This window comes from Cryptotermes secundus, unplaced genomic scaffold (genome assembly GCF_002891405.2).
Source record: "Cryptotermes secundus unplaced genomic scaffold, Csec_1.0 scaffold639, whole genome shotgun sequence".
NCBI lineage: Eukaryota > Metazoa > Arthropoda > Insecta > Blattodea > Kalotermitidae > Cryptotermes > Cryptotermes secundus.
The window spans coordinates 951,721-1,014,539 of record NW_019743157.1 but is presented as its reverse complement, the minus strand read 5'-3'; the positions used below and the strand labels follow the sequence as shown (position 1 = coordinate 1,014,539).

The window sequence follows — 62,819 nt, the reverse complement described above, 5'->3', positions numbered from 1 at the left end:
ACGGAGCTCAGAAACACGATCCGCTTCTAACAATGGTCGCGGCCAGACTAACCGATGCACGTGAATGAAACTTTGTGTGACGGTAGAGGGAAGTCCAAGGGTCAATGCCCTACCCTCCTCTTCGTCAATGACGTGGCCGGAAATGAGTCATAAAAGTAATCCGGGTTCTTTATTGTAGCATCTGCAGTGTTTCCAATGTATTTTGTCTAACCCCTGTAGAAGTAATGCACCCAAAACTATAATTACACTATTATTTGTAAATCGTTTGATTTGTTTTATCTTACTGCATTCAATAAACATTTACACTGATAATACCAGCATTCTTTTACTTTCTGACAAATATTCAGTACTGATTACTTTTAAGCAAGACTGAGCTGCAATGTGGACCAAGGATAGTGTAGTCAGTACAGTGACTGGCTATGGGCTGAACAACCAAGGGGTCAGAGTCCCGGTGGGGTCAACAATTCTCACTTCTCCATGTCCTCCAGACGGGCTCTGGGGTCCACCCAACCTCCTATTCAATGAATACCGGGAACTCTTTCCCAGGGGGTAAAGTGGCTGGTGAGTGAAGCTAACCACTCATCTCCAATGTGCTGAGGTCAAGAAAAATGTGGAGTTTATACATCCACTCCCCCATATGCCTTGATGGCATAGTGCTTAATGAGTTAAGCACATGAAAAACTTTAGTTTTTTTTTACCTTCAGCATTCTGTCTCAAAGTAGCAAATTACCATAGCCTGGGAGAAGTGGATAACAATGTCTTTATGATACTTAGGGGGGGGGGCAACTATATTCAGGTCAACAGCCCTTAAAAATATATGATGTGCATAAAAATTGACTTTGTTACAAACCACAATTACTCTGGGGTTCTATCTTGTGGGACACACCACCATTTAGTCCAGTGAAAGTCACCCAAGAGTTTGGAGGAAAAACTGGCCTTCATCTTCTGGGTCGAAAAGTAAGCCAAGCAGAAAGCCAAATGAACAGGCAACGAGCTGAGTTGTAGTTGCTGCCTGCTTCATGCTGGTTTCATGTTTGGCTTACTCTTTGACCTTGAAATTTGAGGCAGTATGTTCCTCTAAAATGTTGTGACTTCCACAAGATTTTACTGCATTATATCTCAGAAAGTAGCACTCTTCATAACCACTAGCATGAGAACTTCAAATCCTATATCCTGTGAAGAAAGCTATAAAATTTGGGTTGAATAATAATAAGACTTATACAAGACACACAGCAAAACCTCCTAATTTAAAACATTGTTATGAAACATTATTGTTAAAAGTACAAACTAAAGTCAGAAACATAAATGAGGGAGGCCAAACATTTCATGCATGATTGTTCTTGCATAAATTAAACTGTTTCATACAGCTTTTGCTAAAATGTACAAATCACAAGAATCTGAAATGTACATGCTAAGAATGGGTAACACATATGAATACCTTTGGAAGCTTAGTACATGCAAAAGTTATGAATGGAAATGTAGCAGGAACTTTTGTAACATAGTTTATTACACCGTAGTGCAAGTTATCCCAAATGAGAAAATAAAAATTTGCTAAGAGTGTAAGCAAGAGAAACTTAAAATACTGTAGCAGACTGCTGCTCATACGTGTTATACACTCAGATCTGGAAGTAGCTAGTAACATTAGTGTGATAAGAGTTATGTTACATTAGCTGAACATTTTCACTTTAATGCTATTTGAAGGACCCACACTATACCCACAATGACACACTCAAGTTCTCCTTCAAGCCATGGTAGCAAACCCCAGAATCTTCTGTTTCCCCCTTCCCTCTCTGCCCACTATATTTGATCTTCCTTTCGCTTCCCACTTCAACTGGCATAAGAATGTTTGAGGTTAGGTCACAAAACATGGCCATTCTGATTCTGAGGTTTGCAATGAAATACACAAGCTCCAGCATCTGGCTATACTTCTTCATGGAGATGAGCTTGTCAGTTTCAGATTCTGGGGCCTTGAGGTCTGGGACTGATCCCTGTGGAGGGAGGGAAAACAGCAGGTGGGCTGAAGCTGTTAAATTATGTCTTTGCTGGTATTTAAAATCCTGTTCACTGCTGGGAGATATTTTGGGTTTCTCCGGTATATGTGCACAGCCAGACTCATGCCCAGTATTATTTGTACTGTCAGGATTTTAATGTATTTTTATTTTATTTCTGCAATCTACTGTTTCCCTGGAATGAAAGACAACAGGGCAAGAGAAGGGGAGAGGAGCAGATAGGGTTAACAATGTGTAGGACCATCTGCACATTCATGTCATGAATATGCACACTATACACATCACTTGTGATGGACAATTAATTAGGTTAGTACAATGATCTTGAAAAGAGAATGTAAAACAAAAGGAAAACTGCATATATTTCACCAATTTGAAGGAATACACTACCTTATCCTTCTCTCACCCATACATACATGCATACAAATTCTCTATCACTATTACTATTGATTCAATATACAGAAATTAAAATGTGCACTTAACAGAAATACTCTTGTTAATGTAAGATCTGTGATATCTTTATATACATATAAGGATCAAGTTGTATTTGGGAAAGGTAGCAATAAAACTAATTCTCTGTTCTTGTTTATAAACATGTTATGATTCTTACTTTAGACGCCACAAATATAATTACATTCTTAAAACACTCCCATCAATATTTACCATCATCTTGATCAAAGATTATAAAACGTCTGGAGGAAAGATTAAAAGAAAATTAAAGCAGAATTAAGAGTAGAGGTAGCAAACCTCAAGTTCATCAAGGCTGTTTCTCTAGGTTATGATGCTGTGTACTCCTGTGGGTGGTTACCTCCATTTTCCTGCTTTGAAGATTGAGACAGTTGGTTCCTCCAAAACACTAGTAACCACTTGCATGACTACAGTGCATTATAACTCAGAACACAGTCTCAAATTTTCACTAGCATGAAAACCTCAAATTTCATATTTCAGAATATGTATTCAGTCACTGAACAGATGATGATGATAATGTTTGTCAAAGCCTATGTTATAATCAGTCTCTAAAATATTTTAATAATGTATACATTCTAAAATGACAATCTTGATGATTTCTGATGTGTGTCAGTGCTTAGAGACAAGTTAAATAGGGCAAGACACACATGACATTTCAATAAATATTACACACATGTATTAAAGAACAAAATAAAATTACAGATGCAAAACTTCCAAATATTCAAGCGAACTTTGATCTTGGTCCATGTAATGAGGCAGGAATTTGTGAAATACTGCTTCTGTAATACCATCTTGGGCGGGTACACGCTTTTGTAACTTAGAACTAGACTATACACTCATCAGTCTTGTGAAGAAAATTAATGGTAATCTGTGCAACAGATAGAAGCAACTGAAAACAGAAACTGCAGAGAAGAATCAACTCATGATTTTCTCAATATAATAAGACTCAGAACTAAAACTATATATATATATATAATTTGTATAATTTATGTATCACAGTTGCCCTTACCTCTCAACCAAAATGCAGATGAACAGTGCTTTGTGGCATTCTTAAAGCAGTTTATACCACTGGACATTCTACCACTTAAAATGAGAAGTTTGTGACTTTCATATGCCATTATAACCAATCAATATATGGTATACATGACTCATCCATAGGAGATGCTTTGTGATCTTGACTCAATTGCATTCCCAGAGATAACACTAGAGGACATAAGTCCATAGCCTTTGTACTGAACTAACTTCAGAACTTAACACAATTCCAAGTTACCCTTTCCTTTACATATTTACAGCCTGCAATCTTACTTTTTATTTTTTTTCAGAAAGCGATGACAACTGTATCACAATATATTTTATTCTGATTATAAATATAAAAATGTATATCAAAGAGTCTTTCAATATATCACTGTCAGTTCTTTTGGCATGACTTAAGTTCAATTAATATTGCTCAAACATTACAAATATTAAAATTAATAAAGTGGGTGGCTTACCTTTGACACAATTCTAAACCAACCTAGAATCAAGTATCATATATAGGAAGCGGATGAGCTTCTGAATTGAGTACATATTTATCAAGGCTGAGTATGTGTGGATCATCACTGAACAACAGGTACAAGTACTTGAGTGTTTCGCTCAAGAAGAAAGATTCCATCATGTCCCGTGGACGGGTGTTTACAGGATTACGAACATTGCCAATAGATGTATAACCATTCACAACTTTTGCATACTTCTCAAATGCCTGTAAAGGTGTAAAAGCATTAGATTACATAGCTACATACATGTATCAAATACAGAGAACTTTCATGTTCATTAGTACTGTAATGAAAAACTGTGAGGCCAAAGCACTCAATGTAATGCAGATTAACAACTTCCCACAAGTTTGCCAGTGTGTTTGCTTACATGTACCAGTTAGCGGCCTCCATAGTCTAGGGGTAACGTTCCCACCTCATGACTCAAGGTATGCGGGTTCAAACCCAGCGGAGGTCGTGGAATTTTTAAGGGAAGAAAAATTCAGGGAACAAGTCCCCCAGGAGAGACTTTAAACCGTGGGTCCCGTGTCGTAGCTTTACGGCATGTAAAAGAACCTCATGTCCCAAGGGGACCACTGAGCCAAATTGATCGGACATTTCCCGCCCAACAGTAGTCTCTAACGCCTATGATAGATGGGGAAAGCATCGAGAGATACCGCTGAGCCAGTACAGGCCGAACTCGCTGGCTGAGTCGGGACTGATGGCACGCACCAGTATCGGTAGGGTATAGAGACTGGTAGAATATCACAGAGGGGACGTACAATAGACCACTGGTCGCGGTGCATGGGGAAACCCACTCCTCCAATAATAATAATAATAATAAAAAATACATGTACCAGTTCACTCAGATACATACAAAAGCAAAAATGAAACAAATCCCTTTCAAAATCCACAAAAAATGCTTCAGAAACTGGTCAAATTTTGGCACTAATTCACTTAATGAAGAGGTCAACACAGAACTAAAATATCTTTGTCCACGAGTCACTGTTGAATGCATTCTCTGTGAGTTACATATGTTATTAAAATAGGGGCCTAAATTTTGTAGGCAATTTCTATCTATCACATTTGCCATGTATGTAATCAAATACTGAATTGAAATAGTAAAGTAAAAAGTAAAGGTATCCCTGTAACAGGCCATGGATGCCTATAGGATTGCGAGATGTTGAGGCTCCCACATTTTCTAGACAATTGGCTCACAGATGGCGGTGAGGTTGTCAGCCTTACATGCTGGCCACCCTTTACCCCCAGGAATATTGCTGGTACTCATTTCTGTTAAGAGGCTGAGTCAACCCCAGGGCCATAGTGTGGCTGGAAGAATTAGGTAAATTGAAAAAATCCACCTCATTGGGATTCGATCCCGTGACCTTCTGGCTTGTAGCATAGTGTCTATGGAAGTGAAATATGTTTCAGAAAAGTTACAAATACTAACGATCTCCCCACTTCTTCCTGTCTCTTTCATTTTCTCACATACAATTCTACACATGGGAAAGTACTGTTATTGTGAAGAAAACTGATTTCAAGATTCTGAGAGTTGTGGCTGAAAAAGTGGTTTTCAAATGTATGTTACATACAGACATGTGCCTTGCCAGCACTTGAATAGTTCGACAGATTTTATTCATATGCAGTATTAAAAAGTTTGCCTCTCATAGGTCAGTGCTGGTGAATATGAGCAGTCTGCCTCCAAAATTTAGGGCCCATGAAATGGATCCCAAAACACAAAATTGCAATTTAAGAGAGAGAAGAGAGGAGGAGGCTCTAATGATTTTGATTAAATTTCAGCAATTTACGGAGATCATCTCCCTGAATAAAATTGTATATATGGTACCTTAGACAGATTTAATTGCTGTTTGATATTCAGTAATTAGCAATGGTCTACTAAGCAACAGTCAAATTCGTTTCCAAGGGAACAATTATATATAAGAAAGTACCGTATTTACGCATGTACAGGCCGCGTGCGTGTATAGGCCGCAGCACAATTTTCAGACAGAAATTATAGGAAAAATAATTTTCTTGGAATATTATTTCAGGAGTAGAAATTATTCCGAAATATTCCGAATATAATTCTTTTTAAATGAAGTGTGATTTCAAATATTTCAAATATAAGCCGCACCCCAGTTTTCCTCTTGAATTCTGGCAAAAAAATGTGCGGCCTATACATGCATAAATACGGTATATGCAATGTCTATGCACCATTCTTTTTTTTTTACTAAACTCAAACTCTGAAGAATGATAAGAAGAATATCAGTATGGTAGAAAGAACACTAACACATACTCTTTTCCTGAAAAATGGTTATACAGGGTCCTTCTAAACTATGCTGTACTTCTGAAAAATCAGTTTGCTAAAAGCTAGCAATGAGGCCACTTTCCACATTATGGAAAAGTAACCAAACAGAATGTCTCAGAATATAGGAAACAGAAAACTCATGTGTCCTTGGACCATGAGCAGCATATAGACCACCTCTGGAGGACAGATTGGATGAGCAGGGCCAATTCCCTGGTCACCTGATTTGACTGTAGCAGACTTTACGAGCACAATACAGACCACCTCTGGAGGACAGATTGGATGAGCAGGTACAATTGCCTGGCCTCCTTGGTCACCTGATTTGACTGCAGCAGACTTTCTCCTTGAGGCTACATCATGTGTGAAATGTATCAGTCCCTTCTATCGCAAACCTTTTACAAACTGTGAGCAACGACTTTTGCACCCCTTTGCAATGGTTAGTTAGTTAGTTATTTAGAGAGGGTGGGTTTCCCCATGCACCGCGACCAGTTTTGATCTATTGTGCTTCCCTCTATGATATTCTACCAGTCTCTTTACCCTACCGATAAATGGTGTACCATCAGTCCCACCAAGCAAGCGAGTTTGGCCACTTGCTTAGCGGTGTCTATAATGCTTCCCCCATCTATCAGAGGCCTTAGAGGCTATTGTTGGGCGGGAAACGTCCTGGAATTTGGCTCAGTGATCCCCTTTGGGGATATGAGGTTCTTTTATGCGCCATAAAGTTACGACACGGGACACACAGCTTAAAGTCCCTCCCGGAGGACTTGTTCCCTGAATTTTTCTGCCCTTAAAAATTTGATGACCTCTGCCGGGTATTTGAACCCGTGTACCACGAGTCATGAGGTGCGAACGTTACCTCTAGACTACGGAGGCTGCTTTGCAATGGTTAAGATGGGACATTGTCTACACTAAGCAAGGACACTACACAGACATTTGTAAACTGGAAAATGCAGTGAGGAATGATACGTAATGTTCACATTTATAACTTCATGCATTTCTGAAAGAAAAATGTTCCAAACTGTGCCCTAATTGAGAAAGATCCTGTATAACTAAAAGAAGCACAATTAATGACTTTGATAACTGCATTTCTAACATACAACTAGCATTATTCAATTTTTGTTCTCAAAAATAATCTCCACACAAAATCATAAATCTTAAAAACATTAATCATTTTCCCAAACCTGTTATTCCAAATGAGTCTTTAAGAATAAAAGCTTCAACAAGTAAGTACTAGAGAGGCTGGACCAGGACCAAGGTGGGATGAAGAAACATTCTTAAACCACAGTAATTAACCTTTAACGGCTGAATGTTATATATATATATATATATATATATACGCAGCAAGCAGCACCCCAAGTTCGCCGAATGTTATATATATATGCAGCAAGACACGTGCTCTCTTTGGGAGTGCTCACAGTTTGACCTTGGGTTTGAAACCAAAACAAACCTATGTAAGGTCATGTCAGTGGTTCATTCCTTAGCTCTGAACAATGAAATCGTTTATCGCGGTACTGGTTTCGATACTATTTATGTTTAGATATGACTGTTTATGACCTGGTCAGCCAAATATAGCCCAGCTTTGTTTCGAGAACTGATGAGGAAATATTCATCGGTGCTTGCATATGAGTGCTTCTAGAGCCTTCAAGGAAGTGTGCAACATTCAAGGATTGGTTTTCAGTGGCGAGTTATCGGTCAGGAAGTCAGTGTCGGATTGTCTAATATTTCTTTATCAGTTAAAAAGTCAGTGTCAGACTGTCATATATTTCTTTGTATATCACTTTTATTTTGTGTCTTGGAAGAGGTCTAAATCCACTGAGTCAGTATTACTTTGTGAGTAAAAGGCATCTTCGTCACTGTGACTTTCAGTATCAGTGTTGGACTGGCACTCTTTTCGACTAGTATTATAATTACTTTGCATCACTATTGTGCGAGTATTACTAATAGGTGAGAGTGTCACTTTGTTAATCAACATAATTTATTCGATTTTGCTAGAAATCCCCCCTTCCCCAAGATGATTCTTCAATCGCACAAGCCAAATATCACAGTCAGTGGCGTTTCTCGGGGGAAGGCCAAAGTTATCAGGGGGCCCAACTGAGTTGACTGGAGGTGAAACATTCACAACACTGGCCAACGAAAGGGAAACAAAGACATTGTCATGTGTTTCGCTAAATAAGAAAAGCATGAGCACACTCTTCTATTGTAAAAAGGGTGATGTCGCTCTGTGTGAGGTGGACTGCTTCGAGAAGTGCCACGCGCATCAGAGTGTATCATAAACTGTGAAGTGACGCAGTTCAAACTCGTGTACAGTCTGAACAAAATATTATTGTATATAGTGTGATTACATTTACAATATCACCATGACTCAAGGTTGAAGAAAAAACAACGGGTAAGTCCTTTGGAATTTCATAACATATATAATAAAGATTATATTTTGCATTTCATGACAAAATAATCACAGTTAACTTTCGTTTGTAAAAATTGCTCTTTTATGTATATGTAGAAAATTTTATTGTCTTTCAGGTTGTTTTTAGTTCATATTTCTATGTTGCACAGAACGGAAAATAGGTATTTTTTTCTGAAAGTTTGCAATGTTAATTAATTAATTAGGGCGATTTAAATACTAGCCGCAGAGGGCTCCCGGCAATTTAAAAGTCCGTATGTTAAAGGTTAAATTACTGAACAAAAATTAAGGTGAAATTAACCTCAGAACACAAGTGCAGTTCTGGCTTCAGCTCAGTCTCTTTACCTGGAAGATCTGCCATCCCCAGTCTTGGTATGTTTTGTTCCCAGTGATTTGGTACATATACCACAGACTTTCAACAAATTCAGGTCTCAGTAGGTTATGAGCATCATTAGTTTTAACAGACATATCACCAGTTGTTCTTTCCTATAAGTAAATAAATGAAAATTATACATGGCTTCCTCAGTTCCTGTTATATGGTAGTCCTAGGTAGCTGAGAGGCATTCAGCTGTTAAAAATTCAATCTACTTCACTCTCATATAACCTATTTCCATTTTAATTCTATCGCCCTGGATAAAACTGCAAACTGGTAACATAACTGATGGATATTTTAAAATATAATCTTTCTCTGTTGATAGTTAATATATACAGAATCGGAAGGGGCTACTGAATGGTCCCCAGTGGCACACAATTTGAATAATACATATGCAACAACCTAAAACCAAGTTCCATCTTCCTTACTCTGCAATCAACCAAGAGCTACAAATCATTATCTCTTTATCAATATCTTCTATAAGTCATGATATTTTCTCCTATGATCACAATTATGTAATTACTGAAGCCCATTCCTCTTAATTATAAATACTGTGTACATTAATTATTTCTTTTTAGTTGGTCTCATTAAAAAAGTTCACTGAATGGAGATATAAGATATTTTACAGCCACATTTCCAAATGGTTCCTACCCTTATTCAGGGCATGTGGGAGGCAAAATGAATGTTCTAATTTTGGGAACTTATCTGAGCAATGTGCTGATGGACATGGGCTTTCGAATTAAGCTAATTTTACTTTCAAACACCTGCCACCATATGTTTGTTGTTACCATTTCATTCCAAAGAGTATCAATAATTCTTATGTTTCCCCCCACCCCTTGGCACTACAGCCCCAGTGGGCCTAGGCCTACCTCCATGAAGTTCTCTGTTCACTTCGGTTTTTATAGATCTTACACATTCGATAGGACTGCTTGGGTGGGTGATCAGCTCATCGCAAGGTCTCTACCTGTACACAAACACAGAAAAACGCACACACACAAACTAAACATCCATGCCCTGAGTGGGATTTGAACCCATGATCCCAGTTTCCAAGCAAGTGAAGACAGTACATGCCTTAGACCACTCGGCTACCGTGACCGGCCTAATGTTTATATTAACCGACATAAAACAAGGAGCATTTTTATCATCAGACCTGCTGGCACTGTTGTACAGTGGTAATCTGTAATCTTTAACACACAAAAAAGTTTAACATACGATCTGCCTGCGTACTTTCACCAAAATATATATGCCCAGTTACAACAGTTCATCAGTTATATTATAATATAATACAAGATTATTATATAATGGAACAATACGTATATATTTTATGCAGTCATTATGTTGTGCATCTTACACAAAATGACATGTTGACAAGGGTTGAATATTGATTTCCTTTTGGAGGATAATCATCACACAAATTTGCATACCGTACATCAAAGGCACCAGACTTACTAAATGGTATTTTTGTCTGGTTGCAATTTATTTAAACAATGCTGTCAATACCTTAGACTATACAGTGCCTAATGACTGATAGCAGAATAACAAACTGAAGGATGTGGAGGTACTACCCCATCATTTGCGTGGAGGATCCAAGGACACCCATAGACATCAGAATAGTCAGGAATACAAGCCAGATGCATTACTGGTTGAGCCAACTTGTTTGGTAAAATTATACTGCTGATAATTGGTAATTAAGGAGTACAATGATGGTGGGGACATGCAGCATCATGACATTGTATCAGTTTCATAACTACTAGTTCAAAACTTATTAGGAGGATAAGGATCATACCATATTAACTTCCTTATACATGAACTAAGTGATTTAAAACAAAAGCTACAGAGCTCTGTAAAGTTAACATGTTACTTATCAGACATTCTGAGATAATCAAATAAACACCGAATATATAAATGGAAAGAAAATAAAATGGTATTTATAATAAGTTGACTGCCTTTTATTCATAAAGATACAGGTACTCCATGATTCAAACTCTAACTGCATCTGCCAGCTTACCTGGATATTGAAGTATGTAATCTCTGGTGCTAGAAATGTTGGCTGTTGAGCATACATCTGGTAACATGTGGTCATAAGTTCTTCAGCAAGTTGCATGTGTTCTTGTGGCAAGCCATTGTGCACCCCCAGTGCAAGAGTACCAGGTAAGTAACAAGTTAAATGATCCTAAAAAAATAATGGTTCAGTAATATTAAACTGCTCTCAGATTAAATCTTAGCACACTGAGGATCAATACTACTTCCACCTCTTAATACTGTCCAGTTTTAAGTGGAAAATAAATTATACCCCTTAAAATGACACCTAAATTATTCAAATGACTGTCCAGGAAACATTTAGTAAGCTTCATCAGTTATCACTATTACACATATGACCTCGCTTTTCTTTTTGTGGACGTCGAACAGATACTCTTCAGCTATTAACTAAATAACTTTTATTATTACTATTCCCACTACCACTACAGTATTCAATCTTTCTCTCGTCAGTTATTTGTATTTGGGTTGCAATCGGTGTCTGCAACTCATTCTTCAATAATTTCGTTTCTACAACTAGCAGTTATTTATACTCTTAGTAAATAGTGGCTTGGCTTCAATTTTAATATTTCTAATCTTATATATAAGCTAACTTTGAAGTACTGAACTATCACAGTGCCTAAAAAAGGTCAATACATAAATGAAATTAGGTAGTACTAACAATAATTGAAGAAACTGAAAAGAGTACAGGACATTATAATGAATCAACAGACCTCGTGTATTCATGTATTGAGGCTTGTGGTTGCAGTATTACATCTAATACATATGTTTGTAGCCTCTGAGGATTCTGTATTGTAATAAATGCAATTTTTATTCTAATGATTTGAAAATTAACTGCACCAATAGCATTGTTTCATTAAAACAATCCACCATCTCTTCATCTTGTCCAACATTAAGTACAGATGACTACTATAGCAAGTGTCATGTAACTTCAAACAACGCCAAGAGTAACCTTGAACGCATAGAAGAAAAATTTCAGACAAGGGGGTGGGTTTGAGGATGTGAGAAGTGACAGGCGGCCAGTTGTTTGTAAAGCACCCTCGAAGCAGGTTATACACGGTTTTTCTATCATCTGTTTAAAAATGTCAATTTCCTTGTGCACTAAATCGTACATAAGGAGTAAGAAATTAGGTCAGGGTATAGGTCTACACTCACAGATGAAGCAAGTAATTGTAAATGTATATAATTACTTAAAGAGACTAGCAGATAGGCGGCTGCTGTAAACTTAAAGTCAATCCAGAAAACAGTATGTGAAGCTACAGGAATCGGCTGTACTGCACTGAATGAAATTATTCGAAAAGAAAAGAGCTTAGAAGAGGGCGCTTCCTTTGACTTACCGACCAAGAAACGTAAGAAGGAGAAACCTGTAACGGAAAGTGATCAGTTTATAGAAGACACCATCAGAAGAATGATCTATGACTTCCATAAAACAGAGGGCGAAAGAGTTATCATGCCCAAACTTCACAAAAAAATTGTTAAAGACCTAAAATTTGAAGGAAGTCTTCCTAGTTGCAGGAGAATTGTTCGCCGGCTTGGTTTTCGTTCTAGAAGGATGAGGGATAACAGAAAAACATTGACTGAAAGGCATAACAGCCGTCCTAAACGCCTGCATTATCTGAGGACAATCAGGCAATATCGCAGAGAAGGTCGGCCTATTGTGTATGTCGATGAAACGTACTTGCACAGTAGCCACACATCATCATACTCCTGGGATGACTCTAAACAAAACACTCTCCTCTCCTGTTGCCAAAGGTCCACGAGCAATTATTGTACATGGTGGTGGTAAGCAAGGTTTTGTGGAGAAAGCTTTGCTTATTTTTAAGTCAGGCAGAAAAACTGGAGACTACCACCACGAGATGAATACTGGAAACTTGGAGAAGTGGATCCAAGAAAAATTAATTCTAAACTTGCCTCCAAGAACAGTGATCGTAATTGACAATGCAAGTTACCATAATATTGAAGTAAACAGAGCGCCAACTTCAAATACCAAAGTAGGTGAAATGAAACAGTGGTTGACAGAACGGATCATTTCGTATCCGGCTTCGTCACTGAAACCAGACCTGTACGAAATAATAAAAAAACACAAGTCAGATAATAAAGAATATAGAATAGACGCTATTTGTGCTGCTGCTGGACACTCTGTGATACGTCTCCCACCTTATCATCCGGACCTTAACCCTACTGAGATGGTGTGGGGCACTGTTAAAAACTGAGTGGGCCAAAGGAACGTGACATTTCAGTTGGACGATGCAATGCGTCTAGCAGAGGAGAAATTTGATTCCATTTCCGTCGAAGACTGGGCAGCATATTGCAATAGAGTGGAAAATCGAGAGGACCAGTACTTTGCAAGGGAAATGAATATCAACACCAGGACAGACAATATAATCATCACATCAGATAGTGAGAAAAGTGAAACGTCAGATGAAGACGATGAGTAAATAAGAGATACAAGGTATGACCAGTTTTAATTTTCGTGATATAGACTACATTTCTAACATGGACACACTAGTTAATTCTACATGTGCTTCCATGACGAATGGCTAAATTCATTTCTTTATTACATATGACTATTATATTTTAATTTTCAAAGTATAAATTACTAATACACATTAAAAATATTTTTCTTTGCATGATGAGTGACAATATATTTGTATTATTGTAATATGTTCTTCGAAAAGAGAACAGGGTACTTTCAATGAAACACGAGGGGTCAGTGAAAGTGGAAGAACGAGTGTTAAGAAACTCCTCCCACCACAAGCTATGCGAGGGATTTGACTAGGAATGCGGGGTCTTGTTCGAAGTTACGTGACAGTCTATACTACAACCACAACCACTATCATCTAAATCCACTATTGTTTGATTTTAACACAAATTTCAACATTCATCTTAAGGTGTTACTCCTGATTGGCTACCATGAAGACAATGGGATATAAAATTTTCACATTCCTTAACTTTCATAAACTAAACCAATTAACTAACTCTAAGGAATGGAACCCTTCTTGCTCAGCTAGTCAAGAAATTTCCCACCAACGGCTCAATTTCACATTCTTATGTCCCTGCCAACACCTGTCCTGAGCCAACTGAATCCAAGTCAGCACCCTCCCTGTCTCCTTCCTTTATATTTCATATTAAAATTAAACAACACCAAGTTCATATTAATAATAAGTGCCACACATACTGAAGGAGAAAATATTAAAGCACTTGTAAAATTTGTATATGAAAATTATGATCAGAAACTTCTTTAGGCATACCATTTTTGGTTTGAAGTCCCTTCCTCCAGCCAGAAGTTCTCCAATAAATAAATATTTATTCTGAGCTGTTCTTCTTGTTAGATGTTTCATAACTCCTGAGATAGCTTCTACGAAGTCATCTCTTAAACTGAAAAATAATACATTAATGGCAAATTGTTCTCTTTTGTGTTACTTAAATTATGACAATACATTTCAGAATCAGATATCAAAATTAATCTTAAATTTCATCAGATTTTATTTGACAAACACCCCTTTTGAAGAGAACACTAACATTTGTTTTGAAGAGTGCAAGGTTTATTTCATTATTATACATATATATCCACAAATTATTTGATTACAGCTACCATTTTCAATTTTTGTACTGCAATAATAAATAAAAATATTCATGATAATTCTGTAATCGTGTTTATTTTACTTGTATGATTTATCCTTTATCAACAACATAAGCAACTGACAGCAGTTTTGTTAAAATATACATATTAATCATCTTGCTATAGTCCACCCTGCATTTATATTAAAATAATATTTTGTATTTTAATATAAATGCAGGCTGGACTGAACCATGATGATTACTAAAAAAGATGCAGGGAACTCTGTGAACCTATTTGTGAACCTGGAATGCAAGAAGCTGGAACTTAGAACGTGAGCTGACATGCCACTGCATTAAAAAGTAAGAAAAAACTTGGAATGTATGGTGTACAAAATGTTATATTAATCTATAGCAAAATATCTGACAATGACAGGGCATAATAACAAGTAACAATTATTTTGTGCAAAAAATGTACTATTAGTTAGACTTGAAGAAGCCTGCAGACGAGGACAATGATCATCCCTTGATGTTTCTGCCAGGGCAAGTAATGTTATGATAAAGCACCTTAAATTATTCTTTAGTAAGTAGTTACTTTTGTATCTGGGAGGGCTCAGCTCCAATTCTTAGCCTGACAACTATTTATCCTACCTGATTTCTTGGAGTTCTTACATTCCTCAAAGCAAATGCTTTGATAGTGCCTTCAAACAGGCTATGACCACTTCCTTTCACTTTTCTCAATTCACTATTCAGAATCACACTAACCTCATTCAAAAAGCATTTATAAATAAACCAAAACTCAATCAAAAATTGAATAAGCTTTTAATTTGTAATATGCAGTCAAAGAAGAAGTTACAGATGTCCATTAACCTTTACTGCCTGGAAAGACAGACTATAAAATCTATGAGTATAGCAGAGCTACAAAATTGGAAGTAAAAGTTTACTGACTGGGGACAGAGGATTTTAAATCTCCTTATTTTATAGGGCCTGTAGTTGTATCTTAACCTGGGGATAACTGTGCAACACTTCGAAAGCTGGACAGCACACTTGTACAGTTACAAAAATGCAAAGCACGGTCGATAAAGGTTGAATTTAACTTCCTTATGAAAGTAAATCACAGCAATGACCTCTGAAGATAGCTGAGGTCACCTGGCATGTTTAGTAAAGTTCTCAAGAAACAACTGATGAACCTTTCATCATTGTCGTCATTGTTGTCATCATCGTCGTAGTCGCCATCACTGTCATCTTCATCGTCGCCATCGTCTATATCATTGTCGTCATGATCATTGTTGTTGTCGTCGTAATCATCATCATCGCTGGCAAAACAGCCCTTTTTGAGCCATAGCGTTCCTTAGAATATTTAGCCAAATTTGTCTTGAATTAGACCATGAACTTTCCAGTTCTTTGGATTTTGCAACAATAATTCTTTATAGAGTAAGGTCATTAGCCTTGCATCCAATCCCCAACCTGGAGGACTAGGTCTCTGCATTTATGTCCCCCCACGTCAGGGTGGCCCACTTATAACCACAAGCACCAGGTTCACTTTCTGTCACCTTCTATGACTCGCAGGCCTATGGTGGTGGTATTCTAACCTGCCAACCTGCCTCCACATGGGGATGATGAACCTTTATAAAATGGAAATAACTGTTACATATGAAAAGTAACATTACAAGTTTGTAAACAGGCTGAAGACAGTAAACAGTTTGAATTTCAAGGGATATATACTCCCTGTTTTATACACAGATGTACTGTATGTATTACTGCACATTTAGGATTTTATGCTACTTTAATTCTTACATAATAACTTATAGTTTATTCAGCCTGTATCCATTGCTTCAGTAGGTTTTCATTTGTTGGTTATTTAACAACACTTTCAGTATTAAGTAGATATTATATTGTAACATGGATGGAGCAACAGGAAGTAGGGGTCACGTGAACTCTGCGTTTCCGCGAGTGACATCATGTACCCCACTCCTACCATCATTACACAATGCTCGGTGAACAACCCTCCCACCCCGTGGCGACGTAACAGCATAGGAGCCACTGCCACTGCTATGGTAACAGGCCAGTCAACACTCAACACTCTGCCCCCCACCATGGTGACATAACAGGGGACACCGTTGTTACCACGGGGCAACAGGGAACAGTATAAGAGGCTGGCTGAGCGGTGTGTGAGCCAGTGTGGATTGTGAAGCCAGACAAGAAGTGCAAGTCCAGCAGTCGCTGAGTGCAGTTGAAGTCCAGCAGTGACGATTTGTTGTTAAGTTGTATCAAGTGAATGGATTCAAGCCAGCTGAACCCAGTAAGTAATTGTGATACTGCAGAGGGCAGTACTTGGGACACTGTGAATTGTGTAAGTGTAAGAGCATGTGTTCAATAAATTTGCTAGATCCAAACCAGCATGAAGTTATTTGTTGTGTTACAAACACCCAACAAGTGACAATTTGGTGTCAGAAGTGGGATTACAAACTTAAACATGCCTCAACGAATAATTGAATTTACAAGTGCATCGACTATTATACTGCCACAAAATGGACATACAACAGATGATGAACGTCTGTTAGCTGCCCAAGAAGAGATGAAGGCCGATAGGAAGAAAGAGAGGAAAATAGAACCAACCAAAGACGGAGGCTGGGCATAAAGCGTTGCTAGCCATGATTGAGGCTGACCGAGAGGAGAGGAGAGGATAGGAGAGGAGAGAAGAGTCGGCCAAGAAAAACTGTGAGAGGAAATAAAAGCCTGGCGAGAAGAACTCTGCTCGATGCGGTTTGAGACAAAGGATACCCGAAAAGAGACTACGGCCTGCCATGAAATGGAGGCACGTCTAGAAGAAGAGCCAACCTCAGTGGACATGAAACCTGAGGTGACAAAACGACGAGAGGCCCCCATAGAAGACACCACAGTGATGCCGGTCAGAGAACCAAAGAAGAACCGTCCTAGGGACCGAAAACTGGCCACAGAGCGCCGCTGCCAGGAACCAAAGGATATGACATGGGATAAGTGTGGATCCCAGAAGAGATTGGCCGTCTCTCACAGAGGGACGAGCCACCGTGTAAAAGTGGCACGGCAGAAGGAAAACGTCATTGGGAGAAACTGCACCATGGCCGTGATTGAGCGAGCAAACCAGAGAGTAGGGCCACTCAAGAACTACGACGTACCATAACAAAGGATTGACGCGCCAAGCGGCCACTACACGGGATGAAGAAGAGGACAACCACGGATGGCATCCAGAAGTGTAGCCCAGGAGAGCAAGCTTTTCTGGGAAGCGGAGGAACACTAAGGAAAATCTTATATGAGATCTACAGTCTGAAAAAACACGAAACAGATGCCCAAGGCTTCCAGCAGGATGCGGAGAATCATGAACTGGATCTTGTCGAGGGGTTGACCCCCTCCAAAACGAAAAAAGAAGCATGAAACAGAGGAGGAGCCGTTAACGTAGCATCACTGGTCTCCCAAGCAAGAATGGATGAGGAGAGAATGAAAGTAAGGAGTGAATGTGATATGACAGATCAACAAATTCTGGACCATGGAATTGCTAGGGACAAGCACCTTTGAAGAAGGGGAGCGGGGGTAGTGCCCCGAAGACAAACACACACAAAAAGAAAAACGGGGATGTACCGTTAGGCTGTTCGGGACGAACAACCTTTAGAAGGCAGCAATGTAACGTGGACGGCAGAACAGGAAGTAGAGGTCACGTGAACTCCGCATTTCTGCAAGTGATCTCACATACCCCACTCCTTCCATCATTATGCAATGCTCGGTAATCACCCCCCGCCCATGGTGACGTAACAGCATACGAGCCGCTGCTATGGTAACAGGCCAGTCAACACTCTGCAACCCCCCCCCCACAGTGACATAACAGCACTTCCCCGTGACATATAACAGGGGACACCGCTGTTACCACAGGGCAACAGGGATCAGTATAAGAGGCCGGCTGAGTGGTGTGTGAGCCAGTGCGGATTGTGAAGTCAGACAGAAGAAGTGGAAGTTCAGCAGTTGCCGAGTGCGGTTGAAGTCCAGCATACCCAAGTTGTTAAGTTGTATCAAGTGAATGGATTCAAGACAGTTGAACCCAAGAAGTAATTGTGATACTGCAGATGGCAGTAATTGGGACACTGTGAATTGTGTAAGTGTAAGAGTAAGTGTTCAATAAATTCGCTAGATCGAAACCGGAGTGAAGTTATTTACTGCATTGCATACCCAACATGTGACAATATGTATGGGCGCACATAAGAATTTTGTGCCACTTCCGTTCTTACTTACTAATCTATGGTTTGTCCAGTCTGTATCCACTGCTTTAATAGATATTCATAGTAACTGTCACCTCGGGCACCCAGAGTAATTGTTGAATAAGAGCGGAAATGCCCTGTGTTGGCATTGATGAAAATGGGAACAAGACCTTCAGACTTTTCCAGTCCATGGACATGTAATGATACTTTGGCTGCTGAATCCTGTCAACAACAGAGAATTTGTATGTACATTTTTAAGAAATCTGATCATTTCTTTTAAACTGAACAGTCACTTACTTACTTACTCATGGAGCTGAGCCCTTCCTGAGGAGCTGCCAATTCTGCAGCTACTCAAGAATTTCCCAGCATAGCCAGATCAATCCAATCCATATCATCCCATCCTATATCTCTAAGATCAAACTGAACAATCAACATTAATTAAATCTGACACAGTTTAAAACCCTGAAATTAACAGCAAAGCACCACGTATTTAACTACTGTGCTTCTTACATAAAGTTATCCCTGGACTTAACTAAGCACCATGCCAAGCAAACGTATGAGGGAATGGACGTACAGCTCCTCACATGCTTAACCTTGGTACTAGGTGGACATGTGTGGTCAGCTTTATACCCTGACCACTTTACATGTAGGGAAAGATCCCCCTAGTACCCACTGGGTAAAAAGACGCGTGGGCACCAATGCCGGTCTGCATGCTGTGGACAGGAAAGAAACACTCTTGCCCCTTGCCAGGAACTGAATCCCAGTTACTTGGTTGCCTAGCCTATAGCTTCATCATTATATTGACTGCAGTATCCCAGCTTTTATTACTGAATAAAGTATAACAGTCTCTGATATATATATATGAAATGGAGTTTAGTTTTTAGTATGTATAACTGATCCTGCATATACTGGAATAAATGCATATGTATACATACGTATAGTAAAGTCCATACAGGTAAACATTTATCTGATAATTTTCCTATCCAGAATGGTACAAAAAAAGGAGATGCTTTATCACCACTGCTTTTCAATTTTGTTTTAGAATAAGCCATTAGGAAGGTCCAGGAAAACCAGGTGGGACTGAAATTAAATGGGACATGTCGGCTGTTGGTCTATGCTGACGACATGAATCTACTGGGTGATAATTTAGATACCATAAAGAAAAACACACAAACTTTAATTGACGCTAGTAAGGAGGTTGGCTTAGAAGTAAACACAGAGAAAACTAAGTATATGTTGCTGTCTCGTCACCAGAATGCAGGGCAAAATCATGCCATAAGGAGAGGTAACAGATGTTTTCAAAATGTGGTACAGTTCAGATATTTGGGAATGACTACAATAAATCAAAACCTGATTCAAGAGGAAATTAAGTGGAGACTGAATTCAGGTAATGCTTGCTACCATTCAGTCCAGAATCTTTTGTCTTGTCTGCTGTCTAAAAAAAATTAGAATATACAAAACTATAATTTTGCCTGTGCTTCTGTATGGGTGTGAAACTTGGTCTCTGATATTAAGGAAGGAATATAGTTTGAGGGTGTTTGAGAACAGGGTGTTGAGGACAATGTTTGGACCGAAGAGAGATGAAGTGATGGGAAGCTGCAGAAAACTACATAATGAGGAGCTTCATAACTTGCACTCTTCAAATTAGAATGATGAAGTCAAGGAGAATGAGATGGACAAGGCATGTAGCATGAATGGGGAGAAGAGGAATGCATACAGGATAATGGTGAGGGAGCCAAAGGGAAAGAGACCCCTATGAAGACCAAGAGGTAGGTGGATGGACAATAATAAAATGGGTCTTAGAGAGAAAGGATGGGATGGTATGGCCTGGATTGATCTGGCTCAGGATAGGGACGAATGGAGGGCTCTTGTGAACATGGTAATAAACCTTCAGGTCCCATAAAATACTGGGAAGTTCTTGTGCAGTTGCACAATTCGGGGCTTCTCAAGAAGGGCTCAGCTCCATAATTGAGTGACAGAAACTGAAATATAACCACTGAGTCTGACTCACATCCTTAGCACAAGTCTTCCTTATGTGAGTCAAATTATGAAGCTGATTAGAAAGAACTCAAACCACCATCACTATGATTAAAAAAAAACCACCACTATCCCACACCTAGAGCCAGTTTAATCAAATCCACATCTTCACACACTATTCTCTAAGTTCCACTTCAATATTATCCTTCAATCAATATCTGCCTAGGTCTTTCAAATGGTTTCTTCCCTTGTAGTGTCCTAACCATGATTTATGTATTTCTTCCTTAACTGATGCATATTGCATGTCCCAAACTACATAATTCTTCTTGATTTATTATCTGAACAATATAATCTGAAGCGTACACATTATTAAGTTCCCTGTTCTGTAATTTCCTCCATCACAACAGTGCACTGCAGGGATGATAAAGGTTAACAACTGTAAGTGGGTTTTTAGAAACATTCATCATAGCATAGTACACCAAAATTATATTTTATGATGGATGGAGTCTCCTTTCATTTCAATGGCTGCAGAAACCCACAAAACACACACTGTATTGTATTGTATTGTATTGTAAGATTTGAGGTTTTCACAGCAGTGACTACGAAGAAAGCCATCTTTAGGGATGCGACATCTGTCTACACAGCGCTACATCCCAGAAGATGGCTTTCTTCATTATGTGTATATTCAGAGAACAACATAGCAGTACAAACACAGAAACTGAATCCCCACAAATAATAAAACTCTCAAGTTGAAGGCACTACTTACTTCAAACTTTGGATCTCCTGTGCAACGACTGAGATCACGAAACTCTAACTGGATTGTTGTGACCTCTGATGTGCTGCTATCTGGACTCCACTTTGGTGAGTGGGCTTTACGAGTAGCAAGGTTTACATCAGAATATGGTACTCCAGAATCAGAATCAAAACAGGGAAGCAACCGTGTTCCCAAATCTACCTGAAAAGTATTCTTTTTTCAAATTAATTCAATAAATTATAAAACTCCATGAACTGTGCCTGTAATGGTGTGATCTGAAATATAATACATGTTTACATACCTTACTGACAATAACTGGATCAAAGGGACAGACAGAATGATGACCCCTGTATCTCAAAATACATTCAGAAGCTGGGGTTAACTCTAATAAGAAATACTGGTAGTAAATCTGTGCTTAATGCACTTAGAGTTTCCTTCATGTGGTTTTCAATGTCACGGTTTACTACAAATGTTTCTTACGAGTGTCAGGGACATTAATAAATTTAAAATTTACGACATTTTAAATGTCAGTGCAATATTTAGCTTTAGAGAAAAGAGCAACTAGATTTTACATGCTTAAGCAAATTCAAGATTATATATGTATGGATTAACTGCAGTTCTCTTCAAGACGCTAATATTTCAAATTTTACTGAAATTATTAAAATATTGGTCATTTCATCTATGGAGTTCCCATGTGTTGCTGTATATGGACTTTCGTTTCAGTTCTTAATAATTCTATCAATTCTTTTTTAGACAGTTTAAATCTACAGTGGTACTAAGGTAAGATTTAGGAGTGTATTTTTTCAAAATACGAGTGAAATGTGTTTCAGATGGCAGACAGGGAGCAGTCTCTGAAGAATGAAGATTTCTGAATGGTCTGTTGGCATCCTTATTCCCAGTGATTCTTTGTCTGGAAAAATAATTATGGTGGTACTTGTGAACCATATGACATAAGACCACTTTAGTCTTTCTTACTACAACATCTGATGTTCCATACTAAAAACATATGATATACTGACCAATATGCAATGTTTTTTTTTTTTTTTCAAAAATGCTATTAAATATTATCGATAACAGAGTTATTATTTTTAAGGGAAATGTCAGTACTGCATACCATCAAGAAGAGAATCGTTTATTCCTATGGTGTCTATTCCTCCATACTGTTAACTACAGAAAAAATTGCTGGTTTCCATGACAGGCAGTACAAAGCGCATGTCACTGACCATTAAATATTTTTATTTCTTAGCAGCAGCATTACCAATATGGCAGCTGAGAAAACTTCTGCAATAAGTATAACATTAGTGATCCTGAAAACTACCTTATGCTGTAATAGGTCTTTGAAAAATATATAAGATTTTCTTTACAAAAATTAAGCAACATCAATTCACTAAAACATGTATTTACTTTATAGCTTGGTATCAATTATCAATGAGACAAGACATGTGAATTTCAATAATTAACAGATCAAAAGCATTCCTACAAATTCTGTATAAATATTGCTTTTATAAGTTAATAAGGATGTGGATATTGGGTAAAAATAATTTTCTGGCTTATTTTAATTACCAAGCTGCTTCATGACACTTTAAAAATATTCTCTTAGTTATTTTACTGTAAGTGCTGCAAGCCACTCTAATGGAAATAGATGCTGTAAATTCTGCCTAATTTAATTTTTAAAATTAAGCTTTAAATGTAATTTCATTATTACACTATTTTGGAAGTTTGTGACATCTGAGAATATAAAACTCCTTTACATGTAAGCAAACTGAAAGCTTGCCAACATGCCTCTTGACTATGCTATTATGACATATATTGGGTGTACAAGCTTCATACTTTTTAGCTAAATATATGTGAACACAATATATCCAAACACAACATTATATTTAAAGAATTTCAGATTTTTAATTCTTTCACATTAGCTCTATATATTTTCCCTTGTAATACCATGGACAACAGAGATACTAAAATGCAACATAGTTTCTCTATAATAAGTATACATAAACAAATACTCATGCTCTTCCCTCATTACAATTTCAATAATCTTGGTCTTCGTCTTCTAAACCACCTACCGCAATACATTAAAGAGATACCAGCATTATGTAAATTTAAAATGACTTTGAAAACATTTCTATTAAAACATTGCTTTTATAGCATAGATGAGTTCCTCTCCTATGTGGACAAGACTTAGTTCACATTAGGATCATATAATAATTTAAAAGTAAGAACAATTGAGCTTAGCTTAACACACACTAGGAGTGTATACTGCGTAACTCTCTTCTTGCAGGAAAAAACAGCAGGGACTATGGGATATGGAGCCGAGGCGGTGGGAGTGGTGCTGCTAGAAACCAGTGTATCTGGGAGGTCTTGTGACCGGCCAATTCGATCAAGGTTTTCCGTGGTTTTCCTTGGTCCCAGAGCAAATGCTGAGTTGGTACCCAAATTCCACGTTGCACTGCATGCTTCACATGCATCCCCCCCCCCCATTGGTAACATCATGAAAGTTATTATACTATAACTACAGAAGAATGACATGTCTTATATCATGTATAATGATCCATGGACACGAAATAAATTAAATGAAATGAAATTATGTCCTTTAGGCTGTCTGAAGTGAATCTACAGCTATGATGGAAATAAACTTAAGTACAAACAATATGTAACAAAACATGTTTTTGTATTTCCTTTCTAATTTTAGAATTCATGTTTCTGCTGACATGTGCTCAGAATCTTACCTTATTACATATGGAAAATATGGTAATTTGACAAACATATTACTTTCAGTCTAAAAAATACTCACATCAATAACAATAATACTCAAAACATATACATTAAAATACATACTGCTTTGTCAAGAAACATTCTGTCTCCCGAAAGGTGATATGAACTCAATAAACTGCCCAGTACTCGGATCGTTACTTCAAACAGATTCACATCTCGATTCCCATCAAAGTGGAGACTATTAGCAACCCACTCTCTTGCTTCTGCAAACTCTAATAAATGAGAAATTGCATTATAACAAAGAAAAACGTAATAATAGGCAAAACTATTATATAATACCATCAAAAATCTCTGGAACAGAATTTTAAATCTGCAAAGGTAAACAAATTATCAGATCTCTGTTAATATTCCACACTACACAAATTACATTGAAAATTTCATGATGTTTAGACTGTCAATGTTAGCTTTAAATTGATAAGACATCTGTCGAGGCTGTGGGTGAGGGAAGTTACAGAACTGACATCAAAGAAATTACACCAAACCGAGAAATAATTATGACTTTTCTCATGCAGCTCTCTTCAGTATGCTAAGACACAGTCAATTATAGTGATGAGGTTTACAGTGATAGTTGTCATTGGAGGGGGTGCGTTTCCCCATGCACTGCGACCAGTTTGATCTATTGTGCGTCCCCTTATAATCTTCTACCAGCCTCTATACCCTACCGGTACTGGTGCTTACCATCAGTCCCTACTCAGCCAGTGAGGTCGGCTTCTACCGGCTCAGAGGTATCTCGATGCTTCCCCCATCTACCAGAGGTGTTAGAGACTACTGTTGGGCGGGAAATGTCCTTAATTTCACTCAGTGGCCTCCTTTGGAGACATGAGGTTCTTTTACATGCCGTAAAGCTACGACACAGGACCCACGGCTTAAAGTCCCTACCAGAGGACTTGTTCCCTGAATTTTTCTGCCATTAAAAATTCCACGACCTCCACCGGGTTTGAACCAGCGTACCTTGAGTCATGAGGTGGGAACGTTACCCCTAGACTACGGAGGCCCCTCTACAGTGATAGTTACTGTCCTAAATGATAAGGGATTTCAATGTAAATTTTTCTCATTCCAATAATTCACTATCAGATTGTGAGGGAATGGTGCTTTCTGACACATTTTCACCACATGGTGGCCTGAGAGATAAGCCCAAACCACCAAAATGAAATCATATTTGCAAAAAGCAACAAACCTTAAGATATTAATCCTATGTGCTCATTTCTAAGAGCTCCGCTTGGGACTCAACAGATTCTCCAGATGCCAAGAATTGGAAGCTGGATATAACTTCATGCAGGTCTCCAAATATATACTATTTCAACTGTTTGTTGTAGATGGTAGAAAGACATGAATAAATCTCGAAGTCGAACAGTGAATTAAACCTTAAATAGAACATCCTGAATTGTAAATCTTCAAAGACTGTAGAAATCATCACAGCCAATCAACCTGACCTCAACAACACATATGTAAACACACCTATCCCCACAAAATGCCCTTCTGAAGCTTCCAGTTATCTTATGCAGGATCCCCAATCTCCACCACCTCATAGCTTATCATGGGCCAGATTCAATGCAATGCCTTCCTCATGGTCATAAGTTAACTTCCAAGGTATTTCTGTTACACTATTTGATCAGACACATAGATGCCATCTAAAAAGCGCTGTAAAAGAACAAAGAATTGTNAGATCCAGTTTCCAAAACGTCGTGTTTTTCTTAGTTATCTTAAAAACCAGGACGATGGATAAAGTCTGAAAACCCAGTATCTCTGTGTGTTATACACCATCGTCAGAATCTTATAGTAAAGAATTGTACCTTTGTTCTCCTGTTACAATGTTTTGCAACAACTGAAAAACATTATTTAAACAGTATGAGTCAAATTTTTAGTTCCGTTCAATGAGGAAACACACAACCCAAACATTTTTTGGTGAAAGGCCGAAGAGATAAAGACCTTACCTTCTTTAAGTCCCATTATGTAAATAGTATCAAGAGCATCTACAATAGTGAGTCCAAGATTGAACCAATCATGAAAAGTGCCAGTAATAGGTTTCAAATGATCATGTCCCCAAGCATATTTCTTGTAACCCTTCCAGGCATGCCTAAAAGCTGCCACAACTGCAGCCTGTCTTTCATTCGTAGAGCCTTCAACAAAGAGAAATAGTCACTACTTTACACATTATTAATCCATTATGATGTTATCGCCAAACATTCAGGTACCATGGATGGCATAAGTTCCTCTGCATGGACACAATGCAAGACGCTGACAACTGCAGCACTCATCTGTAATGTCCTGCATTGCCAAAATTGTTAAATCTTCACAACAGTACTATTCCACATTGTTTTGGAAGACTGAGGAAAACCATGAACATCTTTTGTAACTAATCATCAGAATTGAAAACTATAAACCTACTCTGCCACTCTGCCTACTATTCTGCCACTCAGGTATGCTGACTTGATTATTGTTCCTTCATTTAAATCTTACTTTGCTTACATACTTGTCCCTTTCATTTGCTTGCATATAACTTCAATCTTACTCAAATTACTTAATCACTGCAGGTGGTCCATGCAGTTACACAAAATAGGTCTAAAACACTTACACACAAGGGGAGATATCTTTAAATATTGGTCAAAAGAATACAATATATAAAATGAGACAAATTTCATTCAAAATGAAATTTACCTGAAAATTTCACTCCATCCCTTGGTGGAGAATGAACCTGACCCACATTATTATTATTTGCTGTTTCGCCACTTAAGACTAAATCTTCTTTATCTAGCATGGGCTGCTTCTTCTGAGTATTATTATTTATATGGGCCTCCTTCGCAGGCTGCTCTTTATCCAATGAATTATCAGGAGGTTGTGCCTGACAAAGACATTGAAAACAATAATTGCAATCAAGGCACATAATAAAACATGAATTAATAATGCTATCATGAGAGAAGACAATTTATTGTATAAAAGTGTGTGACGATGCTACATTAATAAAATTACTGAGATTTTGCCCTGCATTTCATTAAAAGCAGCGTTTCAGGGACTGGACTCTATCTCCATCCTCAGGTAAAAGCCTATTCAGTTGATAAGACCAAAAAGTTTGTGATGATAGTATATTATATATAATCATTGTTTCTGGACATTATCTACTGCTCTGTTTTAATCTAAAACATGAAATGTTTTGTAGATTGGGTTCCATCTCTGTCTTCAAGTGGAACCTCATCTGGTGATAGGAACTAGCTCTGTTGACTGGGACCAACTAAACAGGTTCCACTCAAAGATGGAAACAGAATCCAGTCTCCAATATTTCGTGCATTTTAAATAAAAACAGGACAATGGATAAAGTCCAAAAGTACAATAATTCTATTCAGTTGGGTTTGAAAACTGAATAATTGTATTATAAACACTTCACTGTATATACAACATGCCTAAAATATGGTTAAGAACACATGATAATTGTCATTTATGTGGACTGAAAATTTCAATCCAAAACATAATCTGGAGAAAGTTAATGTTCTAGAACAAATTAAAAGCAGTACCTTTTTAGGAGAAAGTAATGAGAGTGGAGGTGTTACGTGGTTTCTATCTAAGGCTATATTTAATTTGCCATTGCTTGGATTCCAACTGGGATGAGTCGCAGGAAGGAAGTACAATGCTGCAAAACATGCTGCTAATATAAGTATGTAGACTACACTCCGCTGAAATCTTGACAGTTGGTTCCACCACTACAAAAACAATGGAAATCCGTTAGGCGCTCATTTATGATAAAATCAATTTTTACTTTGGAAACAACTCTTCGTATGTAGTGCTAATTTTCTATAAGTAAAAAAGTAAATGTAAAGGTATCCCTGTAACAGAGATGGAGGCCCATAGGGTTGTGAGACGTTGAGGCTCCCACATTTTCTATACATTCGGCTCATAGATGGCTGTAAGGTTGTCAGCCTTACGTGCCAGCCGCCCTTTACCCCCAAGAACATTCCAAGAATATTCCTGGTACTCATTCCTTTTAGAGGGTGAGACAACCCCAGGGCCATAGTGCAGCTGGAAGGATTAGGTAAATTGAAAAAAAAAAAAAAATCCAACGACTTCATCGGGATTTGATCCCGCGACCTTCTGGCTTGTAGCATAGTGCCTCAACCAACTTCACTACCACGTGCTAATTTTCTATATTGTGCTTTAAAGAGACCTTTTGCTTTCAGTCATCCGAAGACTCTCTACATTTGAAAAAATACATGTTTGAAGATTTAATTTTTTGACCAGAGAATAACCGTCAATTACTCAAGACAGATCTTGTACCACGGAGTAATCTACAAGTTATTTCTGTAATTATAACCTGTTATCTTTTATGGCTTAGTGTACAGCGGTATAGAAATATGGTTGCATAGTCAGCATTTTGTTTGGGAACTAATTTCCCACTTGCTATTCAGAAGTTGGCTTTTGCAATTCTGACAATCTCACCCACTTACTTGTAGCAGACAGAAAAGATGAACCACATCCAAAGATATTAAAATCAACATAAACTCTGATAACAATTAATTTATTTTTTAAACTCTATCTTCCTTCCACTGTCTTACATCTGGCATTTGGGTATTTAGGGCAAACAGAAATTAATCTTATGCCTCCACTGGAGGTGAGAACCACAATAAGATACAAGAGAAATACTGATCTAGTTTTCTAGCAACCAAAATATTTTGCTACCAGATTCCCAAAACATTTTCAACCCTCGTTAATATATATTTAAGAATACAGATATGAAGGTTCATTTATGTCTTCCAGCAATGTGCTATTTTCAACTGGATGAACAGGGAATTTCATTCATCCACACCTGCTCCCTGTACAGATTATTCTGTCATATTTGTTCAAAGTCAGAACTGTAGGGCCAGAGAAACAGCTATTGCTAGCAAATGGCTCTGAAAACAGCATCTGTTTCCAGGCAATGGTCACAAAACGGCCAATGGAACAACGTCCATTGCTAGGCAGCAGATTTTTAATAAGAAAGAACAAACGGCCACTGCTAGGAAAAGGCTCAGTAAATATGTTCCAGCGGAAATGATTAGCCTACAGGAATGAACAGTGTGTTGCCTATGTGGGCAGTGCCAAGGGATTATAAGGAAGACAACTGGGGCAATCAAGTCAGTTCTGTACAGGAATCTGTGAAGAAAGAGTCAGGTGGATGGGAGCTGCCATTCAGAGACGACTTCAGCATAGAAGCTGTAGTAACTCCACCGTTAGAAGCCATTACCAGTAAATGGCTGATGAAAACACGACAGGCTCGAAGAGTTTTTAAAATTTGGAGATTAGCGATAGTGATATAATTACTTGTAGCTCTGAGTTGTGTAGGTGGACAATAAATCCAATCCAAAACTCTTGTCGACGGTCACTCATACTACGTGACAATATAATCAAAATTTGATCTGGGGCAGAGGAGTATAAAGATATGACAAATTCACTTGGATGAATGAATACTCATGGAAAATTTTAATTTTTGTGTGGGATTCCAGGTAAAATTAATATATAAACTAAGAATGAAATTCAGTTTTGTTTTGTAAGCTTTAACCATACAAGTCAATTATGTGTACCACTGTTGGGGGCATGTGGTAGCGTAGTTGGTTGGGGCACTATGCTACAAGCTGGAAGATCATGGGTTCAAGTCCCAATGAGGTCACTGGATTTTTTCAATTGATGTAATCCTTCCAGCCGCACTATGGCCCTGGTGTCGACTCAGCCTCTAACACAAATGAGTACCAGGATTATTCTTGGAATGTTCTTGGGGGTAAAGTGCGGCTGGCACATAGGGCTGACGACCTTGCCGCCATCTATGAGCTTATTGTCTAGAAAATGTGGGAACCTCAACATCTCACAACCCTACGGGCCACCACAGCCTGTTACAGGGATGCCTTTACTTTTTTTACTTTATGTGTACCTCTGTTAAATATTTATAATGTAAATATGTTTTGACGGCTATTATCGGCCATTTCTTTTTAAATAAAGCAAAAAATTAATGCAACCAGCATTTAGTACAGAATTTTATGGATGGCTAGCAAGGCTCATAAATCATGGAAATTTGAAGTAATAATTTGACTTACACTGAATTTAATCAACTTCAAGCATAACATACATACAGCAAGTATTATACTCGATAAGCATAAATACACATGAAAATATGAAAACAAATACAACCATTGACAACTCGCATAACTGGGACACTACAAGTTAAACACCAGTACATCTGCAGTGTAGTAAAAAAAAACGTTTTTTGCTGATGATACTAGTATCCTTACAGCAGGAAATAGTGCTAATGGAAAATAAATAAAACAATGAATGCACTCACGGAGTGGTTTGAAAGGAAGAGACTAATTATTAATAAAGAAAAAACAATAGCAATATCCTTTCATCAACCTCAAAAAGTGCAAGTCAAATGCCCATCAGTAAAGCTCTATGATACAGTCATCAATTATACAGAACATACAAAATTTTTGGGAGTTTGGCTGGATAAGAATCTAAGGTGGTCTGCACATACTCAACAACTAGCAAATAAATTATGTAAAATATGTTTTGCGATTCAGGAAATGCAAAATTGATCTTTAGGTTGCAGAAAAGAGCTATTAGAGCTATGATATAAATCCTGAAAACTATTAGTTGTAAACAATATTTTAAATAGTTACATATATTACCTTTACCATGTCTGTATTACATAAAAAACAATCTGAATGTTTTCATAACCAATTCAGGAATACACTCGTACAATACAAGGAGAAAAGATGACTTGTTAATGGTGCCACGTAATACGAGTCTATACAAAAACAATTTAAACAATATTGGACTTCGTATGTTAAATCAGTTGAAACAATATATTAAAGAGATACCAGTACTATACAAGTTCAAAAAGACTTTGAAAACATTCCTACTTGATCATTGTTTCTATAGTATACATAAGTTTCTCTTGTTTGGGGGCAAATTCTAGTTCTAATCACTTGTAAACATATATTTCAAGAATAATTAACTTGTAGATTTTAATATTAGTACATGTTATAGCAATGCCTACTGACCTGTTCTGTATTTATTTTCTTACAGGAACGAGATCGAGGATACCAGGGTATTTTGTGCCGGGATAGAAGGATCAGGTCTTGAGGAGTACAGTGGTGTCATGTGTTAAACCATTATTTATTAGAATCTTCATTTTATCATCATCTTAGTATATTATTATATCATTATATTATTTATTACATTATTATTATTCTTATTTATTGTATTGTAAAGTATTTGACTGGTCCTATATCATGTATAATGATCCATGGATATAAAATAAATAACTACATATGTCTATATTTTGCATTCTGTTGTGCTACAACATCAAGGCCCCAGTATTCTGGCGTTTCTTTATCAAATTTAGTTAGTTAATGAAGTACTGATGCATGAGAAGTAGGAACACTTCATATTCTCATCTCCTGGATTATGACACTGTAGTCTGGCAGATAATTACTGACATTTAGCCACTTACCAGATTACAAGGTGTGGTAACCGAGATCACAACATAAATCTTCACCACTGTGAAAACCTCAAATCACACAGTCAACATTTGTGTTATGAACGAATGAATGAGATAATGTATAAGGGGTGGGCCATGTTAACTTCATGATCAACCTACACACCCTCCTAAAGAGGTATTAATGGCATGGGCAGTTTCCTTCTGATGCACGAATTTCATGTTAATAATATTTAAAAATACATTTCCCACCTCACAGAAAACACGCTGTCTCAATTACAAAAGCCGGTTACCATAAAATTAGATGATTAATGCTGCTTATGGAAATAATCCGTTCGTTTCGGGAATCATACAAAACATATAAATACACTCTATGGGAAAAATGTCGAGTCCAGAATGTAAAGCATGGGGTTCTTACAGTTACCAGTAAGCTCTGAAGGAATTTATGCTGTCGGGTAGGATATTCAAAGTAAGAACGTGTTATGTAAAAGTTCAATTAGCACCTTCAAGAAATGTTACTTTCTGTTACATACCCGCCATAAACTTCTCTTTGACCATCCTCGATTACTATTTGCATCCACAATTGTATTAGGCAAATTTAAAGCCACATATTCCTTCCTAAATTGCCCAAGCATGGCAACTTTGACTAGGGAGCAAATTAATATCTCCGCAAATACAACAGCTAATCATAAAATCACCCGGCCTACTATTCAAAGTTTTCCTTTCGCATCTTCAATCTACATATCGGTACACGGCGAATTAATCCATGACCATTATTACGGTTGCATACTACTGAGACGGACGAGACACCTGCCATACACACTGGATACGCTGGACGCATTGCCACTCGACAACGGCTTTCAGCGCTTTCAGTGTACGTCAACTTCAATTGCACTTTAATAACCTGCAACCACAGATTACTTGAAACTACTCAACTTCTCTCCTTGGTCTCTGATATATTCAATGCAACCAGTATATCACGTCTTTAGAGGCCATGACATTATTATATCTTCACAAAACCTCTGGATATTTCAAATACCTCGTACAATGATCAGTCTTAAAATCTGTGCCGCAATAGATCTTAAACCAATTTTAAGCTATGCTATTTTGGCCTGCTTATGAAGTTAGTGGGGAGAAATAACTAGCTCAGAATCTTAAGCCGCTGGATTCCGAAGCATGGAAATACGCAGAAACTATACCAAGATAATTGGTGATCCATGATAGTAAATCACTGCCGCATGCTAGATCTGCTAGATCGTGCTAGATACCAAATAACTACCTTCCTGCTATCTTTAGGTGATCTGCATAAATTACAAGGTAGGGACTTGAAGACAATTTAAAACGCTTTGCAGTTCAAAGGCGTTATCGCAACTCATACAGTCATTATCAGCGATTATCAGTCAGGAGTGTCGTTGCATGTTCGGCTTAATGCAAAGCGTCCAATATCATATAAATGTATAAAATCTAAAATATGTATAATTTATGATCAATTAACGACTACCAAATATGGAAAAAATATGAAGAAAAAAAATGATAAACCCATTCATTGAAGATTTCAGTTCAAAACCTGGAAAGTTTTCTTTTATGTGAGATTTGAGATTCTCAGGACAGTGAGAACTGTAGATGCAGGTAGACCATGAAATGTGGCTACTGCTTCTGAGAAGCCAGTTGCCACAACGTAGATTAGCAAGTTCCTTCACAAAACTGCTAACTGCCTAAAGGCAGTAATAGAGCCCTAGTCCTTGTTGAATGTCAGGAAGTTGCTGAAATTATGAAAACCCTACTACAGTATCACGTTACAGTTCCCACCAGCATCATCTGATTATAAGTACCCACCACAGCACATTGTGATTCATAAAAACAGCATTGAATTGAACTGAATTTATTTACATTCTATAAATCGTAAGCAGGTTAGTACCTGCACAGATTGTCCTGTAATCTCTGTCAAAGCACATTTTCTGTACAAGCAACCTTAAAATAGTAGTTATTGGCCATTAAGAAGGTCCAGGAAAACCAGGTGGAACTGAAATTAAATGGGACACATCAGCTGCTAGTCAATGTGAATCTACTGGGAGAGAACATGCATAAAGAAAGACACACAAATTTCAATTGATGCTGGTAAGGAGGTTGGTCTAGAAGTAAAGGCAGAGAAAACCAACTGTAACTGCTCCACTGTCGCTCACTAGTTTAAGTATAATTAGAATAATCAGTAACAAAAATTAATTGCAGGTAACAAGTAATACTCAAGCCAGTGGGACATAGTCACATTCTTGTTTTCAGGAATGGACTTATTCCAAATCTTGATGTTACACAGGAAGCATCCCCTGTGGCTTTTTCTGAGAAATTTTGTTTTCAAGTAGCATGGCAGCAAACTTTGATATTTTGATCATTGACAGATCCTGCATGTCGTAACTTAAAAGTAGGCGGTTTAGAAACCCACACCAAGCAGGTTATCTATCAGTGTATGTCAAAAATGACGTTAGGACTTTAAGGTTCAAAGTCCCAATTTGCAGCTAGCTGATTGGAGATCCAGGAATTGTGTGAACCCTTAGTTCTCAAAATTACCCAATCAGTGGAATTAGGGGGGGGTTACTTAGCAGAGGAACAGACGGACAGAGCACCTCAGTGTTTTCAGACAGAGTCATAAACAGTTGCCAAACAGTCGCCAAGTGAGTGGCCTGCTGCTCGTGAACAATTTAGAGACAAAAATCTGTGTTCTTCGCTGTTCTGGAGAATCTCAAATTCAAAGTGCTGAAGTGTAAATTGTGATAATAATGTCCGTTATACCAGGACTGAGCTATATCATCAGCATCAGTAATCTGTCAGACGACAGGTCCACAGTCTCTTCCAAAACAATTCCTCCACTTAATGCGATCTAGAGCGTTCTCCTTCAAATGACAGTATCCTCTTCTGTCCCCAAGGTCATCCAGCATCTTCTTACGTCTTCTTGTCACTTCTATCCGCCCCTCTATCTTTCCTTTGATAACTTCTTTTAGAAGGCAGTTTCTGCGTAAAACATGACCAATCCAATTAGCCTTCCATTTTCTTATTTCATGTAGGATATTCCTCTGCTCACTGACTCTAATTAACACTTCTTCATTTCTCACATAATCGGTCCAACTGATCTTCTCCATCCTTCTCCAACACCACATTTCGAAACTTTCCAGATGTTTCAGCCCCATACAGAGCTATGCTCCAAACGTAGCATTTCATTAGTTTCTTCTTCAAATTTAAGTCCAGTTTGCTGGTAAAAAGATTCTTCTTCTTGCTAAATGCAGCTTTTGCCATGGCAATCCTGGATTTAATTTCACTAGTACACCTTGCATCATCTGTTAACAAGCTACCCAAATTGAGCTATATAAGGACCTATATATACAAGCATCCTTTGTATTGACTGTGTGTGTCATCAGGTGAAGGAAAGTGTGGATCTCAATAAATGGTCTCGGTGTTTAAGTGCAAAGTAGCATTGAACCAACTGCTTCCCTCCCCATCCTAAGCGAGGCCCTAGCAAATGCTCTGAGAAGGATCCCAGCTTTACCCACACCTTTACCCCCTTTCCAAAATAAATCTCCGACTAGTGTAAGCCAACACCACCTGAGCTTACTGGCGCCCAACCGAAGAAGAAGAAATGAGAGAAGCGATAAACGTGTGACTAACCAACCAACAATGGGGGAGTGAAGGTGAGTGAAGTATGGTTACATAACTTGCTGTCTCATCACCAGAATACAGGGAAAAATCATGAGATGAAAATGTGGCACAGTTCAAATATTTGTAAGTAAGAGGAGTCTGAATTCAGGTAATGCTTGCTACCATCAAATCCTGATGCTTTTGTCTTCTCATCTGCTGTCTAAAAACGTAAAAATTAGAATATACAAAATTATAATTTTTCTGCAGTTCTGTATGGATGTGAAACTTGGTCCCTGACATTAAGAGAGGAACACAGACTACGAGTCCTAAGGGTGCTTGAGAACAGGGTGCTGAGGAGAATATTTGGACCCAACAGAGATGAAGTGATGGGCTGTTGGAGAAAAACTATGTAATGAGGAGCTTCATAACTTGTATTCTTCACCAAGCAGAATGATCAAGTCAAGAGGGATGAGATGGCCAGGGCATCTAGCATGAATGGGAGAGAAGAGAAATGCATGTAGGACATTGGTGGGAAAGCCAGACAGAAAGACAAAGGTGGGCAGATAATATTAAAATGAAACTTAGAGATAGGATGCTGTGATATGGACTGGATTTTTCTGGCTCATGATAGAGACCAGTGGAGGGCTTTTGTGAACATTGTAATCAACCTTCAGGTTCCATAAAATATTGGAATGTCATTGAATAGCTGCATAACTGGCAGCTTCTCAAGAAGGGGTCAGCTTCATGAAGTTAGTTGGCTTTATGTCGGGATCTGGTTCCAAGTAGTTCTATGTTTGATTACATGCAATAAATTACTTCTTAACATAAGTTTTTTTTCCCCAAAATGTACCTAATCCACCTGAAAAAACTTTCAGGAAATGATAAAATGCTGGTGTGATAATGCATCAGTGGAAAATCTCCTGTCCTTTATGGCTACTTTCTCCCTACATTGTTTTATTTTTAGTTTGTAAATGTAATATGTATATGGATGTCAAGTCAGATCTGATGTAATTTAACTAATAAAATCTTGAAATTTATACTAGCTTTGTACTTTATATGAATTCTATCATTTGTATATTTCTTATGTATCACATGATGGCCACCTCTCTGGGATAAAACATGTTGAGGGTAAAATAATAAAAACATTTGTGTGTGATGATAACCCCTTCATTTTTATTTATCCACTTGAGGACAAATGTCAGTCCTTGAGAATACAAACTTTACAAAGACCATATTATAATATTATACTATAACTACACAAGAATGACATGTCTTATATCATGTATAATGATCCATGGACACGAAATAAATGAATGAATGCATGATGTTTAACATGAAATTTCATGTTGGAACACAATGCTAAATCATCTGTGATATATACCAAACTAGGTAGCAAAGATTCTTCTTTGCATCTTGCAAATGGTGATGACTTGGAGCACACAATTTCCATATTTTACACCTCTTCTGACAACAATGTGTGTCACTTTATATGCTGACTTCAGCTGTAGTGTTGTTTCACTGCATTCAAAATTCATTTTTCACAGAATTGACATTATAGGTCCTGATGATGCCTGAAGCATGTAATACATGAAGTCTCATTTCATTCAAAAGTACAAAACAGAGCCTTGGAACTTATTGTATGCTCCACATGTTTGTAACAGGAAATTACATATTTAAGGTGAGAAGCTGGTAAAATTGTTCTCATTTCTTACCATTACACCATGAAAATGTACAAGGGTGGGCAAAAGCCAGCCCATGGGCTTAATACAGAATGAACATTTCCTCTAGTCTGGGTCATGGAAACACATTAATGAAAATAACTCCCCACATATCCATCAACACTTTGAATATCTCAAGAAATATGCAACATGTAACCGAATCATGTAATCTGCTATATGATTTATGGTTTGTGTTCATAATCCCTTTTAACTTCATCCTTAATCCACTCCATGCACAAACAGAAGAAATAATTCAAACACGTGGTGATCTGACCCACCAGCCAAAATACCTGCTCATCTCTGACATATAGGATCTGCTCAAACAAAGCTCCATGCATTATTAACCTCAGCACTTGCAGAATTTAACGAAATAAGATTCTTGCTCTCACGCTTTACTTCAGAGAAAGACCCTAGTACCTATCGGATAGGAAGCTCAGCCAATCCCACAGCCGGTCTGAACATTGCAGCAAAAAGAAATATCCCAGCCTTTACCGGGAATATAATCCGTTGATTATCACCATAGCAAGTCACATCACTGACTCAGCTAACCCAATGAGAAAGAGACAAACTGATGGTTTACAGCGTGATTCATGCTTTTGTACTTAAGACGCTTATGATATTGATACTACTTTAACATGAGGTCTGGAAATACTGTATCAACTCCTTGCAATCCACTAGAAAATGGCCCTAGACACAACAATATACATGAACTATGAATACTAAAACACAGAGGTAATTCACCATAAAATAATTGTAACTCATTTAAAAAATAACATTGAAATATTTGTATTATTTATTTACAATTTAAAAAGTCAGTGTGATATTATCATGATAATGATAAGGGATCTTAGTGTGATCGAATATACCCTCTCGCTATTTTTACATCATCAAGTGGTCTGTCATTTTTATCAGTTTCAACCAATCCAATCCTTTTCACCACATTCATTCCAGAATGTACACGACCTAAGGAAAACAAACATAACATTATAAAATTAAGTGCACAGTGAAAATACATTCCAAACATCTTTTTAATATCAATATTATTTTATTCGAATCTGAAATATGAAAATGTACAAATTAATACTACACCTTTTGCTGCTGTATTCCAGTCATCAAAACGTATTACTTTATCATATCTTAACTTGAACTGGGTACTTAACTATTTCATAAAGTGGTTTCCATCAACTTTATTTAATGCTGATGCAAGTGGAGAAAACTGAGGAATGAAAATTAGCAAGGTGAATCGAGAAATCAGTGAAGATTTGAGCACTAAGATTATGAACTGGTATGAATTGTACAGAAGGTATAAACTGTTATGTCGTAATAAAAATTTGGGCTTCATAACACTTGAGAGATAAGGCCCACAGAAAGCAAGTTTAGGTAATCTTATACAGGGAATTTGCTGATGTGGTGGAAACAACCCCCTCAAACATTTCTGGTAGCAGTGAGTAAAAAACTCTAATTCTGTACTTTCATGATGTATTGATTCAGCCTATTTGATAGTGTTGGCTGGAGGTTATAACTGGACAAAACAGGGTAAAAACTGATACACAATTTCTGGAAATTATAACAGTAAATACCAAACTTCCATCCAAAGAAAATAATACTGTTCTAAAAATATAAAAAGATACAAAGATCCATACCAAATATAGTATGTTTCCCATCTAGCCACTGAGTTGGAGCAAGGGTAATAAAGAATTGAGAGCCATTTGTATGTGGTCCTGAGTTTGCCATCGATAATATCCCAGCACCTAAAAGTTAAATTCATGAAATGTTAATTCTTTATACTGCTTGCACCTATACTCCTCTTGAAACCCAAACCTTCTTCACTCTCTCTGGATAAACAGCTAACCTGTGTGTTTCAATTCTTCATGAATTTCATCTTCAAAATGTCTCCCATAAATGGAAGCACCCCCTTTCCCTGTTCCAGTGGGATCTCCACCTACAATTAACAGTCTGTCATTAGCCCACATGTGTGATACATGATTCCCTCATGTAATGAAAACACAGTATTACTTCAGTTATCATGGGTAAAAAAATAAAATATTTTAATTATCAATAAACTTCAAGTATTCTTTGGCTTACATCACCTCCTCACCAAAAAAAGTAAGAATTTCTTATGCATCTGTTTAATCTTCTGTCACTAAAAATTAACCTTCAGATAAAAGGGATTGAAATTTTTAAAAAAGTTAGTACTTAACAGTTACAGTTTTCTTCAAATTATTGAATGAATATATATAACATAAGTTATCTCAATTGTTCACACAGAGATGAATTATGCAAGTAACATGAAGAAAAATTAAACCGGTTCCAAACTTACATCACAAAGAGAATCTCTGATGGGTCTTGCTCCTGTGTAAATCTTAATTAAATAATCTTCATACAATCACTACAAATTCATTATTAACACACACGTTAATAATAAATGATTAATGAATATGAATATGTTTTTTTTTTCACTTCATATCAAAAGTTTCTTAACTTTCTGACTGCCAAGCCCTGTCACAGAACAACTTGCTAGAAATGCCAAGGACGATTGGGAGTTCCTGCCATCAGACTGCCTTCAAATGACTTTATGCAAAGCTAGTAAGCAAGCCTGTTCTTTCCTCTAAACAATGATTTATCACATCTGATGACATCTAAAGACAAAAATTCTGTGGACTAAGTGATTAATGTTAAGCAAATCTTTTCAACTGTGGCAGTTTAAATTAACATATACAAAGAAGAAGCAATTGGCTCACAACATGGAAAGGGTTAATTTACCTTGAATCATAAAATCCCTTATAATTCTGTGAAACTTGGTTCCATTGTAGTAATTCCTTCTTACAAGTTCAGCAAAGTTCCTGCATGTCATTGGTGCATGTTTCCAGTATAATTCAACAACAATCTCTCCCATACTGAAATAAAGAAATGTGACAAGACTGACAATATACTTTATTCTTAAGGGTTGATGGCATATTATGCTTAGGATTATGGGGCTTCTGGATTTCATCCATCATCTAGTATTCCGAAGACAACATGATGTTTTAGAAATTGCATCCGTTTCCATTCTCAGGTGACAGGATAAGAGGCACTTACATAATTGTGTCTGTTAGTAGGAGTTAATCTATATCAAGTAAGTAAGACACATCTATATAAGCACCTAGGATGAAACAGCTGTTTACAAACTTGTGTTCTATTCTAGACTGCAGACAACAGACTGAAGTCCATAAACTCAGGGACCCTTAGTGTAACAGACTGTATTATGACATGCTCTACATTCTTGGCTTATTATTATGATCCATGGAATGGAAATGACTTATGTTCTTGTTTGACAGCATTCATTTTATTCAAATGATATTCTATTAATTGTAATTTTAATCTTACTCATATATTTCATTGTTAATATTCAGAATTAACTTGACTTGTCCTATATCATGTACAATGATCTACAGTGATGAAATAAATAAATAAATCAATCAATCAATATTATATTCCATCATCAGAACCTTCAGAATTAATTTATTATTTTTGCTTCTCAAATGAGGCAGAGGTATATAGTGGCTTATGTAGCTCCAGCTAACTGGCCAAGGCTGTATAGTGACTGAGACTGGCCTTTTCTAATAGACCCAACTGATAAATTGCCACTCCACCCTTTCACCTGAGGACAGAAGCAGATTCATATTCTGAACATCAAGTTTTGTTCAGAATACTAGTCACAGAACAAAGTTCAGAAACCAACTAATCCTAAGAATGGTATACTTTACTGTCACTTCATAACTACATAGAATACGAATTAAAGTGCTCTAAAAACATGTGCACAAATCATCTTTCTGTCCCTTAAAGCACTGTCTATAAAAGTATTAGAACAAAACTGCAATACTGTACATGTGTGCTTAGCATAGCAATCACTGTTGCTAGCTGCGGCAGTCCTATCCTGCACAGATTCCATGTTGTTTGAACATGAAGGATAACTTCATTACCTTAGTGCAGGTCTGCACAAATTTCCTAGAAACCTGACAGCCATCTTCAAAAACTAGAAGCCAGAACGAAAAACAAAGACCTTGGGGGTGATTTTTTTAACATGACAATTAAAATATCTACACACAAGCAACGGTCAGTCCTTTTCACACTCAAGGAACACCAAATGGGCTGTATCTAGGATGAGAAAACATAAACAATCTTCTGCCACTGTTAGGATATGGGGAGAGGAATGATGATAGGATGTACATACAGGACATGTGAAAATATGGGGAATGGAGATAAAGGTATAAAAGTGTTAAAGGAACAGATGAATGGGGTTAGGGAATGGTTTAATGTGACGGTAGCTAAGGAAGGAAGGGGAAAGGATTGATCATAAGACAAACTAATGACAGACATGAGAAAACAATAAGAATGGAGGGAGAGAGATAAAAGTACAAAAGGAAGGAGAAAAAAATTGATACTCTCCAACATCTCTGATGGATCATGCACTAGCATGAACGTAACAGGAAAAGATTCTTAGCGCCATGAATTTGGGCAGGCCTACCTAATGACTTGATAAAGATATGAGTGAGGGGAGCTGAAATATGCTATCTGAACCAATCATCTGGACAGGCCTCTACCTAAAACTCAATACTTATTAGTACAAAGGCACACATGAAAATGCTTTCCAGTTTTTAATAACAAGAAATAAATTGAACAAATCATCGTAAATTCTTACACGCTTATTCTACAATATAAAACCACTGATTCAATTTAAAATTTTGCTTATGTTCCTACATTTCGGACAAATTCTTTGAGAATATTTCACGGCAACATTCTCACAACACAAGATTACAAATGCAACTCCCACCTACGTGGTTTCTAATACAACATGAGGAGGCTGCCATAACTTATCAGGTATTCCTGTAGCTGCAGACATTGTTATTTCCTCAATGAAATTAATTATTTTAAGAAATTAATTTCAACGTTTCTTTTAACGTGCGATAAAAGCCAAACAACGATAACGTTTTCACATGAAACAAAACATCCGCCAACCTCATCTCACTACAGATACATAGCACCACGGATCAAACACACCGAAATACGCTATAACCTGCAGGACCTGCAGGGTTCGCTACAACTATGCACAACACCACGGTCTCGCCCGGTCTTGTCCGTCTTTTTGGTCTCATGGGTATGATCGTATAATAGTGATCCGTGAGCAGGTGGGAGCCAAGAAAAAGTGTATGGTTGTATGTCGGTTTGATTAGTACAAAGTGTTTTTATGTAGGAATATATCATTTTCTTCTGGAACCGAAAATCAAGACGCTTAAGACTATAGATTAGTCCATGTACATAACCGGTACGAGGACATATTTGTGGTCTTTGTGGTTGCTCTCGTGAGGCTCGTGAGCCTCGTGGGAGATGAGACGGATCAGACGCGTGGGAGTGATCCGTGCTGGGTGGAATGGAATGTTTTGAAAATGCATAACCGCGACTGTAAAAGATAAGCTTTGGCGAATTATTGTATATCTGTGTGATGATTAAGAAATAAAATGTGATTATGTTACTACTACAATGAGAATTTTACATCTCAAAACTTGTTTCTCTGTTGTTCGAACCTAACCTGTTGCAATTATGAAGATTGAAGTTCATCATTTAACAAGGAATCCCACGGCAGCATGGAATGACCTATCAAAAATTCAGAAAGTAATAAAGGTGCAAGTTAGTCCACCAAAGTCAAGTGTAGCAGATGATAAGGTGAGTCTTGGGTTAGGTATTGTCTTCAATATGGCAGGCATTTGGAACAAATTCTGTATTGACAAAATTTTCAGGTTTACAGAGTTAAAAGAGTATTATATATAAATTTTAGCCCCATGGATTATTGTACACACACACACACATTCCATTCTGCAATTTATATGCTTCGTTCTGTGATCACCAATTTGGCATTCACTGTCATCATTCTGTCATTTCTGAACTTGTGTTACTTAACTTTGGTACCTGTTGTATGATCAGGAGCCGTGATAGCGCATTTTGTATAGTGACTGGCTATGGGCTGGATAGCTGAATGTTCAGAGTTGAGTCCTGGTGAGCTCAAGAATTTTCTCTTCACGTCATCCAGACTGGCTCTAGGGCACACGCAGCATCCTACCCAATGAGTACTGGGGGCCCTTTCCATCAGGAGAATAAAGTGGTCAGGGCGTGAAGGTGACCACTCACCTCCAACTAGTGCTGAGGTCAAGAAAAAATGGATCTTTCATTCATTCATTTATTCACATTCCATAAAATCCTTACAAGGTTGAAAAAACCAATAGATATAGAAATCATCCAGAAACATAAACTCATCTTGCTTAGAAATCAAGCAGTTGTCAAAATATTGATTGATTGATTGATTTATTTCGTCACTGTAGATCATTGTACATGATATATGACAAGTCAAGTTAATTCTGAATATTAACAATTTGATATATAAGTAGATTAAAATTACAATAGTTACAATTTTTTTTTTTTTACTGCTGATTACAATTTAGAATTAGTTAGATATTCTTATTTGTGGAGAATTTGATGGAATGAACAAGTTAATAGTATACAAGATTTAAATAACACATAAAAATTTATCTTGAAAATAATAAGTAGTTAGTTAGTTATTGGAGAGGGTGGGTTTCCCCATGCACTGAGACCTGTGTTGGTCCATTGTGCTTCCCTCTATGATTTCTACCAGTCTCTATATCCTACTGGTACTGGTGCTTACCATCAGTCCTGCCCAGCCAGCGAGACCGGCTCTACTAGCTGAGAGGTATCTATAATGCTTCCCCCATCTACCAGAGGTATTAGAGACTGCTGTTGGGCGGGAAGCGTCCGTAATGTGGCTCAGTGACCTCCTTTGGAGATATGAGGTTCTTTTACGTGCTGTAAAGCTACGACACGGGACCCACGGCTTAAAGTCCCTCCCAGAGGACTTGTTCCCTGAATTTTTCCACCCTTAAAAATTCGACGACCTCCGCCGGGTATTTGAACCCGCGTACTACGAGTCATGAGGTGGGAACGTTACCTCTAGACTATGGAGGCCACTAAAATAATAAGTAAGAAATTGACAATTTTAAGATAAAAAATTCTGTCCTAATATTATTAACTAATCATGCTTATACAATATGACAGTTATTTAAAAACCAGTTTATAATATAAGACAAGTTTGAAAGATGAATAAAATTAGTCATATTACAGTAACCAATTTACAATATAAGATAAGAATAATAATGAATGCAAATAATAATACTTACAACTTTAAAACGGTAAAATCAAATAAGATCTGTTATAACATAATTGAAGTTATTTACAAAAAAGCTTAGTCAACTAACATATTGGTTAAAATTTCAATATAATATAATTATACAAGCATTATCTCATAAAAAATTCTTTCAATGTATAAAAAGAATTAAAATATGAAAATACAGCAAGACATGAACAAACCCTGGACGACATCAAGAACATCCTCATCAAGATAGACAGGCAGCACAAAATCAGCCCCATACAAGGACAATAGGAGTACAGACACGAACCTATGTGGTTTAAAAAATTTTAACTACTGACAATAAAAGTTTTTTAAATAACATTTAGAACTTTTAAAAACTTTACAACACCAAGAAGCTGCTGTGATTGTGAAATGTTCGACTTTATGAGTACTGTGCATTATAGGATAAGTGTATGTATTTTAAATCAAAACACCTATTGTGATGGTAGTTTCCAGTTTGTAATGATGTTACCTCTGAAGATGGCCCGTATGGACCGAAACATGTAAGGGAGATAAGTTTTCACGTAGTAAAAACTTATATGTCACATTGGACGGAGTTGTTTGTATTTGTAATTGTTAGTGTGCGGAGCAGAATGAAACAAATCAAATTCATACAAAAATTCCTTTAACTTGCCCTTAAATCTTTCTGTATCATTAGAAATTTCCTTCAGTGTATCAGGAAGTGCATTGTATATTTTAACAGCCATATGATATACCCCGTTTCCATATATCGCCAAATTAACCTGGGTCATATGTATATCCATAATGTGTCTAGTATTTATTTCTTCTGTTTTTTACTACAAACATCATCAAGGTGTATATATATTGTGTTCTTAAAGGAAATATATTCATATCCTTAAAATGTCCTCTACATGAATCTCTTGAGCCACATCCTTTCATTATTCTTACAACTCTCTTTTGCAACTTAAAAACTCTTTCGGCATAAGACGAGTTACCCCAAAACATTATACCGTATGACAAGACAGAATGGAAATATGAAAAATAAACACTTTTTAATGTTTTCATGGAGACCATTTGTTTTACATTTCTTATCATATAGCAGGCTATACTCAATTTTTTACTTATGTCTTGTATATGACCATCCCAAGTTATGTCATTTTGGATAATCAGGCCAAGAAATTTTGTGTAATTTGCGCATGTTATAATAGTACCAAGATCTCCCATATCTCTATCACACCAGATTTTTGCAGTGAAATTTATATAATGTTTTTATTATATTAAGAGACATTAAATTCTTTTTGAATCAATCATCCCATATCCTGAATATGTCATTTGTTTTGGTTTTGAATTTTATTGTATTGGCATGAGAAATCAATACACAGGCATCATCAGCAAAATGTATAGGAGTACTCACTCTTTACATCCATTCCCACATATGCCTTCATGGTATAGCGCTTAATTAGTTAAGCACAGGGACAACTTTGCCTTTTCCTTTACCTGTTGTGTATCAAGCACAGGGACAACTTTGCCTTTTCCTTTACCTGTTGGGGAACAAAAAAAAAGCAGGAACAAAATATTTCTTTGTGGAAAGGGTTCTGAAACACAGTGCAATAATATTTAGCCAAAAAATGGAAATTTGAACAAATAACCTGGACTTTTAAAAAAATACTATTTTCCTGAACTTTATAAAGATAAAAAAAAGTTTCCTGTGTACTTAAGCACAATCTCTTGGAGAATATAATGGGCATGGAAGCAAAGCTCAGCAGAGTCTTTATTCAAGTACCATGGTAGAAATGAGAGCCAACTCTACACTTTAGCCACTTCATTCCCAAAGAAAGTACTCACAGTATCCATTGGCTGAGTTTGGCATGTGATGATAGTAGGTAAATTTCTGCCTTGGCTGAGTATTAAGTTCTGGTCATCCAATTTGTAGCCATTCTCTTCACTAACAAAGCTTTCCTGTCTCTCCATATACATGAACTACAAAAATAATCTTTAACTTGGGATTTGGACCATTATTTTGATGTTACATGGCCAGATCTTTTACACATAAGCTCAAGATTACAAATGAATAGTCTGTGTTTAGATTTTACTATCTTTTTCTTCACAGCATTGAACAGCTTCAGGTTTCCACAAAGATGTTTTTCATATATGATTAAATATTCCAGGTACGAATTGTATGTATGAGCGATACACATTCAATGACACCTCATATTAAATTTGATATACCACAAGGAGATATATTCATACATGCCGGTGATTTCACGAGGTGTGGACAACAGGAAGAGGTTATCGAATTCAGTGAATGGATTGGTAAGATTATGAGACTTCTTTCCTATAAGCATAACTGGCATTTCTGGATATTTTTTGGTTAACTTATATTTAAAATAATTTTCATTGTTCATTCAGTAAAATATCTGGTTGTGTGCCAGGTAATTGATATTTGATTTCTTGCCAGAGTACTGAGATTCATCTCTTCATCACAACACCCAGAAATGCAGTAGTAGCCCATCCAGAATGTGGGTACTGGGGCATTTTTTCAGGGTTTGTTATATTTGAAGCTGATCATTTGTCTCCATCCAAATGTGATAACTAGAATGCGTGGGACTCTATGTCCACATCTTTTAATACCTTCATGACATGACCTTTAAATTATATTATATTATATTTCAGCATGCCATTGTATTGAGGCAACATCCTATTTTTTACTAACATATCCGTCAATAATACAACTTTAAAAATACATTATCTTGTTCACTAAAAATGCATTTTAATACTATGACAGTTCAAATCAGTAAAATGCCCGTAGGCCTTTATGTATTACATAAATTTACAAATTAAAAGTGAATGTCCACACTCCTCAAATTCTCTTCTTTAAATATTCACAACATATTTCAGCGTCATTGGGCCATCATCAGGTGAATTCTATCCTCGAGTGAGACCACTGCACTGTATTTGTTTCCCGTGCTTCCGTCGTGCACATCATTATTTACGTCATGCTAGTTGTTAAATTTCATTTTTATCCAGCTATTTTGCAGCTGTTATCAGTTTGTCATCGTGTTTCCCTATGTCAGTGTATGAAAGCACAAATAGCTGTGGGCCCAGTGATCAAGATTCAAGCCCTGGCAAGAGATACCAGAAATTCTTTAGAACTCTGTTCTGAATGGCTTTGGGCCACAAACCTATTTGATGAATACAGTGATAAAAGTATTGACATTATATAGTCCAGTATATATTTTTATCCAGTATTGGGTTTGAGAGAAAATGAATCAGAACACTGCAGCTATGCATAATGATGACTGAGGGCCCATTTTATCTTCACATTTTACCAGAATATAATAATGTGTCTGTTTCTTGCATGAGGTTCTCATGCAATTTAAGGTCATAGAGCTGTCCTTTTGTGAGGTTTTTTGCGTGCTGTTAAGGACTGGTTGTTATAATTGATTACTGAAGTCAGGTTGAAAATGTATATATGTTTGTGAGGAACATGAAAGTGGTCTGATTGTGTTTGTCTTTTCCTGTTTAGTGAGATCAGTATCATTAAAGAGTATGGCATCATAGTGATAAATGCTGTTTGAATTATACTATATACGTATACAAACCCTTATTAAAAATTAGGCCCTGGGGTCAACTCAGTCTCTAACAGAAATGAGTACCAGAAATGTTCTTGAGAATAAAAGGTGGCCAGCACGTAAGGCTGATAACCTTACTGCCATCTATGAGCCAATTGTCTAGAAAATGTGGGAACCTCAACATCTCACAACCCTATGGGCCTCCATGGCCTGTTACAGGGATACTTTAACTTTTTTATTAAAAATTATCTTTTAGCAACACATCACATGACGTTACTTAATTTTGTGTTCAATGTTTCAGGAAAATTACCACACAAACATAAGATTGTGATTGCAGGAAATCATGAATTGAGTTTTGATAAAACTTTCACTAATCCTCTAAGACAGAGCCCAAATGATCGTTCCACTCATACTGGTCCCAGCCTTGTTGACCAAATACCAACTCTGGGTATTCCAAAAGATAAAATTACGGAAGCTGTTCAAACACCCAATGTCAAGGATTATCTCACCAACTGCATATACTTGGAAGACAGTGAAGTTATGTTATATGGGCTCAAAATTTATGGTACTCCATGGTAAATAAAATACATGAATAGCATTTGTAATGTACAGGGAAAGTATTCTTTTGTGGTCACAGAAGCCTGCATGGTAGTCTGTTACATATTTACTATAAACTCACAAGCATGTTGCCGTATATTATTGATTATCTGTAGTCATGTGCACATATCAATAATTTAGTTATTGTAAACTCCATTATATCATTTGAGGTAATTCCATGGAGATTTCATTCTTAAGAAGCAAACAATTGCTCATCTAGTTAAGAAATTCCTGCCTTTTTATGGAAACAAAAGATCCAATACCATGTTCACAAAAGCCCACCACTGGAGTCATACAAATCTAGTTCAGTCTTTACATTCTCTTTCTATAACACCATTTTTAATATTATTCTCCCATATAAGCCAAGTTCTACAAGCAGTCTCTTCCCTTCAGGTCCAACCAGAAATTTTCAATACATTTCTCATTGATTCCATGCATGCTACATTTCCCACCCACCACACCCTCCTTTACTTGATCGCCTTAGTAATTATGAAGGGTACAAAATAATGTTAAATATGTGAAAACTGTAAACTGCATATATATTTTTACTATTACAGGAGTTTACAGCCATGGTAGGGAGAATTTTCTTTTATCCTGCCAAATATTAATAATTCAGTTCGTTCTCGGGATTATGGAGGTAGGATATAGGAATAGTATACTGCAGTGCTAGTGACTTGGCTTCTTTCCTTTCTGGGCCAGTAGCTAAATAGCTGAGACTTTGTGCACGTTCTTATTCTGTGCGTGTTGGGGGGGGGGNGGACAGAGTGATACCATGCACATGGAGATGTGTTAAAATATTTTTGTGAAGATATTTGTGTGGATGAAGATGTTATTGACAAAATTTAATATAATACATCCCTATGGAAGTAATGTGTACAGAATATTCAGGTTGTAGGCCTGCATGTTATCTTCCTTGATTGAGTCTTCATAATAATGAAGTTGGAGGTTATTTTCTTTGTTGATACTCAGAGTAAAAACAAACATTCTGATGTATTAGAAAAAAAATAATTAAATATATTTTTTTTGTTATATTTTAATTATTTACAAATATTAATGCATGTTCTTCATTCATTACTTCATTAACAAACATTTCACTATAACGTGTGCTTCCAGTGAACTAGACATTGGAGGTGTAAAAACAAATTGATGGTATTTCAAGGAAAAATTACCATTATATTGTCGCGTGCCGCCAGGAATTTGGAATGTATACTTCCATGGAAATGCAATACCAGCCTAGGAATACCTTAAGCAACAAACGCGTTTCCTCAGAGATGAAAGGACAACAAAAGGTTCGTTGCATATCAGCAGCCTAGACCAAAGGCTCCTACATGGTGCGCTATATTCCGTCCGAGACCAGGTTATAAACTCCAGCTTCAACAAGAGACCAGGGCAGTTTGCACTTGACCTTAGAAGAGTAGTCAGTCTTCAGTTTGGTTTTGACTATAGCAGAAGCTGTAATTGTGATACTGAAATTGTGAATAATTGTACTTGCAAGTGTACAGGAGATTGGTCAATAAACATATTCGCCAAATCCGAGACCTGCATGAATTTATTTGTCGCGTTACATAGGCAACACGCGACAATATAATCTCAAATGCTTGGTTCACATTGTATAGCTAGTATGATATGTTTGAGACAAATAACATAGAAAGTAATTATGGGAAACCACTATACATAACATGTAGAACAATAAAGAAGTGAAACGTACTGTGGTATGTAAGATTTTATAAGTAAATGTTTATTTGGAAGTGAAACATCGACTTTTGTAGGCAGCTGTTTAATAAGCTTTAATTTAAGCTGAATTTAATCCTAATGGCTAATTAATTTTTTGGTGTTAGGCAACCAGAATTCTGTAAGTGGGCTTTTAATGTCCCAAGAGGTGAAGAATGCTTGCAGAAGTGGGACAAAATTCCTGATGACACAGACATACTGGTGACACATACACCACCTGTAGGACATGGGGATCTCTGTTGTACAGGTGTCCGAGCAGGTTGCGTTGAACTTCTGACAACTGTCCAGCAACGAGTTAAACCAAAGTATCATGTTTTTGGACATATCCATGAGGGTGAGTTTTTGGTTTATAAAATGTACAAAATAAGTTCCCTCATGCCCAAGTACGGAGCCATCATAGCACACAATAGAGTTGGCAGTAAACTTCATTCCTTTTCAGACCCATGCAGTAGATAGTGGTGTGTGCTTATCTTAAATTTTTTTACTCTCCGAATAATGATCCTGATAAGTAAAGTATTGAATTGTGCAGTGTGAATTAGATTATTTCTGTATATATGGTCAGTGGTATGGTTCTTTGTTTGAAATTTATGATGTGTTACTTCCCACGCTCTAAAATCACAGAGCTTACATCAGCTTTTATTTAGGGGATGGAAGCCCTTTGATAGACAGTGATTTTATAGAACCCAGAGGAGCGTTACTGATTTTCACAATGACAATATTTGAATTCTGACAAGTTCAATCCAGTTCACATCCTTATAATCTCATTCTCCAAGGTCCATTTTTAATATTGAAATATACAACAACAAAAAAACTCTTTGACTTTAGTCCGCAAGCGAACCATACCAACTGCCACTTGTCATCGAAGTTAGTGCCAACTTTAGCGGATAGAGAGTGTCGCGTGGTCAGCGCAACAGACCCCCACAGTTTTCTAGACCGGAGCTGCTACTTTTCCATTCAAGTGGCTCCTCAATTATCCTCATGTGGTTGAGTGGACCCTGGGACCTCTGGATTTGTAGCCAGGAATTCTAACCGCTAGACCACAAAGGCGATCATGTTACATATGAAATATATAACACAGTGATAAAATTCAATTTAGAGACAAATTTACACCCAGAGTACTTTATACCTTCAGGTGAACTGTAAACCACACAGGCACAACACAAATAAAACGCTCTTGAGGAAATAGAGACCTAATGTACAGCTCATTCAAGCTTGATTGTGACACGTAGATGGCAAAGTACTTCTCCATTGACAAGCATTATACACATGCTATGTGCAGTGACTATGTTATATGTACCTTTAATTATTGAATATTTTTTTAAGGATATGGAGTATCTTCTGATGGAAAAATTATCTACATAAATGCATCAACTTGTGACATTAATTACCTTCCAACAAACACCCCTGTGGTTTTCGATGTCACTTTGCCACCGGGTATTAAAAAACAATAAACAAGGAGCCACAAGAACTGGGACAAGTTGTTCAAGTCCTTGTATAAGATGTGATGATGAATTGCAGTATTATTGTGGATTATAGTTTGTTCTCGAGTTTTGTATTAAATTCTTATATTTATTTATTTTTATTTACTTATGTAAGACTGGTTAATGTTAATAAAAAGATCTGCTAAGGAGATTAATCATTGACTGTTATTTTAATCTGATGATTTTCAGAATTTCCTAATTAAATAACCTCTTCAGGCTTTATTTTTTAATTTCTTATGACACTTTCTGCATTTGTACTGTATGATGCCAAATGATAGGGTGACTGACAAACTGGAAAGGATTTGTAAGGAAGCAGTCATGGCCTAATTGAGGTCGTATGTTAATGTACGGGATTTCGATGCCAACCAAGACATTAAACTAACATGAGTGTAAAGAATAATGCACACTGAACAGCTGCATTTGGAATTATAAGTGAAAGTCATAGTGTAATACACTAAGTACTAAATTAAAAGAAAAAACATATCTGCTTTCAGTTCAGCCTACACTCAAGATTGTTTTTTTTTTCTTTCTCAGTTGTGATCTTTTGCTGAAATGATTGAAGCATTTGTTTTGTGTAGATATAATCAAGAAGAAAAATCTTGGGGAACACGATCAGTCAAGGCCTAAGCAATCACTGGGCATATTTGGGAGATGTTGACTGTTGAATATGCAAGTCTGAATATGTATGCACAGCATCAAAGCAAACAAACTCCGTGGTTTTAGTCCGCAAGTGAATTATACCAACCAAGAGGCAGCCACTTGTTGGCGTTGTTAGTGCCAACTTTAGCAGATAGAGGGTGTTGCGTGGTTAGCACAATAAATCCCCACGGCCATTAATTCCGGTTTTCTAGACCGGAGCTCTATTTCCTTTAAATAGCCCCTCAATTATCCTCATGAGGCTGGGTGGACCCCATTCCAGACCCACCACTTCTCAAAAAATCTGGTAGTGCTGGGAATCGAACCCGGGCCTTTGGATCTTAGCCAGGAACTCTGACCACTACACCACAGATGACCATGCACAGCATTCCTTTTCTTTTTTATTATCCCCAAAGCTGTAAAACCTGAGGGAAAGGTGTATTGCGTATATAATACGTATTTCATTTTTCTTTACAGCTTATGTTTGAAACATCTTTTGCTTGATAAATATTTAGAATGTTATGCTTGGGATACTTGCAGATATGCATGTAGGTCTTCATATAAGTCAATCATTATTTTTGTTTGATTTCAACCAAAATTTGAACATGTTGATAAATTTTAGCAAATCTGTCCGATATGAAATACCTAAGTCCACTAGTTCTTGAGTGTGTTTTATATGTACAGGTGGATGGAAAACAGCAAACTGAATAGATGGTCTACGGGATTTCAGATGTCCCTCAAAGTGATTGCAATCCCATAAAATGGTATAAGCATACCACATCTTGTAAAAAAATGTGTGGCAAAATGTTACCTGTCAGTTGGCATTTCCCTGCAGCTCAATCTTTCAACTTTCAGCAAACGCACGTAATTACAATTGCTGTGTCTGACACAAGACATAATTTTAATAGCACTGGCATACAAAAAAGTGCTACTGTTATGTGCATGTTATACTTGAAGAGTTTTCTTGTGCCTCTTTGAGCAACCATGGCCTTCAGTGGTCTCTGGGAACGATCTAGAATGGAAGAGGGGCCTCAATGTTTCGATTGAACTATTTCATCATGTGTAGGTATGTTTACAATCTATCTTCAGACCAAATTTCACGTGCCTCACTCCAGTTATTTATTAGTCATTGTCCCCAAACTGAAATAACATTTTCACATGCTGCCATGTAATTTTACATTCTACATGAAATATTCCTTAATAAAAGTTGGACTTTTTTCTTTCCATCTCACAAGTTTGTGTATGTACCATATTGTTACTACTGATTGTTAGAAATTAAAAAGTATAATAGGGGACCCAAATGGCATACACAAGTTTTGTGAGAATTGGTCAGCTGGTTCTAAAGCTGAAATGGAGGGACAAAGCATGGTGATATTAATAAGGCTACTATTTTTCTGAGGGCGGGAAAGGATGCCAGTAATTGGATGACATACTTGCAAACTTCCACATACATAAGTACAGTCTTATAAATAAAATCACCAATACTACAAAAAAAACTGTATTTTCTAATTTCATATTACATCTTGTAATAATGACAGACTCTCAAACACAAGTGCTTAAAAACATTTCATCTGCTAAGTCACCATCAAAGCTACACAAAACAAGTGTACCCAGAAAGATCAAATTCAGCTAATTTTGCTGAAAGAATATGAACTCCCTGCAAGTTATTCTGTATTAGGAGGGGAGGGAGGAAGAGAAGGAATTCTGATGATATATAGACTAAAAGTATTTGTCAAATATCACACAGAATTTCTGTTTTGTACCATATGGTGCACGTGATTTGTACACCATCCTGAATTTTAACTATCATTCTAGCAGTAAGTACTAATCTACTATATGCTGCATTCAAAGTTGCCTAGTGCCTCAGTGGATAAAGCACATGACAGCTGGTTCTTTGGTAACTTAAACTATTCTACAAGAAGAAGTAATATCACTGAACTCTAATATAAATATAGGGAAACATTCTGCATGTCAGTTAAAGGCTATAGGGAAACATTCTGCATGTCAGTTAAAGGCTATGCAATGAAATCTAATAACAATTACATTGGTATGAAGTATTTTTCATTCTAACATATTTTTATCAGTTTCCTTAAATTTTTGTACATAAATCATGTAAAAATCAAATATTCAACTGTATTTTTCTACATGGAGAGAAGAGTTTAGGGCCATGTTATAACTTTGCACCACCAAAGCCTCAAGGATACAAAAATGGGACTCCATAAGAGATTCATGGTGGGCAAAGCAGCACTCAAGCAGGGTCTTCTCTAAGTTTCTTTGGTTCCCCTGCTATTAGTCATCCCACCACCAACCACAGATCCTTGTTTTCTAAGATGGGGGCTTCACTACTCTGATGCAGCAATTGGCTCGTTACAGAGTAAGGAAGTTAAATTCTCTAAGTACAGATTTTAGCGCAGATTATCGTCAGTCATAAGAAGCTCAAAAATAGTCTGCTAGGATACAGAACTTATAACAAGAGGCCAGTGACAAATTAGACAGAAAGTCACCTCTTGCAGAACACTGATAACATGATTATATTATATCACTGATACATTAAGTAGAAATTACATCATATTAATGCATTATTACTGAAGGAATGCCACTCACTCACATTAACCTGTAAATGATATAGTACATTTTCTCATAAGCTAGACTTAAATGCTATATAATAAACGTTACAAAGAAGACAGACTGGAAATGCGGTCTATTGTTTCAGTGGTTGTTAGACAGTCCATGAACTTTTGAAATATGATTTGCTCAACATTTTAATAAAATTAACAAATGGTGAAGTATAGTGATGTTAAATGCCTATTTTTGACAAAATATTCTTATTCAGTTGTGTACAACTAAAGTCATGTATGAATAAATTAGAAACACAGGTTTCCAAACTATACCCAAGTACACATAGAAATTGTATAATAAATCACATTTTTTTATCTTCTGGAAATGTAAATGGAATCAAATTAAAGGACATTTAAAGTTTCACAAAGTCAGACACTGTCCAAATGATTGAAAGTTTTGTGTGTTTGCAATGATAACTTCCAAAGTATAACTTAGGAAGAATTACTTTTTCTCACTGTGCTGATCAATTTAAAATACAGTTTTGGCATTTGAAATATTTTAGGGCACAAGAAGAAATAATAAACTGCTCCAGTTTTCTGTGCACTCACATCAAACCTGAACTGTGTACATGTCTGTACCACAACTCTAGTCATATATTCAGCCTCAGAATGTGTACAGCATCCTCTGCTTAAAATCGCTTCATCAGTCCCTTAAGTTTTCATCCCTCAGCACAAATGACTAAATATAAAACAATGGCTGAGTTATATGCGATTATGATCTAGTATGTATGGCAGAATATTCAATCCATTCAGTTATAAGAATGTAGGTCAGTCAAAAAGTTCCCAGAATTCCCCTGCAGAAGGAGAATGAGCGATAAGATAGTGCACACACTGTTGTGGTGGGAAGCTCAGCATGTCTGCTTGCAGGCGCAACAGGTCTGGACAGGTTTCAGTGTGCAGTGTCATTACTGTTCTGTTTGAATCAGACATGAGTGTTGGTCATTCGGCGCAATGTCGCAGTTCGAACAGCATGTGAACATCAAGTTCATTGGGAAAATCTGCTTCAGAGACGCTATCGGCCCTGCAGCAAGTTTACGGTGATACTGCACTAAAGAAATCCGCAGTTTACAACTGGTTTTCCCAGTTTAAGAATGGGCAGGAGATGTTAGAGCAGTGCTTCTCAACCGCCAGGCCACAGCCCAGTAGTCGGCCCTGGCATCAATTATACTGGGCCGCGAGAGGCTCTTCTGGAATTTGTCATTTTCATTTTCTAAGCATTTTTCATGAATAAATATTTTATAGTGGAAATATTCTGAGGAGAATAATATTTGTGTTGAGAAGCTCAGACACAGAACACCTAAATCTGTGTAGCAAATGTCAGTGACCAAGCCGCATATCTTTAAACATGGAAGTATTCATGAATGATCGGGAATTTTCAGACATCCAAATCTTTCAACAGTCGGGAAAGGCAATACCGATGTTTATGACCAGTCATAAAAATTGCCTGCAAGCCGATTACAACAATGGGTGGCATATCCTGTTCTCAAAACATCTGTGTTGCAAATGTCAGTGACCAATCAGCAAGAAAGTATAAAGAAAATGATTCCACTGAAATTGAAAATCAAGGCAGTCTGTATCTGGTTCTCAAATCTAGTGATCCTGAATACTGTTTCTTCGCAAGTTGACATCCTTCTGCTTCTTCGCCTACTCAGCTGACTTCTATTGTGAGTTACAATGCATAAATATTTTTCTCACTGCCATTTTTTTCAAAGCAACATCATTAAAATCAATTTAATAATACAATAATCAATTTTACGCTGAATAACATAAGTTTTTGGTGATCAGCATGGGATGTCAATGAAAATTAGCACAAATTAATTTAATGATGTTGGTCTGAGGAAACTACAAAATGATACAAGATTTCATTAGTCCAGCGATTGATAACTAATTTAAATGTAAGTTTATGTTTGTCAACATGCCACACCGTATATATAAGTGATTATATATGAGTGATTATGCTATAATTAATTACTAATATTACATTAGCTTAATGCATGAACTTTAAGAAAACTGGAAAGATATTTTGGAGTAAATTTGTTGGGACTGGGCCCTTGTCTTATAAAAAAAGAACTTACTGGGCCGCGGTCTCATAAAGGTTGAGAACCACTGCGTTAGAGGATGACCTTCCACATCCAGAACCAAAGAAATGATTAGAAAAGTGTGACAAGTGATTCGATGTGATCGAAGAATGACCATCACGGAGTTGGAGCAAGAAGTTGGTACTGTTACTGGCCATTTCTACGTGCAAGTTTTGCAGAGGATGCACGATGCAGTTCAGAGGAAGCGGCGCGACGAGTGGCAGGGACAACGGTTTCTGCATCAAGATAATGCACCGAGCCACACATTGCTTGTTGTGCAGCAATTCCTCACCGAGAAAAACATTTCTGTCATCACTCAACCACCTCACTCTCCGGATCTTGCTCCAAGTGACTTTTGGCTGTTCCCTACTCTGAAAATGGGCCTCAAGGGGACACGTTTCACAACCATGGAGGACATCAAATCGAATGCAACAGCTGAGCTCCAGAAGATTCCAAAAGAAGCCTTCCACCGCTGCTTCCAACAATGGCAGGATCGATGGAGCAAGTGTGTGTCCGCCAAGGGTCCTACTTTGAAGGTGATTAGGTAAGTGTTGCCGTATGTCCTACCATTAGAATGCTATACCACCATTCCGGGAACTTTTTGACTCTCCCTCATATGTGATGGCCCTTATCAATCCATTTATTTGTGTTCTCTTATGCCTCCCTGTTGATCATTTTCTTTATAGTCCATATTGTGGTATTATGGATTATGCCTATGAAACGTGGTAAGTTGTTACAAATGTTCGTCTGAAATATTGGTACCCACATACCCAAGAGACCACTATACACATATTTACTGCTACAAAAAATGCAAAATTTCTTTACAGTGCTTGCTTATTTAAGATTACATCACTGCAAGTATATTCAAAACTATTATAGTAAGCCTTTATAAAACCAGCATGCAGAAACTCACAAGGCTGGGTATGATATAAACCCAATCTTGGGAATTATTTGCATTACCACATGTAATCCTGTTACCTTAAAATTACAATGCATGGTTTTAGGCCATTAATAAAAAATTAATTTTACTAACAAATACAATACGCCTGTAAAACTACAGTAATGGCACATGATGATCTTTAGTGTAAAATTATAATGCTGCTGAAACTAGTCACTGACAATGAAGAGTTGTAGGCTGCTGAAAATAATACAACATGAAGCCAAATTCTAAACGTCTACATCAATATTTTTCAGAAAACAATTTTGCTACCAATGAAAGATCTCTCTGCTGTTATTAAGAACCCTGAAGTCGTCCAATTTAATTTAGTGCTTAAATTGAAATATTAAGAGCAAGACTTGGAGTAAGCAGCTTATAAACAACTGACACTTATATCCCTGTGGCACGTAATAGTGGTGCCATAGTGTCGCTGTTACGTGAAGCAAATATATATATCTTATGAGTAAAAGATGCCGCATAGTGTTTGTAATGTTACACTTTGCAGCTGCAGTCTGGCGAGGTCGCAAGAATCGTTGAGAATATCGCTGGACCAGCGGTTTCAAAGGTGTAATTTTTAAGAAGGGTATTGGAGGGTTTAAACTTGTAATACCGCCTTCCTTTTGAATGACCCAATCAGAAGCAATGATGGAATATATCTGCGAGGGGGGGAGAATTAATGTCCCAAAACTCAACGATACAGTCCGAGCTTCTAAAAGAGTTCTCATTCGGTCATTCCTACAGACAGACGTGTTTCAACATATGATAATATTAAACAGTGAGTAAATGTAATGTGTGTCATTCCTACAGACAGACGTGTTTCAACATATGATAATATTAAACCGTGAGTAAATGTAATGTGTGTCATTCCTACGGACAGACGTGTTTCAACATATGATAACATATTAAACAGTGAGTAAATATAATGTGTGTCGGTGTAACATTATTACCCTTTGTCTACTCATGATCCAAGACCCGTATAACAACCCCAAGAAAGAATTTCATTGCCTACCAGAACCCCACCCAACAACAGAAACCAAAGGGAGAGCGAGCGGTAGCAACCCATTGCTCATTCTGATTAACTACATTAGCACATCACACAAGGTCCACAAGCTGACCAACTGAAGAATTTGTTAGAACAATGAGAACTGTAATTACCAGTAATACACTAATTCGCTGGTATCTGAGGTGAGACTGAGTACTGTGTAACTGAAGGGTTCATGAAAGTTGGCAACAACCTTTGTGTATGCAAGATATTTGAAACTTGTAAGATATAAAATATTTTTACTCAAAACATGACTCCAGAAAGCTTCACGTAAATATGTATTATAATCTGTTCTTTTATATATAAGTTTATAAGTCTAAGAACCGATTTAATATATTTTTTGATATACTTAGTCATACAGCAAAAATAATGAAATTAATTTCTTAATAATTGTATATCAAAACCATTTATTTTGTCTCTGACTTAGAAATGTATAAATAACATACATAGCTTTACAATAATGTAATGGCAACTCTACTGGCTTAAAATTATATTTTTCAATGTAATACTCTCTAGTCTCTGTATACAACAAATTATATGAAGTGTGTGTGTGTGTATCTGAACTTGTGAACCAGTGGTACAAACTTTGAAACCAAGCTTAAAAATTTCATCTTTGCCAGTAGCTCAATACAAGAAACCATGAACGCAACAAGTATATTTCTGTAACTATACACTGCTTTTTATTTATGAATGGATTAAACAAAAAACTCATCAATTGCTATCAATGTCATAATTCATGGGCATACATCAAAGAACACTGCTGTAAATAACATAAATTTGAATTTAATTATGTCAAGAGAAAGTAAGGTATGCCCCCCCCCCAACCCATGCTTAATTAAGAAACACACAAAGAAGACACGTGGAGGAGCAGAGGTATAGCTCCATATTTTCTAAACCTTGGCACTAGATAGAGGTCAGTGGTCATCTTTATACCCTGCCCATTTTAACCCTGATGACCTCTACTGTATGTTACTGTTATAATTCAGAACATGTCGTTTCCTTGCATTCTGAAACTTACATAATCCAACAACATTCACTAAAAATGAAGAAATAATAGCTGAGATGCTTCACACATGCATAACTGATTAACCGAAAATATATATAACAATCCACATGTACAGAGTTGCTTAACTTAATAATGAAGTAGCCAAAGGTGTAAAAATATCATGGCTATTTCATTTTCGAGTCTTTCAATATGGAACATTTGAAAACAGATACGATACAGATTCACCATTATGTGTTCTCCTAACGGCTTCTGCAAACATCATGGATACATCTATGCACTGAAACCAACATTATGAAAATGTTAAATTCAAGCAAATAACCGACACTTAAGAAAAAAGAATCTGGGCTCTAGGGGGGTGTGAGAGAACAAATGGGGATTACAAGACTTATCTTGCTGAAAATTCCTTGACATGAAAGTGCCCTGTTCCATGCACACACATACCCCCCCCCTCTCTCTCTCTCTCTCATAAGCACATGAAACTGTCATATATCCAAGAGCCCAGGGTTTAATTCCAGTAGCTTCAAATAGTGAAAATTTTTGGAAGTTGCATCAAGCAATTGTAACATCTCTGAAAAATGTGTGACTCTCAGATGGTCTACTGATAAGCTGGGCAGCAGTGAAAGAAGTTTCTTGGACTTCTCACTTTTGGGGGGAGGAGGTTCTGATTTCAACACTAATGCAATGATGCAATTCTTATTGATAGTTTGCACATAAAGATTTTCATAAATGGGGCATTTTTTAAAAAGGATTCACAGTTTATAATGTATGCTGTATTTGATTGTGAATATTTCCTTACATTTATATTCATAACTTTAAACATAAAACGTAACTATATAACAGAATTTTACCTGTATCCTGGGGCAGTCTTTCATATGTTGCTCTTGAGGTATTGTGTTTGTGACAACAACTGCTTCGAAGCATGCGTTATTGATCCTTGAAATAGCAGGCCCAGAGAAAATACCATGTGTCAAAATAGCATACACCTTTGTGGCTCCTGCTTCAAGTAATCTGACAGAAAGAGAGAAGATTTCTGTTCACAGAGTAGGGGAACAATAAGCATACGTTGGGACTCACACAAATTCATATCTTTTAAAAATGTGGTCAAGTAACTATTCCTCCTTGTCAAGTATGTAAGACATGAATTTTTAAATTTATACTCAAATATACAAGCATCTTACTAATGACAATTTTGACTCTTAAATTTAATAATGTTGTACATGTGTCATATGTGAATGAAATATAAACACATTCTTTACGGCGAAAATCCTTAAAATGGCAATTTATTTTGTATCTATTATAAAATGCAACAGTCCACTCATAGTCTATGTTATGATGTTATAAACATCATCTTTCATCAATACATTTTTACTTATGTTTATTTAATTTCATAGTAAAAAGTTATATAGCCCACTGTCCATTTCATGAAATGCACTTCAGCTGCAAGGATATCACTGCCCTTGCCACAGACTGGTAAGCAAACAATTGGTAGGATTTCCAGTCTGACATATAAAATTGCAGAGATTCTGCACTAGAGATTATCTAGAATGAATGTGTTTTAAAAATGTAAATTGGTGAAAGAAAAATATTTCATTACAACTACTACATTACTTCTAGGATTATTTCTGTACTGCTTTTAGGAAAGAGATCAGAACTTGTTATAATTGTCTCTGGCAATTGTTTCCTGTCCAAGTGTTGTGGTATAAAAGGCAGAACTGCTTTATGGATGTCTATGCCATTCAATGATTTTGATCATCTTCAGCACTCTATTCTGTATATTTATAAACTGCATCTCCAATATTGTGGAAAGGGATGTTATCAATGCATACAATGTGCAATTCCATGTATGTGTATTAGTCTCCAACATAATATACAGCAGCACATATTCAACCACTAATGTTTATTTAATATCTGCAGCACAGTCTAGGAGACAGCACATGTGCATGCGAGTGTGTGTGCACTCATGCACACAAGAAAGGGAAAGAATAAAGTACATACTTTTCAGCTGCATGGCAAATTGTGCCACATGTATCAGCCATATCGTCTACCAATATTGCCACCCGATCCTTAACATCGCCCACCAAGACCATAGATGCCACTTCATTAGCTTTCTTGCGTTCTTTGTGGATCAACGCAAACTCAACATTAAGTCGATCTGCTATTGATGTTACTCTACAAGAAAACACAGAATAATAAATGCTGCATAATGAATTATATATGACAGATAATGCAGCAGAAAATTGCAGTTAATATTCGGTACACAGCAGAGGAAAAGTTCAATAATACTTGAAAAAACATTATTTATTTATACTTAAAAAACAATTATGTAGAGTATTTTCCCAGTTTAACCTAAGTGACAGGTATGATTCATCAATACAATACATGAAATTAAATTAACTAAATTAAGTTAGGTACCAAGTCTATTAACTACACTGGTCTCAAAATTCAGCACACCTCTTATTGTACCCTTATTATATGTGGAATCTATTACAAACAGCTCATAACCAGTAAGTGACAATTAGATTAACACAACTATACTTCTCTAGGCCTTTAATTTTAGCCCTTTGCACAATATGTAGTGACTTGATTGCCTTGGGCTATTTGCATTTTAATCCCCACAGCCGATGAGATTGGCTGACTGTTAATCTGTTAGTATAGCATTTCTGTTAGTAGATGGCATCATGTGTAACATACCAATGTTAGAGTAAAGAATGAGCTTTCACATAAAATATTTTTA

General features: G+C 36.9%; 4 protein-coding genes across 11 annotated transcripts in view; 1 reads left to right on the top strand and 3 right to left on the bottom strand.

Annotated features, from left to right (window-relative positions):
- Positions 1-2,342: 2,342 nt before the first annotated feature.
- On the bottom strand, positions 2,343-32,698 carry LOC111873921 (endoplasmic reticulum mannosyl-oligosaccharide 1,2-alpha-mannosidase). 2 transcript variants are annotated; one of them, XM_023869015.2, is made up of 11 exons: positions 32,378-32,697; positions 27,898-28,083; positions 27,047-27,230; positions 26,323-26,508; positions 24,452-24,600; positions 21,626-21,814; positions 18,917-19,104; positions 14,347-14,473; positions 11,067-11,231; positions 9,031-9,171; positions 2,343-4,212 (listed from the first exon to the last, which is right to left on the bottom strand). In XM_023869015.2, the coding sequence occupies exons 1-11, from the start codon at positions 32,477-32,479 to the stop codon at positions 3,994-3,996; spliced, it is 1,836 nt and encodes a 611-aa protein (XP_023724783.1). In that variant the 5' UTR covers positions 32,480-32,697; the 3' UTR covers positions 2,343-3,993. The 2 variants fall into 2 exon arrangements, with proteins under 2 accessions (XP_023724783.1, XP_023724784.1); XM_023869016.2 differs by lacking the exon at positions 26,323-26,508 and having other exon boundaries at positions 32,378-32,698.
- A 3,929-nt stretch (positions 32,699-36,627) lies between these two features.
- On the bottom strand, positions 36,628-42,276 carry LOC111873917 (peptidyl-prolyl cis-trans isomerase-like 1). 4 transcript variants are annotated; one of them, XM_023869006.2, is made up of 5 exons: positions 42,188-42,276; positions 39,953-40,086; positions 39,042-39,131; positions 38,833-38,940; positions 36,628-38,152 (listed from the first exon to the last, which is right to left on the bottom strand). In XM_023869006.2, the coding sequence occupies exons 1-5, from the start codon at positions 42,190-42,192 to the stop codon at positions 38,037-38,039; spliced, it is 453 nt and encodes a 150-aa protein (XP_023724774.1). In that variant the 5' UTR covers positions 42,193-42,276; the 3' UTR covers positions 36,628-38,036. The 4 variants fall into 4 exon arrangements, with proteins under 4 accessions (XP_023724774.1, XP_023724773.1, XP_023724775.1 ...); XM_023869005.2 differs by having other exon boundaries at positions 42,007-42,224; XM_023869007.1 differs by lacking the exon at positions 42,188-42,276 and adding an exon at positions 42,003-42,076.
- An 82-nt stretch (positions 42,277-42,358) lies between these two features.
- Positions 42,359-51,923, top strand: LOC111873915 (metallophosphoesterase domain-containing protein 1). The gene is made up of 5 exons (XM_023869004.2): positions 42,359-42,892; positions 46,556-46,700; positions 48,261-48,534; positions 50,395-50,621; positions 51,611-51,923. Exons 1-5 carry the CDS (start codon positions 42,770-42,772, stop codon positions 51,736-51,738), a joined length of 897 nt encoding a protein of 298 aa, XP_023724772.1. The 5' UTR covers positions 42,359-42,769; the 3' UTR covers positions 51,739-51,923.
- A 7,546-nt stretch (positions 51,924-59,469) lies between these two features.
- Positions 59,470-62,819, bottom strand: part of LOC111873925 (ribose-phosphate pyrophosphokinase 1) — a 32,150-nt gene continuing 28,800 nt past the window's right edge. For all 4 annotated transcript variants that reach the window (XM_023869026.1, XM_023869025.2, XM_023869027.2 and 1 more), the window contains 3 exons: positions 62,081-62,254; positions 60,934-61,093; positions 59,470-60,362 (listed from right to left, as the gene is read on the bottom strand). In XM_023869026.1, coding sequence (XP_023724794.1) covers positions 60,270-60,362; positions 60,934-61,093; positions 62,081-62,254 — 427 coding nt within the window. In that variant the 3' untranslated portion in view covers positions 59,470-60,269. The remainder of the gene's footprint in view (positions 60,363-60,933; positions 61,094-62,080; positions 62,255-62,819) is intronic.

Excerpts from the sequence above, each read along its gene's own strand:
- LOC111873921 (XM_023869015.2), bottom strand. The coding sequence starts at position 32,479 with ATGCTTGGGCAATTTAGGAAGGAATATGTGGCTTTAAATTTGCCTAAT. Across the intron at positions 21,815-24,451 it reads GAATGTTTCTTGACAAAGCA|GTAGATTTGGGAACACGGTT; the intron begins GTATGTATTTTA and ends AATACTTTTCAG. Across the intron at positions 11,232-14,346 it reads GGGACTTCAAACCAAAAATG|GATCATTTAACTTGTTACTT; the intron begins GTATGCCTAAAG and ends TTATTTTTTTAG.
- LOC111873915 (XM_023869004.2), top strand. The coding sequence starts at position 42,770 with ATGAAGATTGAAGTTCATCATTTAACAAGGAATCCCACGGCAGCATGG. Across the intron at positions 42,893-46,555 it reads CAAGTGTAGCAGATGATAAG|GTACGAATTGTATGTATGAG; the intron begins GTGAGTCTTGGG and ends TAAATATTCCAG. Across the intron at positions 46,701-48,260 it reads CGAATTCAGTGAATGGATTG|GAAAATTACCACACAAACAT; the intron begins GTAAGATTATGA and ends TCAATGTTTCAG.
- LOC111873917 (XM_023869005.2), bottom strand. The coding sequence starts at position 42,071 with ATGTCTGCAGCTACAGGAATACCTGATAAGTTATGGCAGCCTCCTCAT. Across the intron at positions 40,087-42,006 it reads CATGTTGTATTAGAAACCAC|TATGGGAGAGATTGTTGTTG; the intron begins GTAGGTGGGAGT and ends TCTTTATTTCAG. Across the intron at positions 38,153-38,832 it reads TGGGAAACATACTATATTTG|GTCGTGTACATTCTGGAATG; the intron begins GTATGGATCTTT and ends TGTTTTCCTTAG.